This window comes from Sceloporus occidentalis, unplaced genomic scaffold, assembly GCF_023333645.1.
Source record: "Sceloporus occidentalis isolate IW3139 unplaced genomic scaffold, rSceOcc1.0.p SCAF_7, whole genome shotgun sequence".
Taxonomy (NCBI): domain Eukaryota; kingdom Metazoa; phylum Chordata; class Lepidosauria; order Squamata; family Phrynosomatidae; genus Sceloporus; species Sceloporus occidentalis.
The window spans coordinates 82,398,900-82,470,988 of record NW_028316987.1 but is presented as its reverse complement, the minus strand read 5'-3'; the positions used below and the strand labels follow the sequence as shown (position 1 = coordinate 82,470,988).

Sequence of the window (72,089 nt, the reverse complement as noted above, 5' to 3'; positions counted from 1 at the left end):
TGGTCATGTAATTCTAGAGTAACAAAAACATTATTTTTGATATTGGCTAAATGAAAACAAAGATGAATATTGTGAAGTTTTCTTATTTTATTTTTAAAAAGTCTCTTTCTTGAAGCCTCATGGTATATTTGAGGACTAAGATACAATGTCCTTCAAGACTCCAACATATGACAGAATATCTCTTTATGTCTTCTTCATCATAACAGCCTGTCTCCACTCTTGCCCCAGCCAGCACTTAATAATATTGAGTGACCTTTATTTTTCTTCAGGTCTTTAAGTATCTTTCAAACTAAAATTATATTTGTCTTCTCCTGGAGACAAAATAGGTCTAGAGCATGCTCTTTGCCCTGTCAACAATTCTCAAGAGGAGGAAAGTTTGGGCCTACAAATACAGCTTTTTCAGTAACTATAGGCTAAACATATGTGGCAGGTTGGAGAACAGTCGAAAGTAGAGTGTTTTTGTTACTCTAGCTCTGCTCTGGTGCCACAGCAAACTATAGTTTCTAGAATTCCATAGCACTGAGCCATGGCAGTTAAAGTGGTGTCAAGCTGGATTATTTTGGCAGTGCAGATGCAGCTTTTATGGCCCAAGCACATTGCAGAAATAATCCAGTTTGAGACCACTTTAACTCCCCTGGCTCAATGGTCAGAAATTCTGGGAACTGTAGTTTTGTGAGACATTTAGCCTTTTTTGTCAGAGAAATCTGGTGTCCCAATAAATGACAATTCCCAGGATTCCCTAGCACTGAGCCAGGGCAATTAATACAGCCTCAAACTGGATTATTTCTGCAGTGTTTTGGACCATTGTTTTCAGTGGAATGTGCCCATTTCCATATAGCCAAGAACAGCAAAATAAAATAAAATAAAATAAAATAAAATAAAATAAAATAAAATAAAATAAATAAATAAATAAATAAGATCCGATAGTGCATAGGTATGTAATGAGTATTATGACAATTTTTCCTGGATTTCAAAAGCAAGTTTCACAGACAGTTCTTTCCCACAGTCTAAGCTGAATCATTTACCTTGTTAAAGTGAGTCTCCTCTCAGGTACACAATGCCTAATCCCTATACAATCAGCTAGGAGTGAAGCATGCTGAGTCACAGAAGCCACTAATCAGTCCTTGTCTACAGTCCTGTCTGTATTTAACATCCATGAAGACAAGGAAGACATTGCGGTGAACCAAGGCACCTTGGCTGTTACACAAGGATTCCATTTGCCATTCTACATTACGATGATTTTGCAAAGGTGGGGAGCGGAAGATGCTTTTTTTTACAAATCACTCTCGTTCCCCATCCCTTGATTTTACAGCAGGAATCAAGTGCAACTCCTATGAAACAATAGTAGTCAATAAAGGCATGTAGTTTTCAATGCCTCATACCAATCCATCAGGACCTATAGGAGCAGACCTTAGACAAGTAAATGCCTTTGTTTTTTTTCTGAAAGGTCAGGAAAAATAAGTTCACATTTATTTACTGTAATAATGCACAGAACAGAAAAAGCTTACAGCAAAGGAGGTTACGTTTGGGCAACAGCCTTTTAGTAGCTGACAGCAGTAATGGCTCGTAGTTATAATGTCAATGTTTAAGTGAATCTGTTTGGGTGTTATTCTCATGTGTAAGAGCTATCAAAGATACTGAAACTATTTTTTGTGATTAAGCACATTGGATAGCTCCTCTAAGCCTGGTGTAGATAGGCAAATCCTTGGCTAATTCATTTTTGCATACAATAATAATTGCAATAGTGTTCTTCCAGATGAAGAGGGAATTCTGCAATATTCTCCCTACATCCTTCTGAAGTAGTTCAGAACAATTATTCTGCATAGGAAAACATGAGGCTTCTGTGCACATACACTCCTTTTCTGAAAAGAAAACAGGGGGGTGGTTGCACACAAAAAATCTATCTCTGCAGAATAACTCTCACACAACACTTTGAGATGACCAAATACTAGGAGAAAATGGTTCAAATGTCTTGCTGGTCTAATAAACATCCCAATGGAGTTTCTCAATTGGTGGGAAATCCCATTTTTGAACTAAGGATGATTAATAATGACTATAATATCCATCCCTACTCCAGCGCATATTCATCACCCCATGGAAGCCACTAGACACCACTGTCCTAAAGGTGGAGACTTATGTAATATTCTAATTGTGTTTACAGCTGGTTCATTTTCCACCGTGTGATTCAGACTTTGCTACTTGCTTCAGCGTTGTACCTCAGCTGATCATCTTTTAGCTTTTTGAAGTGATGGACACACAAGTCTTTTATTTTGTAGCATGAAAAAATACTATATAGATCTCCATGTTGGCACTGTAATGGATGCTATCCAATAAATGCCTACTTGAACCGCCTGAAATTGAAACATGGTAGAAAACCTGCACTGCTATTTTTTCAGAGCTCATCTCAGGGCAGGAAGAGAACAAATATTTGAATGAAGGTGTGTTCAAATCAGCCACATTGCTCTCTAAATATTGTGGTTATTTTTACCCTATTGGGATGTGGCCAGGAAAAATGGTTGGAAAGAATCCCTATAATATACATTTGCAGAGGAGAACTTCAGTAACAATTCCGAATGCATACCAGAAGGAGTTTGGATAGAATCTGGATTTTCGAATTGTTAATGCAGTTTGAAACAGCTTCTAAAAAAAGGGTGTTCTAGGCAAAATGGGACTTCTCATCAGGTCATTACTTCTATTTCTGCTGATATTCTACTCATGCCCAGTGAAGCTTGATAGCTTTCTCATCAGTTGGGCTGTGAACCCCATCCAGGTTTTAGTCTGAATTTCAAAAAAACCTATCCATGGTGACCCCCCCATCAGTATAGCATTTGGGATAGCTTCTTTAAATTTGGACAAAAAGCCAAAACAGGTTCACCACTCTGTTGACCTTGAAAAGGTCACCTGCCACCTCTAATATCCTTACCATTAGGCATAGTGAGGTGGTTACAGCAGAAACTGATGGGAGAACAGCTGCAGCCATTTTATGGCTGATCCTTCTGAGTTCTCCCAACACTCCCCTTCTTTGAAGGACAGAGATGGGGGTGCCCTGTTCTGAGCCTTTAAACATCTCTCAGGTGTGATAGAATGGTGTCCCATCACCATTTTACATGGGATTCGATATCTATATATGAAATGGGGGAGAAGGTTCCATTTTGCTCTTTGCCCCAGACAGCAACATATCTTAGGATGGCCTTGTGTACTCATTACTATTGAAATGAGAGGTAATGGACATCTATTTCTGCTTGGAAGTGGTCTAGCCTCACTTCTCCTGTAATTTCTGGGAGGCTGGGGGGGGGGGGGGGACTGATGTTGGTGGGTTCCTAGTTTTCTTTCCCACCAGTGATCTAAATGCAATTGTTAGTTCCAACTACAGTAGACCCACTGAATCTAACTTTGTGTTAAGTCTTCTGTTACCATGATCCCATTGATGCACTAGGTCTATTCAAGCTGGAAACAAGAATTGGATTTAAACCTAAGTTCTGACTTGAGATCACCTACTTTGTATATGCATTTCTTCCTAATTTGTCAAGCACTTGGGAGACACCAGAGCTTGAAAAATTACCCCTTTTTGGCCCACAACGTCTAGATTCTTTGATCCAGAGGCCATGCTGATTACAGGTTTCTGAGAGAGATATTCCAAAAATGTAACTGTTCTAAGCTCTAGAGACAACCTATTTATCACAAGTATGTTCAACCCAAGCATTTCCCTAAGTAAAGACATTTGCACAACCAAGCACGTTTGAAAAGGAGCTATCATTAACTTTTGTGGAGTACTTACTCAGGAAGAAATTGTGCTTCAGGTGTATTTACTAACTCAAGAATTTACCAGGTTGATGCAAAGAAACTGTGACAGGGTGAACTTTGAAATCTGGCTGCTCCTGCTGTTAAGTCTTGATAATTCGCCATCCTGTAACTGCTGAGCCAGCACTATGGAAAGAAACTTAGATTCAAAACAGTTGGATCTACAGGCAGGCTACATCCATACTTCCTCTGCAGCTTTGGCTATTCAGCACCTTGGGTTTGAAAGTCTTTGAAGGCCAAAGATGCATATTTATGAAGTGACAGATTCAGAAGACATGGCTTGCCCTTGGAAATCTCTTTGATGACCAGCTAAAAGGAACATCTGATGCAACAGCAAGGAGTGACATATGCTTTCCCCTTGGATTCAACGGGATGTACACTAATATGCTTAGACTAGAAGAACAGTGAAGAAGCCAGCATAGTATAGTTGTGTGAGTGTTGGACTAGGAGTCTAGAGATCAGGGTTTGAACTTGGGCAGGTCACACTCTCTCAGCCACAGAGGAAGGCAAAGACAAACGTTGTCTGAACTAACCTTGCCAAGAAAACCCATGATAGGGTCGCCATAAATCAGAAATGACTTGAAGCCACAAAACACAGAGAGAGAGAGAGAGAAGAAGAAGATGAAGAATAGTATAACCTTAGAGGATATCATTCATATGAAGTCAGAGTGACAAATAAATCCTTTCTGTATTCCTTCATATTCATTTTTTTAAAATAATCAAGGTTTTTTTCTGTCAAATTTATGAAGAAATTTGAATAACTGATTAAGTTCCTATCTAAAACAGTCTGAACAAAATTCTCAACCATCTGTAGTGGTTAAAATTCAATAGGTACAACTATTTTGAATATCAAGGGAATCATTGTATACCTATCTGTCATAGAGAGTGTTAATGCAAAGGAGCCTAAAAGAAATAAAAAGAAGTAACAGCCCTAATTCAGCACTAGCAACATGGCTGAAAACATGGCTGATATTCAAAGAATAAGTCCAACAATGAATGTGTTTGTTTATGTAATATATTTTACTCTACTCTTTGTCTATAAAGGCTCCTAACTTACACAAGTCAGAAATGATGGAGACAGCTTATCATCTTAGTCTATTTGGTGGCCATTTTATACCACACAAAACAAACAGGAATACTTCTTCACATGCAAATATGGGTGATGTCTCCCATGGATGTCCCCCCTTTAAAAAAATTCATCATGCTGTTTCGTACCGTTGTCTAGCTTGGCCCTGTTGCCCTGCAGCAACTAACTGCTGAGACTAACAGCAAGATAGCCCACTGGGAATAGATTCTGCTATGCAACAGTAAACACAATGTGATCTGTAGCATTTCCACCTGGAAGGCTAGCAAGTAAATAATAAATAATGCTAGTCGTGTAGTCTTCGCTCCCCTCCCTGCAGCTAACTTTTCCCCTATGCGTATATGGGATTTTTCAAGGAACAGAGCAGCCCTGTGGATGTCTTGACCCAGATATCATCTTGAGCTTTTCACTGGGGTATATGGTTCATGGGGGTTCTTTTAGTATTGCTGATTTAATTCATCCAAACTAACCAATAAAATGTCAAAAGCCAGCTGATTAAGAATGTGGTAAACTGCAATTCTGATACTTAAAAAAAATCTCACTATATATTATACTGCATAACATATGATATATTACATATTAACAATTCATATTTTAACCAACCAAGTGTCAACAATGCATTCTTTGTTAAATTAAAGTTAAAAGCTTTCATTTTGTTGTTCTGTGCCTTCATGATGTTTCTGACTTACGGCAACCCTAAGGCAAACATATCATGGAGTTTTCTTGGCAAGATTTGTCAGAGGAGGTTTGGCATTGTCTTCTCCTGAGGCTGAGATGATGTGACTTGTCAAGGTGACCCAGTGGGTTTCTAGGCTGAGCTGGGATTGAAATCCTGGTCTCCAGAGTCATAATCCAACACTCAAACCACTACGGCACACCTGACTCTCATACAAATAAGAATTAAAAAACAATTTAATGTTCATAATGCAAACTAGAGGTGAGAAAATGTGACCCCGAACCTCATTTGTGCAGCCCCTGATACCCATTGCAAGCCCTCCAAAGCTCCCTGAGCTTTAAAAAAATACACCCTTTTTGGCATGATTGTGGACTTAGGTGGGTTACAGACCGCCCGTTTGGGGCGGCCTGCACCCGCCCCTTTCCCCGGAGTATCGGGGCCTGAGCTGCCAGACTGGCAGCCTCCGAGGCCCCGATCCGCCGCTTTGCAAGCTGCGGGGAAGCAGCAAAAGGCCGCTTCCTCGCAGCCTGGAAAGGGGTGTCCTTGGGGCTTCAAGCCCCAAGGACACCCCGTGGTGGCAGGGAGGAGGAGAAAGGGGCCGCTAGGCCCCTTTCTCCCTTGCGTTGCTGGGTGCAGCCATCTGAAGGCTGTGCCCAGCGACGCAAAGCAGGAAGGAGCTCCGAAACGGAGCTCCTTCCGGGGTCACGCAAAGGGCGCACTATGTGCCGCGGCGCGGCCTCAATACGTCACAACCACACTGCCTCGTTTGGAGGCGGCGCAGCCGTGACGTATTGATGGCGGCGGCCGTGTGGAATGGCCATCGCCATTTTGTGCGCCAAGAGCGCGTACTAGGGTTAGGGGGTGCGGAAGCACCGCCCCTTCCTAACCCTAGTACGCACTACGCGCATACTTTAATGGTGGTCTATAACCTGCCAAAGTCTCCTCAAAATAAAGCCCAAAGACTTCCTCAGAAGTAAAAAAAAATTCATAAAAATACCCTAACATGCTCCATGACCTCCAATCCCTCTTTTTTTGCATCTATATATTGACTAAAATGGTGACAGAAAGTAGCATCATTTTGGTTACCATTTTGTCCAATGAGTTGTTTTTTGTATGTGGATGGATGGGATTGGTCTGAAGAGGAGTGGACAAAATTGGATTCCAGCTGCTGTGCCATTTTCCACTGCTGTTAAGTATCCTTGGACTTATTTAGAACAGGGATAGGCAAGCAGGAGCTACTGGACCCATTTCTGAATATTTTAGAGGTGATTGGCAAGTGGAGAATTGAACCCTGGTCTCCAGAGCCATGGTCCAAGATTGAAACTACTATCCCCAAAATGGAAAACCATCACCACAACAAATATTGACTGTGGGATTCTGAGATTTGCAGTCCAAAAAGTATATGTTCCATATTCTGCATTGTATCTTGCTTTCCTCACCTATTCCTTTGGAGTTCTAACAGAGCTTGTCTTCCAAATCACAATGTCAGAAAGTAGATGTTCATGAGTCTGAGAAAACAGCTACTCTTGAATCATCCAGCCTTTAATCCATGTTTGGTTTCATTTGTGAGTGCTACACCCATTCTGCTTGAATGCATTCACTGCAGACAAACTTGATGGCTCACCACATTCAAACTCATGAACTTAGCTAAATTCAGTGAATGTTTGGGCATGTAATATGGGTTGCATTGACAATATCAGGTCTGTCACTCCAGGGAGGAGCTCAGGTGTCAGCAGTAATGCACAGCTATATGAAAGGAACAGAAAATTTACAAGCTTGTTGACATGAAGACAGTGAAAGCTTTGTTGCCAAGTGTAGCATGCAGGGTTCAATGTGGCGATTTAGCCATTTATTTATTGAGATGCACTTCTTGGGGTTGCCATATGTCAGAAATGACTTGAAGGCACACAACAACAACCTTCTTCTAATAAAGACAATCAGTATAGTATAGTGGTTTGAGTGCTAGGCTAGGACTCTGGAGAACAGGATTTGAATCCCCACTTGCCTTTGGAAATCCAGTGGGTGGCCTTGGATAAGTCACATAATCTCAGCCTCAGGGGAAGGCAATGGCAGGCCTCTGAACAAATCTTGCTAAGAAAACCCCCATGACAGATTCATCCTAGGGATGTCATAAATCAGAAACAATTTGAAGGCACACAACAACAACAAACTTCTTCTAAGAGTGAACTTAGGTGGTGAGTGCCAACAAGGGAGCTACAATGGAGCTACTGCAGTTATGCTTGGTACGTTATATGCCAGTGGGGGGATTGACTCCTTTCTGGTTTAAATCTGAACATTAAAGAAGCTATCAAAGAGGCTGATTCTTTGTTGTTGTTAGGTGCTTTCAAGCCACCTTTGATGTATGGTGATCCTATCATAGGAGTTTCTTGGCAATATTTATTCAGAGGAGGGTTGTCATTGCCTTCCTCTGAGGTTGGGAAAGTATGACTTGCCCAACCTCACCCAGTGGGTATCCATGGCAGAGCAGGAGATTGACACTCCTCTGCTTTTCTCCTCTCTTAGAATTTTGTATATGAAGTGGCTGCTTCCTTCTTCTTAGTGGCAGGACTAGCCATGAGACTAGCCATGTGATTTCTTATTTCTTTGAAGTAGCATGATCGAACAGTGACCATTTTCAGACATTTTGGAGTCTTGCAACAAGATAATGAATAAGCTTAATCTTTATACAAGAGTGGTCTCAGGTAAACACAGCTCCATGGAGGCTGTACTTTATTGTATTCTCAGCATAACATTCAATCCTGCCTTCCTTCTCATAGTGCCAAACCCAAGCACACAGCTTTTCAGTGGTAACATTTACCTCCCAAGGATTTAAACAACCACAGTGGCCGTTTACAATTGTGTCCCCAGGCCCTATGAGCAGTCTGCACGATCGCTTCATTATCACCCAAGCTGGGCAGGCTGAAATTGCATTTGTGACATGATCCTTTTGGCATAGAATGGTTCTAATAATCCGTAATTTTCCACTTCATCTTCCTGTCATACTTACTTACAGTTAAGGATGAGGAGATTTTTTTAAAAGGGGGATAGGAAGTGAAGAGCTGTGGAAAAAAAAGGAGACAGAAGAGAGAGCAAAAGGTCAATTTGTAGCAATGTTTCTACACGTTCTTGGCCTTGAAATAGGTAATGGAGCTTTGAAAGATTAAGTAGAGAATTGTTCCAGGCTGAACCTTTGGAACTGGCTGTTTTAAAGTTTCTGTTTTGTTTTTTTTTTGGGGGGGGGGGAGGGGGGTTAGATGGAGTATTACACCTAAATCAGGTGGCTTAATCCAGATACTATATGTTGGATGCAGAATACTGCTCAAGGTAAAATATAGGAGTGGCTGACCCTACCATTTTGCAGAATAAGGATGCCTCCTCCGAGGTCAGATGCAGGCGGCACTGGACAGGGAGAAGAAGCAGCTTTCTTTTGGAGAGGAAAGTTGTGTATGTCATGCAGTCTTACTCTCAAGAGGAGCAGTGGAGGATACTATCCCATAGTTGCAGTTGTCATGTGCCTTCCAGTCATTACCAACTTATGATGACCCTAAGAACACCCTATCATGGGGTTTCCTTGGCAAGATTTGGCATGTAGAGTGATCTTGTAGCACATTTGAGACTAACTGAAAGAAAGATGCATCTGAGGAAATAGAATGAAGTCTATGAAAACTCATGCTGCCAATTTCTTTCTTTCAATTAGTTTCAAAGGTGCTGCAAGATCTCTCTACATACTGATTCCACAGACTAACATGGCTATATTTTTGAATTCTTGGTAAGATCTGTTCAGAGGAGGTTGACATTGCCATCCTCTGAGCCTGAGAGAGTGTGACTTGCTCAAGATCACCCAGTGGGTTTCATGGTCAAGCTGAGATTCGAACCACTATGCCACGCTTACTCTGCTGTCACCCGTGTAGAAATACAACTCAGCTGCCAGTTCTCTCAGCTGTTCATGTGAAACTGTGGGCAGTGGATGTCACGTTTTCCTTTGGGACAGCTGTGCCCAGTGGGACTTTTTTTCCTTTCTGCTGTCACTGCCATCCACAATAAGCCCTTTTTAAAATTTAAAACAGCTCTCTAACCTTCCCCAGTTGCTCAGCCCTGAACAAAAGGATACTTCTGAACTGAAGTCTAAGTTTGTTGTTGTGTGCCTTCAAGATGTTTTTGACTTATGGCGACTCAAAGGCAAACCTATCATGGAGTTTTCTTGGCAAGATTCTCCAGAAAGGTTTTTCCATTGCCATCCTCTGAGGCTGAGAGTGTATGACTTGCCCAAGGTCAAATTCTGGTCTCCAGAGTCCTAGCCCAATGCTCAAACCACTATACCACATTGGCTCTCAGTGTTGCCCTTTAAAACCAATCCAGCTGTTCTGTCTTTTCCCCCCTTAATAGATTGTATGTGTGCTTATGTGTGAAGAACAACAGATGGAAGAAGCACTAGGAACATTTCCTTGGAAGTATCTATTTTCTTACAGCACTGGTTTATCACCTCCCAACTCACCAGAGGTCCCAAGGCAATGTGCAAGTGATAAAAATTTTAAAAACATTAAATACATAACTAAAAACCAATTAAAAACCCTCAGAGGGATAAAACACACTCCAGAAATAATCCAGTTTGAGACCGCTTGAACTGCCCTGGCTCAGTGCTAGGGAATTCTGGGAACTGTAGTTTACTGTGGCACCAGAGCTGTCTCACAAAGAAGGCTAAATGCATCTCACAAAGCTACAGTTCCAAGAATTTCCCAGCACTGAGCCATGGTGGTTCAAGTGGTCTCAAACTGGATTATCTCTGCAGTGTGTTTTGGCCCCAAAGCTCTTCCATAAAAACAGTTCTAAAACCAATTAAAACAGATTAAAAACAACAAGAAAGACCAAAAGCCATGCAAAACAGTATGGCTTTCACTCCACACTGGAAACTCAGAAAGGATGGGGTCAGCCAAGAGAGTTCCACCATGTGGGTGCTGCTACCTTAAATACCCTAAACATGAGAGCATAGGTGGGTGTTATAAATTTTAAGATTCTGATTTCAATTAGTATTATGTTCCCACCATGAGTCTTCAAAGAGAGCTGATTATTAACTGGATGAAATATGTAGGGGCCAAAGATGAATGTTGTTCCAGTGTAGCTGAACATGTTTGAACCCAATCACCTCTGATCCAATGGCATTTGTCTGTATATTCATAATTGACTCCAGTGACACAATGTAATAGGGTAATTTCAAACTTAAGAAATAGAATGGTGAGACACAGAGTTTTGCAGACCTTAGAACATTTAGCAAGTAGTTCAGCACACCATGTACCGACAAAATCTGCAATACATGGACAAAATGGAGAAGTGTCTTCTCAGTGATGACATTTGCCCATCGAAACTGTCAGGAGAGGGTGTGGTTGGGTGCTGCAATCACAGAATGTAGCAAAGACTTCTTCCTGCCCCAAATAAAAGGACTGTATTTTGACTCATGACAGCAAAAGGAAGATGACAAATTGCAACATGGCTTTCTGAAGGAGCAGTACATGGAAAAATATTATTATTTTTTGGACCACTGATTCCAGAATCCCCTGGTCAGTATGACTAGTCATGCTGGCTGGGGGATTCTAGGATCACTAGTCCAAAAAAGTAACATTTCCAAGCTATGCAAGGGAGAGATATTCCAAAATCTCAAGCACTAATGGAAGATTTGCTAGAGTCAAACTTTATATCCTCTATTCTCTAGCTGTTAATTTTCATGTCTGTCAGATCTCTGTTTGCTTTTCCATTCCCATATTCTGCCTACATCACTCTAATTTACAGCCATTTTCTCTTCTCTTCCTCACTTTTCCTCCAGTAGGCCATAATGGACAAAGTAAATACTTTTACATGTTTTACAAAGAAGACTAAGGAGTTTATTGCATGTAATTTTCATACCGGCCCGAGCCTGGGATGGGATCGGTCTGGAACAGGTTAAAATTGATTTTACCGCATGCAAAATTGCTGCTGCTGTGCCGCCCAACCATCACCAGTCCTCCAGCAGTGCTCTGGTGGCTGATTTTGGTAAACTCCCAAGCTACCCTTTTTTCTTTTACTAGAATCTGTGGGTGGGTAGATGTGGGACTGGCGGTTGTTCAGTTTCTGCCTTGCTAACTGATTACTCTGCTTAGCCACTTTTCCATCCTATATGTCCCATTTTTTAAAAAAAATACTTTTGTTTTTAAACTATTCAGTAGCCTATGGCAATAAGATACTTCTTCTCTTATTTCTTTTTGAAAATTTATCATTAAAATTACCGAAAGAGAAATTGAGTTCCAAGAGAGACAACCAATCAACCAGTTTAATATACAGCGCGCCCGCGTCATACACGAGTGCGCCTTACGCGGATTGAGCATACGCGCTCAAGCCGCGGGGTGCACGCGGGGTGGTGCGTCCCATTCAATTGAATGGGCGCACGTGCCAGTTGCACCCCACGCACTGCCGTGCTGCCGTGCACGAGCCCCATTGTTTACAATGGGGCTTGAGCATAGGCGGAATTCGCCTTACGCGGAGGGATCCAGAATGGATCCCCGCGTAAGGCGAGGACCCACTGTACTATGGATTATTCCCCCTAAAAGGAATAATATGATAAAAGATGAAGGACTGGTCTCATTACACCTGATCCTGAAAATCCATCAGATGGATAGCAAATTAAGGGTGAGCGCACCCTGGTTGGTTCCTTTGTAAAACTTTTTTGGACTACACTTCCAGAATCCATCAAGCTATATGGCAAGTGCTCATATTGACTCACAGGTATGGGAGTTGCAATGCAAAAATATTTTCTCCAAGTTCCGTGCTTGACATAGTGACCATAACTGGGTAGAAAAATGGCCTCCATAGAACAAGGGCTAGCATACCTCTCTTCCTATTTTAGGGGGAGTTAGGGCCTATAGAGATTGGGAGAAAGAGGTGGACAGAGGCCACCCCTTTCTCCCCCAGATCGTGGCTGCCCAACCAAACAGCACGGATGAGAAAAAGGAGCCGTGAAATGCGGCTCATTTCTCCAATGCTGCCAAGGTGCCATAAGCACCCTGGAGTGGTGCTGTGATGTCCCTCTTGCGCATGCCATTTGGATGCAGTGCACAAGCTACATCATCATCATGCATACCATGTAAATGGTGGTGTGTCAGCCTGTAGTGCGTGTTAGGGCTTGGGAGCATTCGGATGCTCCGCTCTCCTGAGCCCTACTTTCGGCCCCAGGCTGGTGCAAAGTGCTGCTCTGTACTGGGCCTTAGTTTACAAAATGCAACCACATCTTGATTTCAATCCTACAAATATTCATCAAAACTCTGCATCAGAAGATGCACATGCATCACATAACTATGTCACTGTAGTCTTGCCTCCTAGTGCTAGCCCTGCAAAATAACCTTGTGAGCAGCAACCCCACTCTCCAACACAGCCATTTCCATGTTGTGGGCAATCAGAGAAGGAAGAGGGATGCATCCAGTTATTTTCCTGTAGCTGGATCTACCGTAATAGGCATCCAACTTATGGCAACACTAAGGTAAACCTATCATGAGGTTTCTTTGGCAAGATTTGTTCAGAGGGGGTTTGCCTCCTCTGAGACTGAGATTTTGATTTTGCTATGTGGCAACTATTGCCATTACATTCAGAAATATGTAGTAATTGTACAATTTATGAGTAACATTAGTGCAAAAATATTGCTAAGGATTCTGTATGGTGTAGTATGGGAGGAAGTCAATGGGGAGGGGTGACACCATGAGTTACCACATTGGGTGATGCCAACCTTAGTGATGCCAACCTTAGTGGTGCATCCAGCTACAGGATAATAGCTGGATGTATCTCCACTCATTCACTGCTCTCCAATCACATGGAAATGTCCATGTTTGAAAAATGATGATTTACTGTTTATAAGGTAAGTTTGGGAGGATTTGGGTCACTGCATGATCTAAACAGAATTTCGATCTCTGCAACAACCAAAAAAGAGAGTTGTGATAATGTTAAATATGTAACTTTTGCCATCATAATTCAGCAACAAGAGTCCAGCTGTCAACTTTAACAAGAATGAGAAAACAAACACCCATCTGTTTCTTACCAGGACCACAACCTCAAAACGGGCTACGCTAGCCCCCTAATTGTAGAAGAGGATTCATTAACACCTTTAAGCCTCTCTGATGTTATGTTCCAAGTGACAAATAAGAAAATTATGCTTCAACAGCACACAGCATTAAAAAAAAAAAGATCTGAACTGCACTCTGACAAGCATTTTCTGTTTGCATAAATAAAGGGTAAATGAACAAAAACAATGTCACTTTTTTGTTTATTTAAAGAAGGCTCTTATTGTAAGGGGAGGCAATTTCTCAGATGAGGCCATGGTGAAAACACATCAGCCAGAACACCAAATTAAATTTGAATGTTATCATTTCTGAGGCCAACAGCATTTGCATATGATTTACACTACAGGGCAGTTGCCAAGTCTCAGTTGGTGGGCGCATTGCCCTGCTTTATTCTTTGAGATTCTTATTGTGTCATTGTCCACAGAAATTGAGGTTGTCCCTCTGGAATCAAGAAATCATGAGCTGAAACAAAACCCACAGTGGTGCATATCCAAAGATGTTAGTCACACTGAAGTCCAAACGACATTAATGCAGAATGAATTAATTGCAACAATCATGTCCCATTGAATTCAGCAGCAGTTGAGCACACCTAATGTTCTCTGGATTTGAGCCAATAAAATTAAATAATTCCCGCCAAGGTTTTGGTTGTTACTTCCCAATTTTTATATGAACCCACTGAGGCTTGAGAGCTTCCAGCTTTTGCCTCTTTGGCTCAGCAGTAGCTCAGATCTCCTCCTGATACCTTGCCTTCCTTCCTACCTTCTTATGAATACTGCACAGTCCCTTCTATATCAAAGCCCTTGGACACAGATGAGCAAAGTGTCAAGTGTGGGTCACATGTGGCCCTTTAAGCCTGGTTATGACCCATGAAGCCCTACATGGTTTAGGTACAGACTATCTGGAAGACTGTGGTGGGTTGCAGACTGCCGAGAAGCGGCGGTCTGGCTCCGCCTCCGCTTGTAGCGTCCGGGAGCTGCAGTCTTTAAACCACGCGGCTCCCGGACGCTGCAGAGAAGGAGCACGGAAATCGCGCTACTTCTCAGGCCCTGGAAGAGACACCGCAAGGCACTAATCGCGTGCTCGCGGCATCATTTCCGGGGCGCAACGTGCAGACGCAGCGCTTCCGCTACGTGAAGATGGCAGCGGCCGTGTGGAACGGCCGTCGCCATTTTGTGCGCACGGAGCGCGTACTAGGGTTAGGGGGTGCGGAAGCACCGCCCCTTCCTAACCCTAGTACACGCTTGTCGCTTACTATATGCCGGTTTGTAACCCGCCTGTATCTCTATATGAGCCTACCCAAGCTTTAGGAACTTGGAGGGAGATTTTTCTCTTGGTTCTACCACTATCACAACTACATATGGAAAAAACTTGGGGAGAAAACTTTCTTGGTGGCTGCTCTGCCTGGATCATTCATGGAACCTGGATTGCTCAGGGCATACTTGGGTAATACTAAATATTACAAAAATACTCTCTTTTCATCAATGAAAAGCCAGAGGGTTAGAGGGTAGGCCTTCCAGGCTTGAAAAGTTTCCCCCCTTTTTCTTATGATTGCCAGAATTATTTCATAAGGTTGGGAAGAATGGCCCGGTACAGACTGCCCAAGAGCGGTGCCCTGGGGCCAATTTTAGGGCTCGTGAGTGCATAGCGTCTGCACACTCCCAAGCCCTACTGCACACCGCTGGTGCCATCATGATGTGGCCCCGTCCACATGGGGGCTGGCATGATGACGCGAGCATGCCACAGTGCCCAAACAGTGCTGGCCGGAAGTGAAACAGTCGGGCTGCACAAGTGCACCAAACACACCCCTTCCAGGAAGCTGCATTGTTGCCATGCATTTTGGTTGCTGCGGCAACGATGCGGGGCAAAAATAGGCTGCATGGAACCGCTCATCTGTCAAGCCCCATAACTTGAAAAACATATTCTAATCATGGTAAACAAAAAAACAAACCCACCACTAAGTTTCTCAAGTGACAGGAAACCTTGAGGAGGAGAAACCTGGACTGATGGGAATTTTTGCAGTTCAGGACTTATTAAAATCACAGAGGGAGTTTTTTGGGGGGACACAGAAAAAAAAAATTTTGTGCAGGAAACAGCATTTTCTGCCAACCCCCAAAGGTGTGAATTTTGCATAAAAGTTCTGCAGTATTTTCTATGCTGGAAAGAGATTTTCTACACAGCAAAAACTAATCACAGTAATAGTGGTTTTGTGCAAATCATCACTGAAAGCTGCAATTTTTAAAACCTTTTTTGTAGTGATAAGACAACATATACTAACATTGTGCATTGCTTCTTTAAGAATAATAATAGTGAAGATGTACATCCCTACTCTATAGCCAGCAAGCCCGATGAAATTTAGTTTAAAAAAAAACCCAAACATATCCAAGCTTTGAGTGATTCAGAAGGTCAAATACTGCACCCTTCACCCCTGGCCATCTCTTCTTTTGGAAACCTGGCAGGTTTTTCAACTGCCTTTCATTCTTGACTTTTGCCACAAGACCTCCCTGTCTTGTTTCAGTTAATTTTAAACATCACACCCTTCCCAGAGATGAACAACCCTGGGTCAGCCACACACAGATGGATGTACACACACTGGCCCAACCCAGCCCATACAGTATAAATTACAGAACATAACTGGTCATAAAAAGCCATTCCACTCTTCCCCATTTCTATCTCACTGAATGACTCCAATGGCCTACAAATAAGAACAATAAAGAACATAATAAGTTCCTCGTTCTAACTTGGACAGCCTTGTTTGTGAGATTTATAGAGAGATCTTAAGTTACTGTGCTTTCCTTTCAAGTCTGTCTGTCATGCAATTTCCAGCAATACACCAGTCCAGAAAATACATGTCCAGGTAAAAGGAAAGATAAGGCAGTGGTAGTATAAATCAGCTGGGATATCAAAGATGGTTTGCTTTCAACAAGCTTTGACAGGCATCGCATAAGTAACTACAGTACATGTCTCATAAAATCATTCTCATGAAACCGAGACTGTGAAGTTGGGAAGACCAGTTAGAGGAGACAGTAAATAACAGCTATCCTTGTTTACAAGACAGATTTTCAAAGAGTTTTCTGTGTGTTCAGGATTGTTGTATGTAAGGATTTGGAAAGTTACTTTTGAAAACTTATCCCATCATCTGGTTGGAGAGGCCTGGAGAACCCAAAACTCTGCTTTTAAGCAGAATTGGTTTTTCTGCCCATGTTGGTGGAATTGCACAGAGAAGAAGATAATTGTAATCCTTCCATATAACTCCAGATACAGCATTTGGCTTGCCATAAAAGCAATGGACACAGCTGCTTTTGTCTCAGCCCTCAGCCAACATAGGTGATAACAGTGTTTGTTCTACCTTCCCTCCTTCGATCCTACAGAAGATAAGACAGGCCAAGGTGAAGTGCTGGAAACCTCTTGCTGTAGCTCTAACACACGGACTGCATTTACATTGCAGAATTAATACAGTTTGATACCATTTTAACTGCTAATGTTCAATGCTGGGGAATTCTGGGATTTGAAATTTTGTGAGATATTTAGCCTTCTCTATCAGAGGGTTCTGGTGCCACAAGAAACTACAGAGCTGGTCCATAGGATGGAGCCATAGCAGGATTCCATAGGATGGAGCCATGACAGTGTCAAACTGCATTAATTCTGCAGGGTGGCAGCAGCCAAGGCCTTTATAATCCATAAAGCCTGATCTCCTACCTTCTGAAGAAAGCCTTCTGACTGTCACTCAAAGATCTGATTACAGTTTAGAATAAAGTTTAAACTATCAAATATTGTATGACATAAAGGTTTTCCTGTGCATTTATTTCATAATTATAATTTGCACTACTTGCTGTGGAACTTGATATTTCTTAGTCTAAAGTGGCTGGACAACCCCCCCCCCCCTCAAAATTAGTGAAATGACCAGCTCTGGTATCTAGATTTACATAGTTCCAATTGTCTTGTTTGCTGTATGTCTATTATATACAGGATCTTTACACCCAGCTATGCTTTTTGATAATGGCTTTAAAAAAAAACAACACTCTAAAATTGTTTTGGGTTTTTTTGTGATTTAAATGCTTTACAAAATTTCAAATTATTGTCTTAAAATAATTGTCTTGAATTAAAATATAATGAACTTTTCCATAAAGAGGCAAAGGGGAGAATGATGGAGAAAAGTCAGAGGCCTAAAAGAGAAAGAGCCATGTTAAGGAAAAGAGTTTGCGTGGGCATAGAAAATGATGACATTCCTAGGGATTTCAAGTTAAGTTAATGTACAAATCATTTTGAGTCATTTTGCAAAACATCATGACATACTCTGCTGATATGGTAACTGCTAGAACCTTGGAATAACATAACAAGATAAAAAGGACAAGTGTGCGACATATCTACATCTCCACACTTAGAGTCTTAAAAGCAAGTTTATACAATAAATATTATTGCACAGCCACTCCATAGTTCCAGGACTCTCAGATGAAACTAGTTGCCCCTCTGTTTTTGCAGACTTCAGATCCGCGACCTTAGCTTACTCAAGAGGAGCAAATGGAGGGAGTTAAAATGGGGCATACAACCCCATTCAAGACTATGGGGCTTGAATATCTGCAAGTGTTTGTGTCTGGAACGGATCCCCGTGAAAACAGAGGGCTGACTGTATAGTGGAAAATCATCTAAATGCAACAAAATAGGCATCTTTTATCTAAACAAGTATAAAAGATGGCAGGACCTGACATTTGTATAGTGATTTTGAAAACGAAGAATATTTTGCATGTATTCATTTTCTGTATCCCTAATAACAACCACTTCCACCACCATCAGCCTATAAAATAGGTCCGTATGAGAGCTATCCTTACTGTTGGGAAGAAAAAAAGAAGCACCAAAGGGGCAGATGCAGGAGAACAGCAACAACAGCTATTCCTCCTGAGTTAGTGTTGTCATCCTCTAGTTCCCCAAATCCAGGTGGCCTCATTTCCATATTATGCAAATGCTTTGCTAACTATGCAAATCTTATGGTGGACCAGTTTTATGCACTAATATCCCATTCAAAACCTACTTTCAAACTTGCATTATAGACATGAAACAGAAGTTGGTTTTTTCTTAAATACTCTACATGTGCTGTAGAGTTTTGCTACCTGTAGCCACAAGTGTTTTGTGTGTCTTCCAGCTCTGAATACCTTTTCTTTACCCACTTTTTATTGTCCTTTGTCCTCATGGGGGAAGAGTGTTTTTAAAAACTGTAGCAAATGCAGATTTTCAGCAAAGAATGAGGATTCTACTAAGTGAGGGAATCCTATTGAGGTGAACAGAATCAAAATTGTTTAAATTTGCAAGTGAAAATTTTGGACTAGGGAAAGCTGTCAAGATTGAAACACATGCAGTAGGTCCAAGGAACAAATACAATGAGTGAGCAAATATATTAAGTAGCAATATGTTTAGAAGTTGTAAGTATCCATTTCAGAGCTGAAAAAGGTTTTCGGAGCTAGAGAACTTCAGCAATACCTAGGGGGGATATAGACTTCTCAATCAACTATATCGGTTTCAAATATCCATTTCCAAGCAGGGGAAGTTTCAAGACACAGATGTTTGTGGCATACCCCAGGCACAGCGTAGGCGAGGAGTTCAGTTTAGGAAGAGTTGCAAACACATTTTGAAATGAGTGAAGTCAAACATATCAATAACTACAGAACTCCCCCCTTCATGGGTTGATTTATGACATCTAAAATTACCTACTACAAATGCTCAGCCTTATACCCATACTTGCAAAATGGTGGGATAAAACACACTGACTTGACTGAGGCTGCATCCCCACTGCAAAATAACCTAGTTTGATAGTTTTTTGTGGGTTTTTTGGGCTATGTGGCCATGTTCTAGAAAAGTTTATTCCTGACATTTCACCAGCATCTGTGACTGCCATCTTCAGAGAATGCTTGCCTGGAAAGGAGTTGGATATATATATATATATATATACACACACACACACACACACACACACACACACTGTGTGAACCTGGGACATGCAAATCACTCCTGCCTTCCCAGGTTCACACAATACACACACACACACACACACACACACACACACACACACACACACACCTCCTTTCCAGGCAAGCATTCTCTGAAGGTGCCAGCCTCTGATGCTGGCGAAACGTCAGGAATAAACTCTTCTAGAACATGGCCACATAGCCTGAAAAACCCACAAAAAACTATGGATGACGGCCATGAAAACCTTCGACTTCACAAACCCAGTTTGACAATGCTTCATCTGCCATGGCACGATGCTATGGAATTGTGGACATTCAGCCTTCTCTGTCCCCACCAAACTACAAATCCCAGAATTCCACAGCATGGAACCAGCAGTGTCAAACTAGATTATTTTGGTAATGCAGATGTAGCCTCAGGTATAGGGTTGCTGTTTGGATGACTTCACCCATACAGGTGAAGTACTTTGTAGGCTCAAAAGCACTTTGAAAATGGCAAGTGTAATTCAGAACTGGTCTATTCATCAGTTGCAAAGAAGCAACTGTCTCAGGCAGGAGCATGTCAGGAACAGCAAATAGCATTGCGTCTCCCTTCTAGAGGACCTCTGCTCATCTCACTTTTATTTCTTTCTCATGGTGCTGCCAACCACCTTCCCTCTCTCCCTTCCTTGTCTTCCCTTACATCAGTGGACTTCATCACCTTGCCTCCTGCCTACTCTTCCCTGTTGCCTCACCCTATGATACTGCATTTTCCTCCCTTTCTCCTATCACTGCATCTGCCTCCTGTTCTTTCTTCTCACCTGCCTGACATCTGTGGCCACACCTTCCTTCCTTGTAATCATACCACAGTCCTGTCTGCCCTCTTATTGTAATTGTGCTCCCTCCCTTGCAATGTGCCACATGCACTTCCCTTCCCAGACAATGTGCTTCCCATCCTGTTTTGCCCTGTGCTTCACCTACCATCACTGTGGCACATTGCTGTACTCCTTTCCTCTCCTCCACCTTTTATCATCTTACATTGTTGTATCCTTTCCCTTGCATTTTGCAGCATGCCACCATGCGTCTTGCCCCTTCTACCTTGTTGCCTCACCTCATATTGTGTCCTCTGAATTTCAAACTCTTACTCTCTTTCCCCTATGTTTTTCAGATTTCACACACTTCTTCTCTTTTCCCTTGCCTCACTTTGCACTGCCACATCTGTCTCTGATACCTTGCCTCCACCACACCACTTGTCCTCAATTCTCCCCCTTGCCTTCCTTTACACCTTGCATCTCAACTATGCACATCCCATCCTCATTCCCTTTGTCACACCTTGCCTCATGTCACCCAGTCTTCCTTCCTTGCGTCTGGTGGCCTGCTGTTACTTGAACTACTATCTCCAAAGTATCCTGAAGACACCTTGAGAACTGTAGTTCAGAGACGAGGGCTAGAGCACTCTAGTAGAGAATTCCAAATAACTTTGTTGTTGTTGTTGTGTACCTTGAAGTCATTTCCAGTTTACAGAGATCCTAAAGCAAACCTATCATGGGGTTTTCTTGGCAAAATTTATTCAGAGGAGGTTGGCCTTCCCCTGAGGCTGAGAACATCTGACTAGCCCAAGGTCATTCAGTGGCTTTCATGGCTGAGCGGGAATTTGAATCCTGGTCTCTTAAGTCCTAGTCTAACACTCAAACCACTATGCCACACTGGCTCTATAACTTACAAAATTATAAAACTCTTTAGGATGGAGTCATGATGATTAAAACAGCATGAAACTGGTAAGAGAGTAGTGCACATAGACCTTGAGAGAACATGTCTCAGCCACGGTCCCTTTAAGAGTTGATGGCAAAGACAAGATGGAAACTAAGGTGTATTGATACACTGTTCAGTCTCTTAGTGGTATACTGCAGCAGCCAAGTGAGTGAGTGAGTGAGTGGTTCTTTTAGGCCCAACAGTGGGAAATTGTGTATGTGTGACAGAGACAAACACAGTCTTGCAGTGACTTCACAAAAATTGTCAGAGTTTTCACATACAGTGTTCCCTTCCTGTCTATGGGGATTCACTTCCATCTGCCCCCACTCCCACACAGATGGTAAAACATTATTCAATAGTTGTGATGTGCACAGACACATCAGTTCATCAATGTGCACATACCACCAGACTGATCTGAGTGAGGTCAAATCTACAGATTGCCAGCCTGCCAATACCAAGAGTTCAATGCACACCTTTGTGAAAACAAGAAATTCCTTGCCTACTCACTTGCTGACATTTTTATTTGCCGTAGGTGAACGGGCAAGAGGCTATTTACAAGTCTTTGCTAACACTTCAATATTCACTATGTCTTACAGTTGCACATTTGAGTTCCCATGGCAGCAAGAAATTACAGGTTGGTTCTGTGTTTAGATTGCAGGTTCCTAATGGCTCTGGGCCTTTAAAGATCAGATGAATCTAATTAAATTTAGGAACAAAGTATGTTATTGCTTCCCCCTCCCCTCCAGCTATGTAATCTCCCATCACCTAACTTAAATGAGACAGTTTTTCTGTAAAACCCAAGGTCAGAATTGTAAAAAAATGCACTATATCCATGGTCTTTGGTCCAGGCCCCCTGCGCATTTAAAATCCACAGTATTTCAAAATAAAGAGTGAAGCAAGTCAGCAGAATGAAGGGCATGTTGAAATGCATGATGGCCATGGTGGTGAATATTTGTTGCTCTGTTGCTGTGCAGTGGCTTCTTGCAACACAATTTGCTTTGAGTGCAACCTTATTCTCCACTGGTGAAAACTGAAGGAGGTGGGAGGAGTACTTAGAACAGCTCATCTGGGCATTTTTGTAAGCCTTTTTTTGGGACTTGTGGTTGAAGCAATTCCACAATTAGTCATAGGAAGCTCAAACATGCAGTACGCCCAAGGAAAATTGGCCAGCGTCTTCAAACTGTAGCTTGTTGGGTGCATTTTTTAAAATGAAGAATAAAAACTTCTAGTTTTTGTAAATGTGATATTACATAAAGGGTGGGTGGAGCAGGGTAGATATTTTCTTGTTTCAAGCAGAGATGTCCAGTACCCTGCTTGCTATGTCTGTCCATTTGGGAACGATCCAATGAAAACCAATTCATTTGGAGGACATCTGCTGGCTGTATCAAACTAATCTGGTGGTAAATTGGTTCCATTCTGAATCAGCTCTAGGCCCATGAATTTTGCCTCTTTATTGACTATCTGTAATTATTTATTTATTGGTTACAGGCATATTGTAGGAGAGGCTGCGTTTTGCTTTTGCCTGAGTCTACAGGGGTAGGCAAGATTCTGCCTCTACTCTTTCCTTCCCACTAGAGGGTTAACTGAGTGCAGACTTTGCAGTTTGCAGTAACTGAAGTAAGCCGAGGAAAATGGGAGGAAAAGTGAAAAACCAAGACAATTTAAAAGTACTTGAAATATTGGGGCAATAGAAGTATTATTGGGAACATCACTGCCAAACTGGGACAGTTGGAGGGTATATAATGAGACGCCCAATTAGAATATTCAATTTTTGCCTTGATGGCAGGGAAAATCAGGAGTTACAAATAGTGGGTACGTCAGGCCATTTCACACAACACAATTACAGCACCATAATTCATGATTCCACTTTAACTGCCATGACTGCATCCTATGGAATCCTGGGACTGGTAGCTTGGTGTGGCTGTACAGTCTTCTGTCTCAGAATTTTAAATGCCCCTGTCTAAACTACAGCTGCCAGGATTCCATAGGATGAAATCACAGCAGTAAAAGTGGCATCATAATGCTATCATTGTGCAGTGCATGATCCTACAGATAATTCTGTTGTTTGAGGCAGCCCGACTGCAGGTTTAAAAACCTGATCTGGAAGCACTCTCAGTCCTTTACTTCATTGTCAGATTCCATGTCATGACTCAATGGGTGCAGATATGCTCTGATAATTGGCTGCTTATTGTTTCACATACTGGAGGAGGAGTGGCGTCTGGTGTGTCTGGGGAGCAGTGAATCCACTTTGGCTTCTAATATGGATGCAAATGGGACTATCTCATATACTGGACACTATCTCAAAAATATTGAACAGTTGAGATAGTTTCCTTAAAGTCCAAATGACAGTCAGGAGCAGATATACCACTGCAGTGATGTGACGAACACCATTAGCCCCTAACATATACGAGCTTATTAAAACAGGGCTTCTCAGGAGATGACTGGGCTACTATTCCATGTCAGATCAGTTTTGGTAAGAATTTACCAAAATTAACACACTTCATCATATTACGGGTGGAAAGCATTTTAATTTTTAATGTATCTGAGTGGGGGAAACTGATAAATTTATCCATCGTTTCAGTGCTTTGTTCACTCAACTCTTCAAATTCTAGTTGCAACACCTGGTCAATCTTGTTTAAGGTCACCAGTTATGGTTATCACCTCCTTCAAAAAATACATAAAGGAGCTCTTTTAGCATCTGTTCAACATAAACAGCTATACTGGAAAAAGCTGGACTTTCTGAACTTTCCCTGTATGGATGGGCAAGAATTTTTTCCAGTTCATTTTTGTAGAATTTCTGGTGCAGAAAGCTTGTGATTTTAACAAGCTGAATGTAGGAGAAAGCCAAATGGATATACAGTCACCCCTCCTTTCTTGCGGACTTGAGGTCTGTGGTCTTGAATACTCATGGGGGGCATGAATATTTTCAATGGGGAACGCCCCCACAATGTGCATGTGTTCACAGGCATGCGTCCCATTCAAGTCTGTGGGGCTTGAATATAGGCGAGTCTCTGTTTTCGCAGGGGGTGTGTCAAATGGACTCCCCATGAAAACAGAGGACCAACTGTACTTTGCTATTAGTATCTCATCCATAACCACCTGTTCACTTTCCCACAAATATTGTTAATTCAGTGGTAGGCCACAGTTTAGGGAGTAAGGACCATCCCCTCTGCATCTGTCCAGCGTCACAATGGCATGTTTCGGTACACTGGAAGCAATGTCATATCACATCTGGCTGCTATTTTGACCAATTTTGTTTTTGGGGGGTTGGAGGAAGCCAATCAATGTCTTTGTAGGTAGTTTGGGGCATAAATAGTCAAAAATGTGCATCTAGGTGCTTCTAAAGAGCTTTTGGGGCAACAGTCAGGGGTCCCAAGGGCCACAGATGGCACACTGCCCTCCTTATGTGAATTGACCATCATGAAAAACTGTGGAGCTAATGTGGCATGTGTAGGATGGTTTTCCTATTTGGATAAAGTGTGAGTAGTTTTTTCTTCCATAGCATGGAGATAGTTATGAGGAATTGTAATTATCTCCTTGTTCCAGTAACAAAAGTACAATCACATTATATTATAACACAGCTACATCTTATGGAAACTTTTTTTGTGGTGCTAGTTTACTTAGGGTTTATCCCTAGTAGATGGCGTATGAGTAACATTACAAGTTCCAAGTTCTATGTTAGGCCATGTTTCATACTTCATCCTGGGTGTTGAAAGTGTGTTTTGTATCAAAAGCCAGTGTCTTAAGAGCATTCAGATTTTTTTAAAAAACGTAACTAAAAGTGGTAATTCAATAAGGATTCTGGATTCCAAATCCAGACACCAGAAGTTCCGTGATTGATTAATTACCCAGAAAGAAAAACAAAGAAACAGACTGAAGATGCTGATAAGAACTTTTTTATGTTATTCCAATAAAAAATACATTCATACAGAAATATAACAATCTTGCAAAAAACAATTTCAAATAAAATCTTGTAAAACAATTTTTTTTACAAAAATCTTACAAAGAGATTCTTTAGATAACAGGGTGCTTTCAAAAAACAAACGAACAAAGAGAAAAAAAAAGAAATTGTTACGAATAGAAATTTTCTTCTGAAATTTCAAGCAATTTTTTTTCCTTTCAGCTTGATTGAGGCTCAGTTATCACCTGAACAAAATGTACTTGTTTATAAACAGAAAACGGACAGCCATTTATTCATTTTGGACATTTGGCAAATAGCCCTGTTGAAAATTTTTGATATTTCACAACTTGGGGGGGGGGGGGTGTTAGGGAATGTGAATGCAAGGAACTTAAAAAAAAAATCCTGTTTTCCTTTTGTTGCTATTGTGGCTAAGCAGAAAACCTTACAAATGCATTTTTAAAAGACCTCAAAGGCAAATCCTACTCATGCTCAAGCCAACTCCTCTATAATTGCCTTGATCCATACATGAAGATTCTGATCAAAGTGATTCCTGATCTGTAATATAAATTGGAAAATTCCTCAGGTGTGAAATGGTGTTTTCCCTTTCATCTAAATAAATTAGTGGGTTTATTTCCCCAACCATGAAGGAAGCTCCATTCCCCTGCATGAAGGAAGCTCCATATTTACATTAGAGCAGAGCTCTATAAGACGGTAGATTATACTCCTGGAGTATTTTTTACATCAACAAAGTGCACATTCAAAGCATATAAAAAAATCAAAATGCCATACAAAAAATAAAATAAAAACAGTGTAAGGCTGTGCATTGCTTAGAATTTGACAACCAGTTGTCAACTAGCATGGTTTTGAGATCTAGTAATCTTTGCCATCATTTCCAGGAAAAGCTGCACAAAATAGCAAAAACTGTGCTACTGATGCGGTCTCTAAGTATGCCAACTGTCATCAGTAAAACTTGCTGGCTTTAATTTGTGAGGAAGGACTCTTTCTAAACTTGCAGAAAACCACCTTGCATTGTCAAACTAAAAAGGTCAGCACCAAAGGAAACAAAAGCATAAGCACTATGCTTGTTTCTAGATCTCCTGAAAGAGCTTGGAGGACAAAAGCAAGGGGCTAGATATTATTTATTTACTGAACTATCTGTGGCTGTGGAAATGGTACTTTTAGATGATCTGAAGAAATCCAGGCCTAAATCTATTTGTTAATGTCCAGCTAGAGAAAACTTGTTAAATTTATGGGAATTTGGTAAACTACATGTTCCACTGATTCAATGGGGGGTCTACTCTAGTTGGGATTAACAAAGGGAGGTAGGCTTGACATAGGCAAGCTTGGCTCTCTAGGTGTGATTCCAGTCCAATATCCTACACAATGCATCATAATTTAGCTGAACACTAGGAACAAGAGAAAAGACCAGGAGCAAGGGCAATGTTTAAAAAAAAGTGGTAAGAGAACTAAGATTTTTTTTGGAGGGGGGGTAGGAAACATCACACTGAAATTAGAAGCCAACTACTGTATTTATTTATTTTATTTCAATGATTTACATCCCACCTTTCTCCCACAATGAGATTCAAGGCGGGTTAAAAGATGAAGGGCTCACATGCCTAGGGTTGCTAGAGTGAAAACTGGAGATGCCTCCTCACTCTTCAATGACTGTGTAGAAACTGGAATTTCAGCAGGGTAACCAGATAACAAGCAACACCTTCTACAATTTCTTCTTCTACACAGGCTTTAAAAAGCCAGGAGATATCTCTGATTTTCACACTGGCAACCCTACATGTACCACCATCTAAAGATAAAATACCACTCCCATTGCTCTGATGTCAGAAATACGGATTGTAAAAACTTGTCTTTTTGGTTTCCATTACAAACCTGCCCCAAAATTGCAGCTGCAGTCAAACACATTGCACCACACAAGGAGGACCCACACTGCTTGATTTTCCTTGAGCATAGGGATTTTTTGTTTAGCATGCTTTCCCTGACCCCAAAATGAAATGCAACAGCTTTGTATTGATGCAGCTTCACGGAGACAAGGGAAAAGCATGTGGTTGCTCCCTTCCTTTGATCTATGCACAATACTTTTTAGAAAGCTACAAGTTAAAACGGATGAAATTTTAAGTATTGATAACTGGCTTTTGTTTATATAAAATGGAGGGAAACAGAGGGCTCCTTAAAACCTTGGCTATTTCCAAGCAGAGTTCAACTCAACCCTTAAAAATAATATATTATTATCTATCTATATATTTATATATTTATACACACACCCGCAAACACACACACACACTCGCGCACACACACACAGAGCTACTGATATATATATATTTATATATATTTATATACACACACAAATATACATACACTACAAACTTTCTACCCACTTGGTAATGTTTTGTTGCTGTTGTTGCTTTTTTCATTTTTCAAACCATATATTATCTTTCTGTTTTCGCCAAGAGAAAGCTAGCTATATAGATGTGGAACTTGTGCCTTTTAAGCAAATACTTCTTAAATGTTTCTCATATTCCCAAACTTTTAAATATGCATGAAAAAAATCATATCCTCTGAAGTAGTTATATTTTCAGGGTGGGGAAGGAAGGTGGTGGGTTGTGCAAAGTCAAATGTAAAATAACGAAACCCAAACCAGGCATTTTCAAATGGGTAGATCTGGTCAAATTATTCCATAGAACTTTGGGAACGGAAAAAATATATAAAGAGAGATATTGTACTGGCAAGTTTAAGAATGTTTTATAAGCACACCTTGAACATCAGTCTATGTTCTTCCCACCTCTTCCTAAATATTATTTGATACAGTACAAGTGTCAGGTGACAAGAGAGCCTTAATGAAGCATACATCACCTATACCCCTGTATAAGACCTCCGACAAGAGATCGCATTGCATAAGGCACCATTATTAAGGTCAACAGTGCATTGACAGCTAAAAAACAGAAATTAGACCTCAAGGCATAAATAAAAGGAAAATAATAGCTGCATGAGAAATTTTTTTCTTTTAAAAATCAGTTTCTAACCTACAGTGGTTTTATCCACCCAACAGGACCAAAATAATAATAATAATAAAAATTTAAAAAAAAATCTGGATCTGGTTGTATGTAACATTAAACCAATTGCATTGTAGCAGCTTTGAACTGGAATTGAGGGGCCGGGGTGGGGAACAGAACAAAACACCTGCAGTCCTGATTAAAAGAATGGAAAAGCATATAGTTCCCCAGAACCATGCAATAACCTTTGTATTATAATGAAAAAAGTTATAGGTTGTGTTATATTGTAAATACACAGCTTATACAATGGATTACAAATGAGCTCTGTAGCAAGTAAAACAAGCTACTTGACACATTGCACATTTAATAGCTGGACCAGACACCAAAAGTTCCTCTCACACAGGATAAAGGGTTCCCTCCCTCCATTCTGGCATCCTGACTTGACTTCCCCTCCCTTCCATTCCCACCCCCCGCACACTTTCTTTTTAAAAAGGTGCAACACCCCATTTGCCCCTGCCCCTTGGGAATGATTGGTGATCACCCCATCTTGTGGTATATACTCCTCACATACATATTTCCCCCCCCCCCCCACACACACAACTTAGCTGACCTTCTCTCTTTCTCTCTCTCGGTTATAAAAACAACCACAAGGATTTTTTTTTAAAAAAAAAAACCCAATCAAACAACAACAAAAAAATAATGTGCCTCAGCATACAGTCGCCCAGTAGATCCTCAATAACATACAGTCGTCCAATCATTAACATTCTCAGTGCACGTGCTCACGGCAGAAGGCGTAGAAGCCACTCAGAAGGCTGGGTACCAGCGCAGGAGACCCACACCGTGCGGTCACTATGCCATTTCTTACATGACTTGTTTAGCCCTCTGAAGACCTTCCAAGGAAGAGAGGCCCTGGAGGCAACTGGGTTAGGGTGCAAAGTGGCATGCTTTGGCTGGAACACCATCCCTTCTTTCAAGGCCGGTTGACCTTGAAGCCTCTTAGCCTGCAGGATTTGCCCTCTCCACCCATTCAGAGATGCCTCTTCATGTGAAGGGCCAGGTGATCAGATCTAGAGAAGCACCTAAATCAAAGAAGCAGAAAAGAATGTTCTGTTAGTTTGAGCACTGGAATTGGGGATTATCAAATTAAACTTCACATTAGCATTGGGAATAGCAGGTGGCATGGCGATCGACCACCAGACTCCCATGCTCGGGTGCAGGTTTTAAGAGACAAACATGGAATTTGATTTGCCCGAAACAGAGGCCTGCATATTATTCTCAGCCTCAATTATTGCTGTTGTGCCTCCACCTCATTTCTGACTTATGGTGACCCTAACGCAAACTCATCATAGGTTTTTTTTTGGCAGTATTTATTCAGAGGAAGTTTGCCATTGCCTTCCCCTGAGGCTGAGAGAATGTGACATGCCCAAGGACACCCATGGGTTTCATGGTCAAGGGAAACAGTTCAGCATTCAAACATTATACCACTTTGCTGTAAAATATTGCTATCAGTCACCTTCCTCATACATAGCTGCTACAAAAGAAAATACTACAGAGATTGAGCCTCCTTTATCTGGAATTCCAAAATCTAAAATATTCCAAAATCCAAAACTGTCCACGAGTGGCTGAGACAGAGACCTTCACTTTTTGATGGTTCAGCATATACCAACTACATTTCCTGCACAAAATTACTAAAAAGATTATAAAATTTTCTTTGGTCCTTTCTTCTTAAGAAGAAAGGAGGTAAAAAATGGAAGAAGACATCACCAAAGATACAGCGTATAAAAAATTTGTTTATTTGTTGTGGTCACACTTTGAAAGTGATATTGTACATTCTAAAAATCAATAAAGATATTTTCAAAAAAAAAAAAAAAAAATTTTCTTTGGTCCGTGTGTATAAGGTGAATACAAAACATAAATGAATTGCATGTTTAGATCTGGGTCCCATTTCCAAGATATCTCATTATGTATACACAAATATTCCAAAATCTAAAATCCAAAACACTTCTGGTCCCAAGCATTTTGGATAAGAGAGACTCAATCTGTACATCTAAGCATTTTGCAACTCTGTAGCAAACTTAATTTACAAGCAAAGGCAATACCTGGAATTTGACTCCCATTACAATCCAAATTAGCTGACCTTTGAATGCAGCAAGTTATTGTCAACTAGATGACCACTGAATAAAGCTGTGGAGTGGTTGCTCTGCAATGTGATTGTTGCCTCACAGTCACATGTTTGAACATGATCTGAGTGATACTACAATGGCTGTAATCTGGTTGTTCATCAGCTATGTTTACATTTTGCTCTAAACTCTAAGGAACTCAGAATGGCATGTTAGCATTGGAGCAGGCCCATGAAAAAGACCATGAAGAAGAAGAAAATATGTTGCACCTCAAAGGCCATCTATGCAGCTTCATATCTGAACTGGAATTTGAACCTGTTGGTGGAACACACTAGCTCAGTGGTGGAGAACCTTTTAGCGACCGAGTGCCCCAACTGCAACCCAAACCCCACTTATTTATTGCAAAGTGCCACATCCCTCTGGATTTCTAATGACAAACTCTAGTGAAGTCTGTGTTGGGAAGATGGTGCGTGTGCCCAAAGAGAGGGCTCTGAGTGCCACCTCTGGCACGCGTGCCATAGGTTCGCCATCACTGCCTAGCTGATTCTTCTCCCTGGGGTGCTATCAACATTTCACCATGATAGAAAGCTGTTGAGAGTTAATCTAGATTCCAACTAAATGTACAAGGGAAGAGACCAAGGATAACAAAGTAGAAGAATGATTAGTTTGAAAAACACTTAAAATTTGATTGAAGGTGGGGGCAGAGCTGGAAAACACTTTCAAGGTATCCAGTGTTTCACACTTTCCCTGCAACTTTCACTAGATTTTAAAAACTACAATATTGACAGCTAACCTAAACTGCAGAATGAGAGTTTACTAATTTCTCCTAGCAACTTGTTCCACTATCATTATGATCTAGGGAGTTATGAACTTGCACTGCTAATCAACCAAAATTTATGTGAGAGCCATCAAAATGCATTAGCAGCAAACTTCAGTTGATCTAACACTGGGACTGTTCCCACCAATTTCAAACCAGGAATGTGCAAATGGAATATGCAAATAGAGAACTGAAGGAACTGGCTTTCCCCAATTAGAGATAAATTATTCACTCAAATCAAAGGATTTATTTACCTATACACAACTGATGATAAAGCCACATGCTTGCTGCTCAATGAAGTTGGATGGTTTACATCTGACGTATGTCTGAATACGTTGGACATGGATGCTTCCACGGAAGCATCAGAGAGGAAAAAAGTATGCAGATTAGAAAAAGGGAGTTGCTCTTCACGCACCTGTCACAGTGATTACATTTAAAAGGCTTGGCACCCGTGTGCTTTCTGAAGTGTCTAGTTAACTCATCACTTCTCGCAAAACGCCACTCGCACCCTTCCCATGAGCATCTGTAAGGCTTTTCTCCTGCAAAACAAAACATACCAGAGGTTATTAATCAACTGTATCTATCTCCAAACGAAGAAGAGTATTGATTCACTTGGGTTTCTTCCACAGGAAACAAGGCTCCCCTCTTCCATTCATAACAGAATGCTAAGTACTTCCGAGAACACTGATGGAGAATTTAGATGTTTCTAAACTGACAGCTTTGCTGCAGCAGCAAAACACTAAAGCCTGACTGGAAGATGCCAGTAATATAAGCCTTCTGCATGCTAGGAATTCCATAAGGATATAGTATACAGGCTTATAAAACTTTTAGTTACTTGTTCATCTGGGGCGAGTAAAAATTGCCTCCAGATGATCATGTTATGGAAGCCTTATGAAAGGTAATCATCTTTTTTTTTTTTTTTTTTGAGGTCCCAGTAAATGACATTGGTATGTGTCAGTGGAATGGGGGATGTAATAAATATTCATAAAATGTTGGCCTAACACAAAATATCAGCAATAATAGACCCATTTATTATAACAGCAGTAAGTAATATGTGATTACGTGGGCAAGGAGCAGACCAAACTGCAAACTACTTGGTTTCAAGTCAATTTAGCCCTATTCAACAGTTAGAGAACTATATTACGCAGGAATAAACCAAGATGCTAGGTTTGTTTGGGAGATGACAGCCTTACTACCAACCACCAAATGGGGAAAACAAGTTTCATCCAAATGTTAGCTCTCCCCAAGGTTTCATTTCATTCCTCTCTATTTAAAGCTCTAGTAAATTTGAAAGAATAAGCCCCTGAACTGATAACTGAACTGGTAGTAAAATCTTTACACTGCATTAAGAAAACACTCTTGTAAAATATAAAGATGTTACATGGCACCTTTAAGGCTCATTTATTTTAGTGAAGTGGTGTTCTCTAAAAAGCAAAGTTAATAGTAAAGGAGTAAAGTACACATGGTTCAAACATCTTGGTGTAAGGGGGAGAAAAGTTGGGAAAATAAGGAGTAAGAGACTAATATAACCTTCAGCAGCCATATTGGGTTTAGCCTTAAAAGTGGAAAGCCAACAATTTAGAAAAGTAGATTTCTAGCCAGAGATTCAAGATCCTATTTTGCGGCTTTAACTGTTGAAAAGGAGACTTCTTCTTTTCTTGGAAACTACTAAAAAAAGTTTTAAAAGAAGTTTTATTTCCATAGATGATGGGTCACAGAATGGTGTCATTTTGCCTTCTTCCTCATTGTCTCCAAAAGCTGAGCTGGGGAGTCGTAGCACAAGTCCTCCTTTTTGCATTCTCTTCTCTTTGAAACAGCGCCTTGGAGGACCAGGCCTTTGGCTACTTTTCACATTTAACCAACTCTCAGGAACTGTAGAATATTCATGCTCAAAAACAAAAGGAGAGCTACTTTCACCATAAAAAATTTAAACAAGCCCTGGAGTGCCCATTCAACACCTTGTATCCTTTCCAACAAAGCTAAGGAACTGGGCTTTGATTTGAAATCCAATCGTCATGGTAGTAAAATCTGATCTGCATAGTGTGAACAAAATTATAAAATAATATACTCCTGCAAAGTTCAAACCTCATCTGATTTAGGAAGCTATGTGGAGTCAGCCCTGGTTAGTGCTTGGATGGGAGATCATCAACAAATACTGTAGGCTATGTTTCAGGGGAAGGAACTGGCAAAACCTTTTGAGTATTCCTTGCCTAAGAAAACCCCATGGAATTCATGGGGTCGCTATAAGTTGACAGGTGACTTGAAGATATGTGTGTGTGCGCGCACACACACACAAAGTCCAAGCATAGCTCTCAAACAGTTATTTTGCTTCTAGCTTAAGCATATGGGGTGAGTTTGCAGCAAAATCACAAGTCTTGGTGGTAGTGGTTTCAAGGGGCCAGGGTTGAGTCACTTCAGAATCAGTCCCTTGAAGATAAAAAATTCCACATTTCTGAGAAATTTCTCAGTTTCTGATTGGTCACCAAGTTTCAGATCCCTTCTCTAGTTTTTACCTAAAGAAAAGATAAAAACTACCATGCACCTCCACAAGCCTATGTTAAAAAGAGAGAAACAGGAACCATTAATGCACAAAGAATGGGGGTGGAGAATGAACTCATTTCTTCAAATCTTTGTATACAGAAGTTTGCAATAGGCTTATGGAAAAGAATGAGGAAGTGATGCCTTGCATTCTGGGAAACCTCAGCAAATATTGCATCATCTCATGGCCTTGGGTTCTTGCTCCAGAAGCTGTGCAACATTATGACACTACCAGCATGAAGTGTTTTCCTTAGAGTTTTAGAGAATATGCAATTGCCCAGCCAGCAAAAACTAGATGTTAACATGGGATAAGGTCTAAAGCTGCAGATGAAAGGGAATTTTCATTCTTAATGCCCTTTTGGTGCATGAAGTTCTGTTGACTATGAGCAGAATGATATTAGTAAGGGTGATTACAGTGACAACCAACCAATAGCTGGAGTCAGAAGTCCATAAGGAACCTAGGTGGAATGGCAGCCATCAGTATGTGTGTGTGTTGGGTGGCTTCAAGTCATTTCTGACTTATGGCGACCCTAAGTCCCTTAACCTACCATGGTTTTCTTGGCATGTTTTGTTAAGAGGAGGTATGCCATTGGCTTCCCCTGAGGCTGAGAGCATGCGACTTGTCCAAGGTCAACTAGCAGATTTCATGGCCAAGTGGGAATCGAACCCAAGGTCTCCAAAGTCACACTCAAACCACTACCCCACACTGACTCCATATGTAGCATTTTAGGGCCCAAACCTCAAAGAGTAAAAGTTAACTGGCTGTCACAAGGCAACAGGAATATATAGCTGGTTTCCTTATTACATTTAAATCCTATCTTTGTTTCATGAATGAAGCCAGTGAACTTTGGCAGAACCACATATAAGGTGCTCAGATCATCTCCTAGCCATCGACTGTCTAGATCAGGGGTAGGCAACCTGCGGCCCGTGGGCCGGATGCGGCCCGGCGAGGCCTTGGGACCGGCCCCAGCCCAGTCCTGCCGCCAATTGCCGCCGGGGCCTTTGGGGGGCAATTGTCTATAGAAGCTTCAGAAACATGCATTTATATTAACATTTTTTAAAAAATCAGCAATTTTTTCGCATGTCCTCCATTTTTTTAAAAAAAGTGTCTTCCATTTGAAAATTTTGTCCTACATTTGTCCTTTTTTATTTATATATTTATTTATTTTTTAAAAAAATATTTAATTATTTATTTTTTGGCTTCGGCCCCCCAGTTGTCTGAGGGACAGCAACCCGGCCCCTGGCTCAAAAAGGTTGCCTACCCCTGGCTCTAGATCAAGGGTCGGAATAATGCAACCCTGCATATGATGTTGAACTGCTACTCCCCACATTCCTCACCACTGGCTATACTGGTTAGGGCTGTAGGGACTTGTAGCTCATCATCTGGGTGGCCATGATTACCAGCTTCTACAGCCAAACATGCATAGTAGTACCTCATTTCTGTGTCATATGCCTTCAGATCATGAACCAGTATAAAAGAAAGGAATTCCAGAATTGACACAGGGACAAGGAAGAGACACTCTTAATTTCAACCTAAATCCAACTGTAAATCCCAACCAATCATTGAATCAATGGGATATTCGTTGTTGTAGTTCCTTCACATTGTTTCCAACTTATAATGACCCTAAGGCGGATCTATCACACCAAGTTCCTCTTGATTCAATGGATTTACTCTAGTTAGGACTAGCAATTCTGTTTAATATTTCATATTTATTCCCTGCTTTGCTTTTTGGAGGGTAATGACACCAAAAGGTGTCCCAGACATGTTCAGTTCCAGAAGGCCACAAGGATACTCACCTGTATGGGTACGCTGATGTGCTTTCAGATGTGAACTTTTGGTGTAAACCTTTCTGCACCCATTGAACTGACACCTGTGAACCCGCCTCCTCCCATCTGGAGACGCATCGCCATTGGCCGAGGAACCTTTTTCTGCAGTCTTTCCACCAGTGCTAGTACGAATTTTGCCTGGTGAATGCAAGTCACTGGGTGCACTATTCCATGGTTGAGAAGATGGCTCTTTGCCCAATTCAGGGGAAGAAGGAGGAGTCGATGTGACAGACGAGCTCAAGTTTCCCGTATTGGCCATACCCAAGACATCACTTATGGGATCAGAGGTAAACTTAGTCGTAGGTGAAAGTTCCTCAGAGCTGTCTGAAGATTCACTGCTGATATCAGAATTCAAACTGTTAGTCTCTAAACTCTGGCTACTCGTACTGTCCTCTTTTGGAGCAGATGCAGTTTTCTGTTCCGATTCTTCCTTTTTCTCACGTGCCAGAATAATTTTGGTCCACAGATCCTCTTGGCTGTCAAATTTAATCTCAGAGGCCGACACGTAGCAGGGCTCGCTCTGAAGATACCGTTCCAGCTCTAAGCATGTCTACAAAATAAAAGCATCATTGTTGTTGGTGTTTTTAAAAAAGAACCTATAGCGATAAAACACACACTATGGAAATCCAACCAAGCCACAAACCTGCAAAGACAAGAGTGTTTATTTCTGGTTGCTAGGCTCCTTTACCATTATAGGCCACTCAACCTTCCTGTGATGACTTTTACAGTAAACAATGCAATTCCCAAGAAATGGGCAGCAGCTCAAACCCACCTACGTCTTCCAGCCATTTCTCATCGCACGTTGACTCAGCTGTCATCTCCTAGAAAGGAGATGTTCAAGGAGCTAGCGCTAAAGTCACACTCTTCTGACTCCCCCCATCATTTTAATTGTGTCTCTTTGTGCTAGTCAACATTTCATTAAACAAAGTAATTTTATTATGTTTGCAGAGAATGGCCAAATGGAGTTTTCACCAACCAGGGGGAACATATATGTGTGCGTGTGTTTGTGCTTTTTTCGGGGGGAAATTAACACTACTTGGGACTTAAACTCAAGAGACGTGTGCGGCTGCAGTGGCCAACTATCCATATTCAGGGGGTTGTCCACAAAGCCAAGCCATTTCCTGCGCATGAGAATGCGGCCTAGAGGAGACATGCAAAGAATGCCATTCCCAAGCACGCTGGCATGTGCCTCACGTAACATGAGGCACTTCTGGTGGAGGTTGAAGTGACCTTAAGAATTCCACCAGCTAAACCTTCAAAATTATATTGTGTGTAGCTGAGGGGAAAAGGAAAAAGGAGAAGCAAAACAGAGAGGAGGAATGGCAAAGAAGGGAGGAAAGGGAAAAATACAACTTTTCAAGTCCTGCTGGGAGCGCCACAACGAACCCAAGAACTTTTTATCTACTGGCCGAGAGCACAACTGTATGAGTCATCCTCCTATTTCTTTCACTGAATGCCAAAGGAGACTTCCTTTTTAAAATCCTGACTCTCTGCCAAGAAAATGCACGGTTCAAATATATACGCGAGAGGACATATAATAGTAAGGAGGAGGGGGGGAAACCCTACTCTTTCTCCGAAATGAGACAAACAAGGCTTTGAGTGACACAAAAATCACCCTTCCACGCATACGCACAAAACAACAAGGAGCTTTGGAAGCAAAAAAAGCAGGAAGCGACGCAACGGTTATTTTTGAACAGGAGGGGAACAGAAGTTTCTGTACTTTGGTTCCCTCTACTATCAACATCATAAAGCTTGAGCAGGGCAACAAGGGTAAGAGCTAAGGCCTAGGTGTTTGTGAACACAATTCCTGCCCTGCTCCAAAAAGCAGTTGCTGTTGTTGCTGCTGCTGCTGCGTGCCTTCATGTTATTGACAACTTACCTTACATCTTACCCTTGTTACTCTGATGAAGCTTTATGACATTGACAGTCAAGGGAATCGAAGTACAGAAACTTCCTATCGTGGAGTTTTCTTGGCGAGATTTGTTCAGAAGAGGTTTGCCCTGGCCTTCCCCTGAATCTGAGAGAGTGTGACTTGCCCCAAGTCACCCAGTGGGTTTCACGGCCAAGCTGGGTATCAAACCCTGGTCTCCAGAGTTGTTCTCCAACACTCCTTTTAACCAAGAGTCCTTCCCTCATGTCAAAATTAGCAAAGCTGACCCCCCAAATAAAATGCCACAAGTCCCAATAACTCTGCCAAAGGGTCATCTTAAGGAGTGTGTCACTGTGATTCAGCCTTTTCCTCCCATGCACCATGGTGGACACATCTTATGCACCCCTGCTAGCCTCCGATCCTATGAACAGGATCTGACTGTCACTTTCGACTCCTGTGGGAAGCAAAGCTGGGATAAACAGAAGTGGTAAAAGTGTGGGAAAAAAGCAGCACGCCTTAATCAATAATGATAGGTTTCCCTATAATCTGGCACCAGATCTGCACAGCCACTTTAAAATAAAAATAAGGTCAGGCGATGTGTATCAGTAAGGAAAGAGTAAGGGAATTTACAGTAAGGGCTGGTTAAACTTTCATATTCAGGGCTGCTTTTAAAATGCCTCCATTATGCAAAGCAGTTCTGAGAATGAGCTTGAAAGCTGGAGCAAAAGGGGGGGGGGGGGAAGCAGTTAAAATGCTTTTGAAAGGTACCAGGATCTAGATCTTTTTAGGGAGGGAGGAAGAGGAGAGAAAGGAGAGGGGGAAATTCCCAAGATGCCTGGAGGAAACTACTTAGATCCATTTCAATCACGTACTATCAGGGCTGCCTTAGAAAGAAAGGGGGTGGAGAAAAATACAGTGTATATTTTCCCAATTGGGGGGGGGGGGAAATAGAATTGCAAAACACGTAACACTTTGGATTGCAACCTTCTTGGCAGGATTGCAATAAAGAAACATCTCCATTGATTCGATTTAGACAATCTTTTTCTTCTTCTAGGTAAATGATAAATTGGAGTGTACTGGAGAACCCAATGGAGAGAAATAATAATAATAATAATAATAATAATAATAATAATAAAACAGTAATTGCAAAACATGGACAGGGTTGTGACACTTTGGGTTGCAACCTTCTGGATTGCCACAGCTTTGCAAAGAAACATCTCCACTGACTTGATCTGGACAAGTCAATATCCCCCTTTAAATAAATAAATTTGAGTGTACGGGGGGGGGGGGGGGTTAATAGTAATTGCAAAACATGGCCAAGGTTGTAACACTTTGGACTGCAACCTTCTTCTTGACAGCTTGGCAAACCAACACATCCGTTGACTTGATCTGGACAAGTCAAACCCCCCCCCCAATATAAATAAATAAATAAATAAATGATTTTTTTAAAATGACAAAAACAAGCCACCCAGTCAATGCAACAACAACAACCCTAATCTTGTTTACTAAGCAATCCAATTAACTGGGACCCCCCCCCCCCCCCAATCCATGTCCATTAAAGGCTGCAAATCTCAATCTTTCCTCCATAGACTCAAAGCAATGGAGGGAAGAAATGAAAACAGGATCATTGTCATATGACTGTCAACTGAAAGTGGGGGGAGAAGAGAGTAGTTAAACAGCAAGTCGTTAAAACCTGGGTCCTCCTTAACCCTCAGGCATGCAAACCATTCACACTTGGTGCAAAAAATAACCAACCCTCAACTCTTTGCAAAATGAAGGAGAGGAATAATAATAATAATAATAATAATAATCCAATGACAAGATTCCTTTGGATTGGCATCAATGCAAAGGAAAGACTTTATGTTAAAAAAATTAGATTCAAGGCAGAATGATCTATTGAGAGATTTATTTATTTATTTGGAGATGGGTATTTTGCAGATTTGTTTGGATGCAAGAGAGAAAAAAGAAAGGAAGACAGAGAGAGTGAAGCTTACAGAAAAAAGACACACAAGAAGGGCTGACAGCGCTGTTCTGAATAGCAATGCAGTGAGAGACTTCTCCCCCCCAGAAATCCCATCTAAAATAATAATAATAATAACAACAACAACCATGCTACACAATGCAATCTTAAGGCATGCTTGCAATCTTAAGGAAAATGCAAGGGTTCCTGAAGTCTTCCTAAAAAGCAAATGGTGTCTCTCTATCTCAATCTCTCTCTTTCTAAGCCTGCATTTCATTTTGCACTGAATGAAAGACAACTCCAAAAGCCATAGACATCAACATAGGCATATTTATACATACATAGGTTTTTAATCCCCCCCCCCAAATTTACCTGTTGCCAATATTCCTCCAGAGATGGCAAAGCAGAGAAGTAACCAGTGTCGTGCACAATTTGCAGTTCCTGAAAGATGCTACACATTGGGAGCACATCCATGTCTCTGGATAATAATAATGATGATGATAATAATAACAATTGCTCTTGTGGTTATTATTATTATTGTCTTGTCAAGAGAGGGATGAGGAACGTTGACCTTCCACAACAAAAACAAAAAAGTCAGTGTCCACTCTGGAAGTCTTTTGGAAAAATCACCAGCAGCAGGAGAAAAGTCATATAGAAACCAAGAGAGAGAGAGAGATGCCTTTTTAATATATATAGGACGCTATTGCTGAGGTTGCTGCTTCTTCAATCTGGTTGACAGCTATTTACAAAGTCCCACTTCCTCCTCTGCTGGAGGGAAGGAAAGAGAAAATATAAAAACACAAAGAACACCACCAGAAAAAATAATAATAATAAAAATAATATTAAAAAAATTCCAAGGAGAGAGGGAAAAATATTAAAAAATTATTATTCCCCCCCTGTTGCTGTTAAATCCTCTTGGGGTGCTTGCTTTCCAACAAAACCAGCCAGGAGAAAGACCAAAAAGCCCAGTGGCATGCAAAGTTGAATTGCACAGCATTAATATATATAGATTTATATATATATTTGCAGAGTCCTTTTGCAAAGGTGGCTCCTTCTTTGTAATATTTAATTTTTTAATTTTAAAAAATTAATTATTATTATTATTATTTCCCCCTTCGACTCTTCCTGGGGCATCTGGAGCAGATCCCTTGCTCAGGAGCCTACTCAATATTTGCAAACACCAGGCTGACTGCGAATGGAGCCCTCTGCAAAACTTCCCTATTCAAAGCATCTCCTCCTCCTCCTCCTCTTTCCACTCCTCCCTCCTCCCCCTCCCCTTTCCCCCCTCCCTTCTCCTCCTCTTGGCCACGCCCCCTTCTCCTCCCTCCTCCCCGACCACCTCGTGATCCCATGACGCCGGCCTCGCCAACGCCGTCCAATCCCTGGCCCCGCAAACCCGTTCCACTGCGTTCCAATGATGTCAGCCTCGCCCAATGGGCGCCCGCGACGCATCCCGGCTCCTCCTGGCGTGACCGAACCCCTCCGTGACGCCTCCGACGATTGGGCCGATTCGAAATTCGAACGCGCCTGATTGGACGGCAGGGAAGAGGGCTATTTTTAGCAGGGTATATAAAGCCGGGGAGCCTGTTTGAGCTAGAAGGGACTCGGGGAGGCTTGGGTTGTTGTTCTGCGCGTTGCGAGCGGGGGGAAGGGAGGGCCGGGGTTGCAATGACAGAGGCGGCCGCCTGGGGCGCTGCTGAGCCGCTCAAGCAGCAAAGGCTCAGAATAAAACTTGCAATGAATTTTTTTGCAATTGAATTTTTATTTTTGTTTCTTTAGTGGAAGGGGAAACATGATTTTTTTCCCCTATTACATGCATTTACCCCCTTTGTATTTTTGCAGCATGCATGGGCACAGAGATGCTCAAAGCAAACCATTTATTATATTTTAATTTAATTGTTCTTTCCTTATTCTGCTCTCAATTTAGTTCTCCCTGATCCACTTTGTTGCACCTGCTGCTTGCTTGAAGCCTTAAGAGTTTTGTTTTTTACACACACACACACACACACACAGAGTTATGTCCCCTTTTACTGGAAGACTGGCTCAGTTTTATTCCAAAATTGAACCTCTCGGTTTAAAAACATTTAATTTTTTTGTATCAACTTGGAGGGGCAGCTTCCTTCTGAGCATCCTTTGCTCCGTCCTCAACATGGCATCCCTTCAGATACTTAAAACAGGGCTATCAAATCGCCTCTTAAGTGTCTGTCCTCAGGCTAAACATCCCCAGTTCCCTAAGTTGCTCATCATAGAGCATGGTTTCTTGACCTTCCACCATTTTGGTTGCCCTCCTTTGGACATGCTCCAGTTTCCAAACATCCTTTTTAAATTTTATGGTACCCAGGACTGGAAAAATTGTTCCTGCTCTTCCCCCCATCCTGCTTTTATAATAGCCTCCTCCTATGGTTTTGGAGAACCGCCTGGAAAAGCAAGCAATGTACTTGCAAGTATATGTATAAAGCAATTAGTTTCAATGCCTTTTTGTTGTTATCTCTCAGCCCTAGCAGTCTTTAAATTACCCACTTTGGTTTCGGACGGCGTAATGAAAATCTTTTCCATCCATCCATGTTTCCAGACTGCTACAGGTTACAACTGGAGTCCTCAAATTAGCTGGGAGTGGGGAATAAAATGATGAATTGGTGGTTGTTTGGAAAAGTCACGATCAATAGACTTTTGGTAATAGTCGCACAGCCCCAGAGTCTGGCAGAGCCTCCTTCTTTAGAGGTTTTTAAGCAGGGTGGATGGCCATCTGTGGGGAGTGCTTTGATTGTGTATTACACAATATGGGGTGGGACTGCATGACCTTTGTGTTCTCTTCCAGCTTGATGACTCTAGATCCCATTGCATTTTAAGATAAGACGTGGATGTCTGGCTTGCATTAGGAGTAAAGACCTTGATCTGCATCCTGCGACTCCTGTTGATTGTAATGGATTTGGTAGGTAAGGCTACTGTTAGTCAGTGGTATGATTAAGACAGTTGTCAAGGGTCCACTAACACTGGTGTCCTCTTTTCTCACATGCATCAAGTTGCTGTTGTTACAGTTGTCCACATCACTCTCTAGAAACTTGCATTCTCAAACCTTAGCAAGGTACTCTTTTGGGCTGCAGCTGCAGGAGTTGTTTTGCATTACACAATTTTAGCACTTCAACTGTCATGGATATATCCATGGAAAGTATCCCATGGGTGCATCCATGGGATCCAGTATGGTGTAGTGGTTAGAGGATTGGACTATGACTCTAGAAACTAGGGTTTGAATCCCATCTCTGCCATGTAAACCCACTGAGTGACCTCTCCTCCACAGAGGATGGCATGGATAAACCCTTTGATTACTCTTAAGGGGAAGGCAGTGGCAGACCTCCGCTGAATAAATCTTGCCAAGAAAGCCCCTTGATAGGTTCGCCGTAGGGTCTCCATAAGTTGGAAATGTCTTGAAGGCGTACGCAGTAACAGCAATAGCATCCTATGGAATCCTGGGATTTGTAGTTTGCTCAAGATTTTTGCTTGGGGGGCTGGATACATCATTGTTCAGCATCTTGTTTGCCAGTGCTACAGTACTCTGTCTTCAGTGCAGCTGGCAAGACATTAGGATGGGTTTTAAGGCAGTCATATTGGGACACATATTATAAACATGACAAGTTCTTTCCTAAAGATCTTGATCATTTCTTTCCTGCCAAACCTGCAACTGCTTTTGTGATACTGAAATGAGAACAGAAATTACCAGAGGAAGCATCTACTAAAATCAATAATCAGCCACCTGAGCCTAGTCTTCCATCAAAAGACCTGATCTGCCTATTCCTGTTTTCATCATAGGTTTAGATGGTGTCGATTATTAGATAATATTTAATTGGTAAATAATGGAACATCTTCGCAAAGACAGGAACTGATCTGTATTTACTAATTAAATATTATCTAATAAGTGACACCATCTAAACTGTGCAACTTGAAGATGAAAACAGGAATGAGAAGATCAAGTCTCTTGAAGGAAGAGTAGTTCAGATGAATAACTATCAGTTCTGGTAAATGCTCCCTCTGGTCATTTCTGGTCTCATTTCAGTATCAACTGAAGAGAAGATTTCTTGTGTTTATTCAGATGAAGGATAATTAAAGGCAGCTGAGTGTACGAAAGAATTTCCAAAGAACTGAAGGAAACTAGTTTTAACACTCATATTATTAGGAGATTAATTGATCAGGAAGTCTTGTACTTATTATATTAATTACATTAACGTCCCACTTTTCCTCCAGTGAGCTTTACCTTCACAACAACCCTGTTAGGGATGTCTGGCGGAAAGATACAGAAAGTATGGCCGCTAAAGGTTAAACAGTCAATTTTCATGGCTCAATGGGGACTTACAGCTGGGTTTCCCAAGTCCCTGTTCACTATTATAACCATACTTCATCAAGGCTTCATTGTAGAGTTTATGCAGGATATAGAGATAGATAGATAGAGAGAGAGAGAGAGAGAGAGAGAGAGAGAGTTGTGCAGGAGCTGAGGTTCTCTAGCAAGGCATATACCTGTAAGCTTTGCACAAGAAAAATTGTGAGCCTGATGGTTGCTTGTTAGTTATCTTGCTTTCCCTTTTCTATTTAAATGTGACCTATATGGAGTAGGAGTCTTCTTCAAGTCTGATCTCGATATAAAAGGTTCTCAGTTGTCATTGGTGTGCGCCTGTGAGGAAAGACATGGAGACAAGGAATTTCCTACTTTAATGTCAACACCGTATTAAAAGTGATCTGAGAATCATCCTTCAAGAAACACTGGCTTTTAAATGCTATTTTAATTGCCCTTGAAATAAAAGTTAAATATCTTTGAAATGGCCTTGTTTGTCATTGTTTACACATACATAGTTGTATCTTTCTGTGAAGAGCAATTGCCGTTTGAACTGGAATTCTCGGAAAGCCTAATGGAAAAGCGTTTGGGCCACAAATCAAAGTAATGTGTTCAAATGGATATTAAGAAGGAGCCATGCTTCTAATCAAAACACCAGATTAAATGCTCAGCCCTGTCATTTGGAGCAGTCCTTTTGGGACTGTCCCACTTGAGGAAAAAAAAATGGAGAGCAGGATCAGATCTTCAGAAGCTCTTTATTCTAAAATCTCCCTTCACATACTGTAGATAGCTAACATGTCAAAGAGAAGGCTAGAATCAAATCAGCCATGCAGGATTCCTCCAAGGCCCTGAGCAGATGGGCTAGGAAAGCATGGGCTGAGTCTGTGCTATTCTGGCCTGGGTCCTCACCTGGGTTGGCAGGGGTTTATATTGCTGTCACCCATGCCAGCCTGAGAGCCTGCTTCCGGCATGCGTGCCATACCTTTCTGTGCCATTGCTGTGACTGAGAAGCTCCCCATTGCTGTGTCTGATGCAAAAACGGCACCTTGCTGCACCCATGTGGCTAGGCACTCCCTTTACATGTCAGATATGACAATGGGGGGCTTCCTAGTAGGAGCAATAGTGCAGAAGGGTCCGGAGCAAGCAGGAGCTCGTGGGGTCTGCAGTGGAGTTTCTGGGAAACACCACGGCAAAGTTGGAGGTCATTTGGACTCATGTTAAGGGCTGTTTATTCCAGAATAAGTCTAGATTCGTGTCCAGTTGAGCAGGATCTAGCCTGCTCTAAATTCTCAATTTAGAATGAAAATATGAAAACATAAGTGTCACTGGGAAAAAAAATACAAATAAAGTGAAAATAGAGTCAACATTTAATCCACTGTGTGGGTCTAAAATTGACTCACCATCACCAACAGCTCGTGGAAAAAGCTTTGCAAGCCATAAATCCTGGAAAGATATTTAATGCTATTTAACAACTGGTGTGAAAGGCTGAAGAATTTTGCTGCGTATTGATTTTCACCACATACACAGTTGTAATCTCATGCCTCAGCTCTATGACATGGAAAGATTGTACATTTCCTTCTACTGCAACTATTGTAAAAACCCAAACACTGTTTCCCCCCCCCCCCCCCTGGATTCTGTTTTGGTTTTGTTGTTAACTGTTGTCAAGGTGACTTCGACTGATGGCGACCCTATGAATGAGTCACCTCCAAGTCACCATATCAAGTCTTGCAGACATAGGATTGTGGCTTCCTTGATTGAGTTTATCCATCTGGATTGTGGTCCTCCCCTTTTCCTACTACCTTCTATCATACCAGATAACTCTTTTTTAATGAGTTGTGTCTTATGACTAAAGTACAACAGTCTGAGTTTAGTCATCTTTGCTTCTAGGAATACAATTCAGGCTTGATTCTAGGGATGCAATTCAGGCTTGATTTGCTTTAGCACCATTTGTCATTTTAGCAGTCCATGATATCTGTGGAACTCTTCTTCAGCACTATATTTTAACTGAGATGATTTTCTTCACAGCTTTCTTCACTGTCTAACTTTCACAACTGTATGCAGAAAGTGGAAACATGATGACATGAACAGTCCTAACTAAAGCATACAATGGTACTGTCTATCTTTACACTTAAGGATCTTGGTTTGTTCCTTTCTAGTTGACCTTCCAGGTTTTAGTCATCTTATGATTTCTTGACTGCAGTTTCCATTCTGCTACATGACTGAGCCAAGGAATGGAAAATCTTGAGCAATTTCAATGTCTTTGGCTGCATCGGCAGTGCAGAAACGGTGCAATTTGACACCACTTTAACTGTCATGGCTCAGTGCTATGGAATCCCAGGATTTGTAGTTTGTTGTGGCACCAGAGTGACAGAGAAGGCTAAATATCACACACAAGTACAGATCCCAGAATTCCACAGCACTGAGCTATGTCAGTTAAAGCTTCTAGTTTAAAGTTATTTAAATAATCAGTGGTCATTATTTTTATTTTCGTTGGTGTGTTACAGACCGCCCCTTTGGGGCGGCCTGTAACTGGCCCTTTCCCCGCTGTATCGGGGCCTCAGCTGCCACAACTGCAGCCTCCGAGGCCCCGATCCGCCGCTTTCCAGGCCGCTTCCCCGCAGCCTGGAAAGGGGTTTTCTGTGGGGCTTCATGCCCCAAGGACATCCGATGGCGGCGGGGAGGAGGAGAAAGGGGCCGTCTAAAGGCTGCACCAGGGACGCAAACCACAGAAGGAGTTCTGTTTCGTAGCTCCTTCTCATGCTGTGGAAAGGGCGCTCTAGGCACCCTCACGTGGCGTGACAACATCACAACTGCGCCACCTCGTTTGGAGGCGGCGCGGTGGTGACGTAGTCATGGTGGCCCCCGTGTGGAACAGGCGCCGCCATTTTGTACGGACTGGGTCCGTACTAGGGTTAGGGGCATCAAGAAGTGATGCCCCTTTCTATTACACCCATTTGTAACGGGCCTTAATGTCCAACTGTAAACCTGCCTTTGCACTTTTTAAAAACTCAATTCAGTTACTGTTCAGGTCTTTGCTATTTTCTGCTAGTAGTATTGTGTCATCTGCATATCTTAAATTGTTGATGTTCCTTCCTCTAACCATCATGCCTCCTTCCTCCTAACCCTGCTTTACATGCGATATGTCCAGCATACAAGTTAAACAGATGGGGTGATAAAATTCTATGCCTGAGGACAAACAACTGTTGTGGCACACTCATTTCTTTAAAAGAAATCCACAGTTTTTCATGATCTACACAATCAAAGACATTGCTATAATCTATGAAGTACTGCCTGACTTTCTTTTGAAATTCTTTGTTGCATCCACTAGGCCAAATGTAAGTTTGCAATATGATCGCTAGTGTTTTGTTTTGTTAATGCAGAGAACAATATGATGCACGCAAATTGGCAAATCTTGTGTATGGGTCTGGTTAAATCTGCAATTACATAATTCCTATCCCTGTAAGATATTCCTTGCCATACAAAATATAAAACTTGATTATCTGGGATGAGGTTATTCCATGTATCAATACCTTGCCTGCAGGATTAAATTGTTGTGGGTGAAACTCCAGAACAAACTTCCCTGATCTAATTTTACATCTCTCCACTCACCCTTAAAAACATTTAAGTACTGTGAGACCAGGAAAATTTTCTTGTGTTCTGATGTTCAGTGGTTCTTACAACAGCTGTATGTTTGTATTTCATAACTGCCAGAAAATGGTATGTTCACTGATTCATAGAGTTGGGAAAAAATCCTTTACATCATCCTGTGCTATGCATGGACAAATATTTTGGCGAAGGAACTTTGGTACATTTTTACACTGCAGTCCAAATGGAAGTTTCCCTCAATATGCTGAAGCCATATATAGACCCCTGATGAAGTCCAGGGATATATTTCAAACCACAAGTCTACATACCTATAGCCACACCATTTATAGTGTTTGTTTGAACTGCATAAAACAGAAGTCTCAGTTAAAAAAAAAACCAATCAAAACAAACCTTAACATTTTATTGATAAATGGAGGTGAAGGGGGCTACACACCTGAATGCATTTGGACAAATGTGAAATTTTTCTGCCTTTCTATAGAGGGCCAAAACACATTGCAGAAATAATTCAGTTTGACACCACTTTAATAGCCCTGGCTCAATGCTAGGGAATTCTCGAAACTAGTTTTGTAGGAGAACTGTGTCAGAGAACTCTGGTGCCACCACAAACTACAATTCCCAGGATTCCCTAGCACTGAGCCAGGGCAATTAAAGTGGTGTCAAAGTGGCTTAATTTTGCAGTGTGTTTTGGTCCAGAGTTAGTAGACTTGTAATATATACTAGTTCTGTTTTTTTTTCCTCATTTTTTTAGCAATCTGTGTGGCACCCAAAGAATTTTGTAAGCAGAAATTTGGCCCACCAAAGCTGCCCACCCTGCCTTGAGTAATGCATATAGGACAATCTTCTGAAAAGGTTTGATGGTAACTGCTATGACTTCCTGAGTAGAATTCATTTTTTGCAATACTGCAAGGCAGAGGGAAGGTTGAAGAAATTGGTATGGCATGTCTGTCGATAACAGTGATGTGCTGTACATGTCTGAGAGTTACAGGGAAAAGTCCATTGAAATGGGATGGTGACCTGGTTCACTCTGTGAAGAATGCAGGTGTACCAATGAGTCATCCTTCCTAATGACGCCAATGAGACAATGGAATGATGACTTGCTCCCAGCAAGTTATGAAATCACCATTACTGGAAAGGAATCAAGGCAAGACTCGACAGGGATGTCAAGGACAGTCTGTGGAAATCGGTGGCTATTAATATACAAACAGTTCTGTTGTAAAGCTGTTAGGTGGTGGCCCAGGTAATCTCTCCGATCATAAACTCCGGCTTGCCCTTGCATTCCATATTGGTCAGACTCTGCAACTTGCTGAGGCATTGATAAATGTTAAATATTTGCAACATACATAGAATGTGTGGAATGTTCTGGTTTATTTCAAGGGGGACATTTCTTTTTGTCGGAACCAAGAAGTGATGGACTTGCTTCAACAATAAAAAGACATAATGCGAACAGGATGCAAGATGGCTTGCTAACCTTTCAGTTCATTTTGCCTCTTTTTTTTTTTTAACAATTTAAAGTGGATTGGGTACCTCCAGATGCTGTTTGACTACATCTCTTACAATTGCTGGCATGTAAGTGGAAGGAGTTGTGGTTGAACACTATGTAGACATGTTCCTGGGCATGAAACCACTGCTGAGAGAATGCTTATCTTCCTTATCCTCCAACTTTGGGATGGGAATAGAGTACTCATATTGTCTGTCCATAGGATGATGTTATTGTGTTCATCAGATTTTATGAAGACATGAATCTATGGCTGGGAAGAATTAGTCTTTAGACCCAAATATGAGCACAGTTTTGTTGGGTCACCGGCATCTGAAGGGGAAATGAATAGAGAAGCTCCTCCTTCAAGGACTGTCTCACGTCTCCTTCCATTGTTGCATCCCTGGGGCTACATGAAGGCAAGACATTTTAGACATGCAGGCTAGAAATGAACCATGGAATGTAATTAAAAAAAATGCTGCAGTTTTCATCTTATTTGAAAATTAACTCCAGCAAAATGAATATGGCTTCCTTCAGAGGAAAGACACTTACAATGGAAGCATAAAATTTGAGAACCACTATTAGGGTTTTTTTTTTGGGGGGGGGGGGAGGGGAGGGAAACTCTAACTGGTAGACACAATCTTTGCCTCTCCAGAAACAAATTTTGTCCCTTTGGTGATCCCACCTATATATTTTCTGCCATCATTGATCATACTGCTGGTCACATGGTTTTCTTAGGCAAGGGATGCTCTGAGGTGGTTTTGCCAGTTCTTTCCTCTAAAACATAGCCCAAGGTCACCCAATGGGTCTCCATGGCTGAGCTGGGATTTGAATCCTGTTCTCCAGCGCCATAGACCAACATTCAAACCACTACACCACACTTTCTGCTTTACCCAGCATTGTCCTTTTCATTCGGTCATGCCAAGTCATGGTACATCCAAAGATGGTGAAAGGAAATAGCTTCATTCTGTTGCTGCCAATTAAAGTGGATCCTCTCATGATTTTGCAGTATAGTTGGCCCTCCTTTTCTACAGCTTGAAAATATTTTTAAAGAAGTATAAATTTCAAGTATCAAACCTTGATTTTCCCATTTTACGTAAGGGACACCATTTTGCTATGCCATTGTATTTAATGGGACTTAAGCATACACAGATTTTATTATTCACGGGGGTTCCTGGAACCAAACCCCAGCTGGATAACAAGGGTCCACTGTAGTTCATTCAGCATATTTCCAGCATTGCACAAGGAGGTAGCCAGTAGCTCTTGGTCCAATGCTTTTGCAATGGCTGCCAGATGGTTGGTGTTTGGGTGAAAGTACACATCCCCAAATTGTCTCTGCCAAGAAGGCTGTCTCACATCACTGTCTTGAATTTCTGCCCCAGTATTTAATACATGTATTTCAGTTAGATTCTTTTTTTTTAATCTGGCAGAACTTTACATTCCACAAATTTCAAACCTGCCTACGTTTGTGCTGTGCTACAGACAAATGAATATGCAGGGCTTCAAAAGAAATAAAAGAAAAACAGAATTAAAATTGCATAAAACAGGGAGCATGGGGAGGAATTTGATGTTTTACGAAATAATAGCTTTATTGATGTAAAAGTTTAAAATAAGTGGGCAACTTTGGAAAATTAAGAGGGCACATTAGTTCCCCAGGAGACCTTGGAGTACTGCACCCCTTCTGTGTGCATGTGTGTGTGTGTGTGTGTGTGTGAATTTAAACCCCTAACATCCTCTATAGGAGATAGGGGCATGTTTTGGGGGCCCCTTGGGCTCCTAGAGGGCCTTTGGGGACATTTCATGGCAAAAATTAAAATATTTTAGAAATTTTTTTACAAAATTTCATTTTGACCCCTGGGGCTCCAAATATGTGGAAGTGCCCCCTACAATTCTTTAGGCATTTGGGGGGAAACATTGGGGGGAAATGCCAAACAGTATTTTTCCCCTTAGAGGCCCTGGGGGCCACACGCTGTCCACTGCTGATTTAAAAAATCCTGTTGGGATATGAATGTAATACTTGCATGTATTAAATGCTGAAAGACTGGAGCTGGAGCAGTTCTTTCATTTTCTCAGCAACTGAAACAAATATTAAGAACAGTAGTTCTTTGTCTGGAGGGGAATCATTTGAGTCTGTGAACATCTAGAAAGCAATGCCATAATCACAAAAAGTCAACATGGGTTTCAGAGAAACAAGTCATGCCAGACAAATCTGATCTCTTTCTTTGATAAAATTACCAGCTTGGTAGATGAAGGGAATGCTGTGGATATAGTATATCTTGATTTCAGTAAGGCCTTTGACAAGGTTTCCCATGACATTCTTGCAAACAAGCTTGTAAAATGTGGGCTAGACAAAGTAACTGTTAAATGGATCTGTAATTGGTTGACCGGCCGAACCCAAAGGGTGCTCAACAATGGCTCTTTTTCATCCTGGAGTGAAGTGACCAGTGGGGTCCCACAGGGCTCTGTCCTGGGCCCAGTGCTATTCAACATCTTTATCAATGACCTGGATGACAGAATTGGGAGCACACTTATCAAATTTGCAGATGACACCAAATTAGGAGGAATAGTTAATACTCCAGAGGACAGGACCAACATTCAAAATGATCTGAATAGACTAGAAAGCTGGGCCAAAGCTAACAAAATGAAATTCAATACAGAGAAATGTAAGGTACTGCACTTAGGGCAGAAAAATGAAATGCACAGATATAGGATGGGAGACACATTGCTGAATGAAAGTACATGTGAAAGAGATCTAGGAGTCCAAGTAGACCATAAGTTGAACATGAGTCAACAGTGTGATGTGGCAGCAAAAAAGGCCAATACAATTCTAGGCTGCATCAATAAAAGTATAGTGTCTAGATCAAGAGAAGTAATAGTGCCACTGTATTCTGCTCTGGTCAGGCCCCACCTGGAATACTGTGTCCAGTTCTGGGCACCACAATTCAAAAAGGACATTGAGAAACTGGAGCGTGTCCAGAGGAGGGTGACTAAAATGGTGAAAGGTCTGGAAACCTTGCCCTATGAGGAACGACTCAGGGAGGCTGGGGATGTTTAGCCTGGAGAAGAGAAGGTTAAGAGGTGATATGATAGCCCTGTTTAAATATTTGAAAGGATGTCACATTGAGGAGGGAGCAAGCTTGTTTTCTGCTGCTCCAAAGAACAGGACCCGGAACAATGGATGCAAGCTACAGGAAAAGAGATTCCACCTCAACATTAGGAAGAACTTCCTGAAGTAAGGGCTGTTCGACAGTGGAACAAACTCCCCCGGAGTGTAGTGGAGTCTCCTTCCTTGGAGGTCTTTAAGCAGAGGCTAGATGGCCATCTGTTGGGGATGCTTTGATTTGGATTTCCTTCATGGCAGGGGGTTGGACTGGATGGCCCTTGTGGTCTCTTCCAACTCTATGATTCTATGATTCTATGATTTTATTGCAGATTTACATGCAATTGCTTCAAGGCAGTTTTTTCCACTCCTACGAAAAGTATGATCTCTACCTGCTGGTGAAAACCTTCTCTCAGCAAAGAGTAACTTTGGATGTCAGTATGCCTACCCAAAGCTATCACCTGTCTTCACTAGATGTGGGTTCCCTTCCCCCTCCCTATCTCTTTCTCTCTTTGAAGAAAATGTAAGACAGCTTGGTTGTGACAGGCAGAAATTCACAGTCGGCATTTGTCGAGTGCCCACACAAGAACAAAATCCTGCAGGATTTCTTTCAATTTTTCCTCCAAGAGCCAAACAATGCACTTAGTATTGGCACAGGAAAACATGTAGCCCTCCAAATGTTGTTGGATTGCAGATTCCATTGTCTCTCACCTTGCTTAAGTTAGCTAGGACATTACACTGGGAGCCAATGAGGCACAGTGGTTTAACTGACTAGGACTCTGAGAGAGCAGGGCCCGAATGTCTGGTCAGACATGGAAACACTAGGTAATCTTGTGCAAGTTGTACTATCTCAGTGTAGTGATTCCCAAACTTTAGTCCTCCAGGTGTTTTGGACTTCGGCTCCCAGAAGCCCAGCCAACTTAGCCAAGAGTCAAGAATTCTGGAGGCTGAAGTCTGAAATACGTGGAGGACTACAGTTTGGGAATCACTGCACTAAGAGTGTGTGTCTTACCCAAGACCACCCAGATTTTTCCATGGCTGAGCAGAGATCACTTCAGTTCCCAGAAGGCCCAGCCAACATGGCCAACAGTCAAGAAATCTGGGAGCTAAAGTGGAAAACATCTGAAGGACCAAAGTTTGGAAACCACTACTTTAGTGGAAGGCATTGGAAAAACCCCTCTAAATAAATCTTGCCAAGAATACCCTACTATAGAGTTGCTACAAGTTGGAGGCTGCAGCCACACTGCAGAAATAAATCAGTTTGACATCACTTTAACTTCCATGGCTCAGGGGTATAGAATTCTGGGATTTGTAGTTTGGTGGGAGCACTTCAACAGGGAAGGCTAAATATCTTGTAAAACTACAAATTCCCATATTCCACAGCACTGAGTCATGGCAGTTAAAGTGGTGTCAAACTGATTTATTTCTGCAGTGTAACAGCGGCCAGAGTCAATCCATGAAGGTCCACAGCAGCAGTAACAACAACAACAAAACAAGCTAGGGCAGATGGAAATTGCCATCCAACAACACCTGAAGGGTCAATTCTATATATAAATGGCCCATTATCTCTTTCCCTTTCCCTTGTCTTCTCTTTCCAGAGGTTGACCTCTTCCCTCCTTGGATATTTATTTTCACTCTTTGGCATAGTGGTTTGAGAGCTGGACACTGGAGACCAAGGTTTGATTCCTAGCTGGGCAATGAATCTCACTGGGTCACCTTAGGCAAGTCACATGCTCTCAGCCTCAGGGGAAGGCAATGACAAACCTCCTCTGAATGAATCTTACCAAGAAAACCCCATGATAGATTTGCCTTAGGGTTACCATAAGTTGGAAAGGACTTGGCACACAACAACAACAACAACAAACAACAGCAAGGAGAGTGAGAGGAAAAAAGGGTTCCTTCTTTCATTTCTTTTTCAACATGAAGGAGACATGAAAGAAAGAAGCATAAAGAGGAGAGCCTCTCCTTAAGGCATAGAGGCTTTCCCCATGATTCAGAAAACCGATTTTCCTCTTTTCACATGCGGAGAATAGTAATGTAGAGACACATCCTTTTTACATGTTTATTTTCACTATTTTTATAAAGCCTAAACAGGGCTTTTATTTATCTAATGGCTTGATCTTAATTTGGAGAGCTATGGTATTAAATAAATACACTTGATTCTTTTAAGGATAAACACTGTATCTTGTCACTTAAGGAGTCAGAAGGAGGGTGAAGCATGCTATTAACCAGATGATGTTTTCCTGCTATCATCTGATTGAATATATAGTCGCTTAATTACACTTCTGTTCTTAAAGATTGCTGAAAGCTTTGTGAGGGGGAACACATATGCACATACACAGCCCTACAGATATAAGATCATTCCATTTGTGTAGATTTTCAGTACATTTAAAAAAAGGGTAAGGAACATTTTCAGGCAAACAGATCTTTGTTTTTAAGGATGTCCCTACCCTCCACTTGCACATTTTGTGCCTGTGAACACAATCCATCAATGTTAACGGTGCAATTATCTGATCCAAAACATTTCACATAGGAAAGAAAGGCTGGTTGCCAAGTCAGCAGACAAGTCTCCCACGCAGGAGTAACTTTACACCTGTGAGGTGTGTCAATTCATCAATGCAAATGGGTAAATGATTCCATTGTCCAGACGGGAACAGAATGTTTTTAGCATGGTTATTAATTACTTATAACTTGGAAAAAAGTGCTTGTCACTCAACTCTGATCTCACCGCTTGGATGTGAACAACAAATCTGTGAGAAGGAGTTGATGGCTGTTCCCTAGAGAGGGTGTCCTGTATATTGCAGGGATTTCCTGGAGGGTGTGTAACATCTTCCTTGATGTACCACAATGTACTGCTTTTTAGTATACTTCAGTTTCATTTCCAAACATAGCAGAGTGTGCTTCTCTTCCTAAGGATAGTCCTGCCTATCTTGCTCAACTTTCTTTTCTTTTCTTTTCTTTGTTGGGGAATGTATAAGAGAGTAGTGTTATCTCCTAAGTTAGTATTTACATGCAGAAAGTGAGCAACAACCAGCACCATGCTACCAACATCCACTCATGTGATCTAGCAAAAGTATAAAACATACTGAGGCGTGTTACAGACCGCCCCTTTGGGGCGGCCTGTAGGCGCTCCTTTCCCCGGTGTATCAGGGCCTCAGCTGCCAGAACGGCAGTCTCCGAGGCCCCGATCCACCGCTTTTCAGGCCGCGGGGAAGCGGCAAAAGGCCGTTTCCCCACGGCTAAAGGCCGTTTCCCCGCGGCAAAAGGCTGCTTCCCCGCGGCCTGGAAAGGGGTGTCCTTGGGGCTTCAAGCCCCAAGGACACCCCACAGTGGTGGGGAAGAGGAGAAAGGGGCCGCTTGGCCCCTTTCTCCTTTGTGTCACTGGCGCAGCCATCTAAAGGCTGCGCCCAGCGACGCAAAGCTGGAAGGAGCTCCGAAACGGAGCTCCTTCTAGGGCCATGGAAAGGGCGCACTAGGCGCCCTCGCGCGGCCCCACTATGTCACAACCGTGCTGCCTCGTTTGGAGGCAGCGCGATCGTGACATAGTCATGACAGCGGCCGTGTGGAACGGCTGCCGCCGTTTTGTACGTGCTGAGCACGTACTAGGGTTGGGGGTATGCAGAAGTGCTGCCGCTTCCTAACCCTAGTACGTGCTCAGCATGTACTTAGAGGCCCGTCTGTAATGGGCCTCAGTCTTCTTTGTGAAAACATTTAATTCAAAATATATAAAGGCATGTGTATTAGCTGGACTTCAACTGTGCTTCATATCAATTCATCTGAGGTCAGATTCTAACTGTACAAACCACAAATATGTCACCTCCTTAAAATAACAGCATGAGAGAAGTTTAGAAATGTAAGTTTTTAAAAATAACAGTTTGCAGGGTACAAAGCCTTGCTGAAATTATGGCTTGTGTTTGTTTATTGCCTAGACACACATTTAGAAAACTTAGGTTTTAGGATAACTCCCCAAATTGATGGTTCAGGTAACTGTAGTCCACAAAAGTAACTTTTCCCAGCTCTTCCTATATGAGAGAATGGCTATGGTACCAGTGAAATGAGCTCTTGAGATGAAACGAGAAAGCAAAAGCAATCAATGAAATACTATTATGTCTGTGCTTTGGTACACCACACATTCATGTTTTCATGCTTATCATTTTGTTTAATCTCATTATGGCATTTTATAATAGTATTTCATCTTTTAAAATATGAATTGTTTAAAATATGAATTCTAACACGACACGTTCCAAGTAAGTTCCTCTGAAATTCTCATTATCCCCTGCCATCGCAGCCAATGGCAATGGGGATGATGGGGGTTGTAGTCTAGCACATCTGGAAGGTGGTAGCTTGTGGGATAGGCAAGTTTAGAGCCATGCAAACTCATGCTCTCCTACCCCAAATTTTGTAAATGGTTGAAAAAGTAGCCACAAAACAACGGCCCTTGTCCCAAGAGGGGGTCAAAGTGCAAATTTTCTCTAGCTGTTGGGAAACATTTTAGAAAAGCAAATTTTCAAGCTAACGAGACAGTAATTAGTATTTAGCATTTTTCTAGGCCCAGTGGAGCAATGTGGGAGAAAAAAAATTGCAGTCCCTCAGCAGTTGTCTCAGTCAGCAGTTGCTTCAGTTCTAAGATAAGACCGAAGGAGTCAACATAATTGCAGTAGTATCACATGAAAATGAGGTGGTTTCCTTAGCACTTAGAACCTAAGCTATTTATAATAAGAGTTATAAATATTCGGTGTGCTCTCTGGGTTCTCTGTGCGAGTGCAAAATCTCATGTTCTGAAAATATAAGCCTCCTGAATTTTCTTTTTTAAAAGACAAGCATTTTAGCCTTGTGGTTCCATATTTATGTCCTTCCCACTCATGTCCCCACCCTTCTGCAAATTATTTGAAAATCTGTATTGAGCAAAATACAGGCAGTCTACTTTGTGATAAGACTTTAAAATGCTTGTGACAGAATTTGGATTTGGGGGTGCATGTAGACTTAGTTGTCAACAGGTGCCATCAGGACCACAGTGTTCTTGGACTGGTATTACTATGCCAACCTAGGTGGTGATAGTGATTTTGCTGGAAGTCATGGGTCTGCTGCCTCCTCCTGCCACCAGAATATGACCTACACTGGCTTAATGGAGCATTACATCAGCATGGAGCAATGGAGAGCCAGTGTGGTATAGTGGCTTGAGTGTTGGACTATGACTCTGGAGATCAGGATTCGAATCCTGACTCAGCCATGTAAACCCACTGGGTGATTTTGTGCACATCACACACTCAGCCTCAGTGGGAGGCAATGGCACCCCCCCCCCCCCGAAAAAGCTTGGTAGGAAAACCCCAGGGTAGGCACACCTTAGCGTCGCTGTAAGTAGGAAATGACTTGTACTCATGCAACAACAGCAACAACATGCCAGCATATGTTACCATGAAGACACCAATACGTGGGGCTGCCTTTTGAAAGTGCTCAGATACTTCAGTTGACCCAAAGAGCCAAGTTGATAACTGGAACTGGCTATAGAGAGCACACAGGTTCCTTGTTGCAACAGTTCCATTGGCTCCTGGTCTATTTCTGGATACAATTCACAGTGCTGGCTTTGACTTATAAAGTCCTATACAGCTAGGGTCCAGGTTATTGAAAGACCTTATCCCCCTTTATGAGCTTTGTGGAGCTCTACGATTGTCCAGAGAGACCCTTCTCTCTGTCCCAACACCCTCTCAGGCTTGTTTGGTAGGAAATAGGGAGAAGTCTTCTTGGTAGCTGCTCCCAGTCTCTGGAACTCAGGGGCTATCCAGACTGGTCTGAGAGGCTGGCCTGTGGGTGGAGTGCAGCGTCCAAATGACACAGGCCCTAACTCTGCCTCCAGGGTGCCATGATGGAGTGCACCACTCCAGATGGCATGCACCATCATGACGTGCCTCCGGCTCTGCATCCAGATGATGCAGTCCCAAGGGGGAATCCATACAGCCATGCCGCCTTTGTATTTTTTTTAATTTGTATTGTTTAAAATTTATTGTGAACTGCTTTGAGGCTCTGTATCGGGAGAAAGGTGGGATGATTATGGTGGGCCGACGATATTCACATGTTCTGTTCCAAAAGTGGAGATGAAACCAAAAGCCTTTCATTAACATAGAAACAGAACTTCTCAATTTGGTCATATTGGTCCTGCCATGATTCCTGATATCTTTGGTCCATTGCTTATCTTTCAGACTTTTATCCTTGTACATTTCTTTTTAATAATAATAATAATAATAATAATAATAAATAATATAATAATAAAACTTTTATTTATATACCGCCCTTCCATTGATCAGGGCGGTGAACAACATAATACAAATAATACATACAGTAAAACATTTTAAAAACAATCATAAAACCCCCGGTCAGCTCTCCAAATTGCCGTCAGCAAGAGAGAGAGGCCATCTAGGACTTCATTCGGGGAATGCAGTTCGAAATAGGAGGGTCTTTAACTCCCTCCTAAACTGAGCCAGGGAGGTGGCCGAGCGGAGCTCTGTGGGCAGCGTGTTCCAAAGGGTCGGGGCAACGATGGAATACGTCCTCCTCGGTGTCGAGGAGAGTTTAGCCCCAGGTACCCTAAGTAATTGCTGCCCAGAAGTTCTGAGGGTGCGGGGTGGAATGTATGGGGAGAGGCGGTCCTTCAGGTATCCTGGGCCCAAGCCATGTAGGGCTTTATAGGTAGTCACCAACACCTTGTACTGTGCCCGGAAGCGAATAGGTAGCCAGTGCAGGTCTTTGAGCACCGGTGTTATGTGGCTGGTCCTGGAAGTACCAGTGACCAGTCTGGCCGCCATGTTCTGTACCAGCTGTAGCTTCCGGGTATGATACAAGGGTTGCCCCATGTAGAGCGCGTTGCAGAAATCCAATCTAGAGGTTACCAGAGCATGTACCACCGTTTCTAAGTCCCTCTGGGCCAGGTATGGGCGCAGCTGGCGAATAAGCCGAAGCTGGTAACAGGTGTTCCTGACCGTCGCATTCACCTGAGATGTAAGGTGAAGCGACGAATCAAGAAGCACCCCCAGACTGCGCACGGAGTCCTTCACGGTAAGTGTGATCCTGTTCAGGACAGGTGGAACTACCACCATTCCTGGGCCAGGGGAACCTATCATTTTAACCTTGAACCTCAAGCAAGCCCCCTCAACGGTGTTCTCTTTGCCATTGACAATGACCCTTTCATTCTCCCCATTCTAATTTAGGTCAAATGTGACATAGGTTTAGTTTTTTATCACCATGAATACACCACACACCACAATGTTCCCTTTGCTTTTACTGTTGTCTCAGTGGATATGTGCTGATCTTTGTGTATCTGTTATACGTCAAGAGCTTTTTGTACCAAAAAGCTGTAACATAGTTGTTTTATTAAAGTAACAGTTTTACTGAAGTTTCAGGGAGAATAGTAGCAGCCACCTATTAAGTGGTTATTTTGTTTGAATCGCCATCAACCATTACAAGCTGTCTATGTGCAAAGGGATCTTGTAGCACCTTTGAGAACTAAATGAAAGAAAGAACTTGGTAGCACAAGCTTTCCTAGGCTTCATCCTACTTCCTCAGTTGCATGTTTAGGAAGTAGGCTCAAGTTTACGAAAGCTCATGCTACCAACTTATTTGTTTTGATTAGTTTCAAAGGATCTACAAGATCCCTTTGCATGCTGATTTTCCAGTCTAACATGGCTATGTCTTTGAAAGCTATCTATATATTTGTAATCATTTGGTAACACTAATATGTTTTGAATCCTTCAAGATGGCATGTTTGTCTGAAAAAGGTGGGTTTCAGTCCCAAAATACTATTTGTCCAAGATGACAAGACAGCCATTTAGGGGAAGTTCCTTGCTAGAGGAAGGTTGGGCTATAAATGTAATAAAATGGTTCAGTTGGCACAGTGGTTCTTGATCTTTAGGGGACGTGGTGGTCATGTACCTCTGATGAAAGCTATTGACTAGTTCTCCAGAAAATTTAAACAGAATTCAATTGATATTTTTGCATGTGGTTCATTGATGCTCTGAAGGACATGGACCACAGGTTAAGAATGAACCCCTCATGACCATGGGGCACATGTTAAGAATCCCCGAGTTAGCGCATGAAATCAAGTAATCATAGCTTCAGAACTAATAATTTGTTCCTACAATCTGAAAAAAAAAATCAGTTATTTATGCCTTCTTTAAAGGAACAGAGAATGCTGAATGTTTCAAGAAGGATCAACATGATCAAAAAGGTTTGGAAATGCTTTGATTGTGAGTTCCTGCATGGCAGGGGGTTGAACTGGATGGCCCTTGTAGTCTCTTCCAACTCTGTGATTCTATGATTCTATGAAACCAAACCTTATGAGGAACAACTTAATGAGTTGGGCAGGTTTCGGTTGGAAAAGAAAACTGAGAGGTGACAAGAGAGTTATCTTTAAAAATCCTCTAAGATGTCATGTAGAAGATGGAACAAGCTTGTTTTCTGCTGCTGCTGAGACTAGAACACAAATAAATGGATTCATATAACAAGAGAAGAGACTCGACATAAAGAAAACTACTTTACTGTAAGAGCTGTCTGACAGAGGAATGTACTGCCTTGGAAGACAGTGGACTTTCAGTCTTTGAACATATTTGAATAGAGGTTGGTTGAGCACGAGTGGTTTATTTGTGTATATCAGGGAGTTGAACTAGATAGCCCTTGCTGCCCCTTCAGACTTTAAGGTTCTATGATTCTATGAGAGTTAACATCTTAGAGTCTACAGTCAGGTCTGCACAGGCCAGAATACTTTGGGAGCAGCCCAGAGTATCCTGGCTCCGGAGTTTTCCCAGCCTGACCTCCCTAGAATTGTTAAATGGATAATGTGGGGAAGAGAAGAGCTATGTATGTTCCTTGATTTTTTTCAGGAAAAAAGTGGAATGTCCATGTAATTAAATCAAGAAATAATAAAATAAGATTAAATAAAATAATAAAGTAAGAGAGCCAGCAAACAATGGTTTGAGTACTGGACTATGACTCTGGAAACCAGGATTCGATTCCCAGGTTGGCTATGAAACCCATTGGGTGACCTTGGGTGAGTCACACTCTCTTAGCCTCAGGGGAAGGCAATGGCAAACCTCATCTGAACAAATCTGGCCAAAAAAACCCCTTGATAGGTTCACCTTAGGGTTGCCGTAAATTGGAAATGACTTGAAGGCACACACCACCACCACAACCAAATCAAAATAGGCACTGATTCCTCCCCCCCCCCCCCATATATATATATCCTCTGAATGACAGACATATGTGTGACTGTTTAAAATAAGAAAGGATCCAGTGATAGCTGAGAGAGAGCCAATGTTTTGAAAGGGCTGTATGATGTAAGTAGTTTAATTTCTCAAATGAGAACATCATCCTCATTTTATCAGGGAGAGTTAAACAGTCGATGTGCACACAGACACATCCTAATAGTTCAGCTTTCCCATCATGGTGATGAAGATGACAAAGAGAAAAGGAATCTGGATGATAACACTTTCCCCATGCGGAGTAGGAAGAAAGGAGGATTTTTCCCCCTGTTTGTGGCCTTGGAATTTTTATAATTTTTATGATTCTATGAGATGAGAAATTCCCTCATGCCCCGAAAAAGTGGTTAATGCAGAAGGGTAAATCAGTCAGTAACCCCCAACCCTTTCCAGAATGGAATTGGATTTAAAAATAGGTTTTTATTTTCCACAATGAAACCTGTTGCCTTGTCAAACAATACTGTGTATTGGTATGTGTCTGTGTGTGTTTTCCCTGAAAGGCGGGGAGGAGGAAAAAATGACCACCTAATGTTGCTGAATAAAGGATCTGATCTCTTGGTTGCCAGGGCTGAGTCATTTCCTGTCAAAATAACAAAACAGTCATCAGCTAAAACCTCTCCAACTCAGCCTATAGTTTATCTAATATAGCCTGAAACAGCTTAGTTTGTGCATATGGTCAGAGGGGATATTTCTGAGACTGGAGGTGGGACCACACTGTCCTCTTTTGGCCTTTGTGGTGAATGCTGAGACAAGGAAAGTCCATGCACCCTAGTTTCCACAGTGTTCGACCTCCAGAACATTAGGGCTCAATTGGCCCCAGACTGTAGTAAGCACTTATATTTTTATTCTTTTAATCTATCTCTTGCTCTCCAGCAGAGACAGTCCTGATCAATCCTCTGTTTTCCTACTTTTTCAGCTCCTTTTAAAATGACCCATTTTCTCTTTCATCCTCCCACTCTTCTTCATCCTCGGTTACTTCGATGGCTACAAAGTGAGTTCAGCATGCAAAACTAGTTTGCACTCAACTCGGGCTGCATCTGTACTGCAGCAATAATGCTGTTTTACATTGACTTAACTGCCATGGATCAATGCTATGGAATCCTGGGATCTGTAGTTTTGAGAGCCTTCTCTTTCAGAGCACTTTGTTGCCACAACAAACTGCACATCCCACGATTCCATAGCATTAAGCCATGGCAGTTAAAGTGGTGACAAACTGCATTATTTCTGCAGTGCAGATGCAGCCTCAGTGGGGAAAAGGAGAGGAGAATAATCTTGCCCTTCCCAGTAGGTTCAGGCAAAAGCAAATTGTTTCAACCTTTCCTAGCTTGTGTGTTTCTCCTTAACCATAACTCTTGCCATCTGGATCACACTCTGATGTTGTATGGCCCGTTTTCACCAGTGAAATGTTAGAGGGTATGATATACAATTTACATTTAATATTACAACAGAATGCCAACAGAACCAGGAGTTTCTTGTTCCACAGTTTCATTTGCAGTTCTCTACAGCAATGAAAACCCTGCTCCAGAAGCTGTACAGCTCTAAATTAAAATAATTTGAAACATATACTTTTAAAAAAATCATGAAAGAGAGTTAAGCAAAGCACATGTCACTAAAAGACTCTTCTGCAACAACCAGTTAATGTCCAGATGCCTGTCTTTGCCTGCTGATAGTAGCATAGCTGAAAGGAAGCTAGCCAGCCTAAATTCTCCTGGAAAGGAAGTCCATAGCTGGAGAGGAGGAGGAGCCACCAAGAAGCCCCACTCTCATATCCTCACCAAGGGAGGATGATTGAATCAGAGAAAGCCTTCCTCTGAAGACTTTTAGGATGTCCAGACTATTGTAAACGTTTGGATCCTGGCTATAGGTACTGGAATAATTTAGTCAGCAAGGAGGATGGATGCAATAGCATGAGCCCCACCATGCTGATGGACTTCCAGCATCCAGTACATGCAGAGGGTGATTTTCTGTGTCTGTGTAGGTTCTCCATGTAGTTTGCAATACTGGAAAACTAATGTTCCAAATCATGTGGAGTGAGCTGCTCCTGAGAGAGGATGTTCTCGTATTTAAAATGTTCCACTCAGTGTTTTGAGGGCAACAGACATGGCAATGATAAAGGAGGCAGGACTAGTTAGCATGAAAGCAGAATGTCTGAACAGAGCTAGAGAACTAGCTATGAAGACTGTCTATAAAACTGGTGAAGAAGTTCTAAAGGAGACAACTCTGTGTTGTTAGGGAGGCTTGGAATCTTAAGTGGGTCTACATTGTTTATATAATTTTGTTTGGGTTTGATTGGTTTTTAATTTTTTTTAAGTTGTTTGACTTTTCTAAGGTTATATAACCCCTTTTGTTTCTTATACATTTAATTTGCAATGGATCAAATAAACATCTGAATCTCTCCTGAGTTTAACATTTATTCACAAGCAAGTTTTAACCCCCCCTCCCTTTTTTTAAAGAAAAGAACCTGAGGCAGTGCCTTATTAAATAAAATTACTGTATTTTCTGGCGTATAAGACTACTTTTTAACCCAGGAAAATTTTCTCAAAAGTCAGGGGCCGTCTTATACGCCGGGTGTTGTCTTATAGGGCTGAAACTTCCGAGTCGGACTGGAGAATCTGCAGTCGCATATGGTGGAGGGTGGGGGGGGGGGCTCAAAAACGGCCATGGCCGCATACCCTCCATATGTGGTGACCATATGAAAGTAGCAAGGGCGGCGCTGTACAAGTACAGTAGAAGAAAATCTTGGAGACAGGGAGGGCTAGGCAGGCAGGGAGAGCTGACCAATCCAAGCAGGCTTTGCATACAACAAGTTTTCCTGCTAAGTACCTGCATGTCATAAGCATTTGAACTAAAATTATCATATTGAAATCAAATCTGATTTTTAATTTTTTTTATTTGGTGTGCGTTGGAAGAGGGGTAGTCTTATATGGCGAGTATATCCCAAACTCTATTTTAACTGGAAAAGTTGGGGGTCATCTTATGCGCCCAGTCGTCTTATACGCCGGAAAATACGGGGTAATAATAATAATAATAATAATAATAATAATAATAATAATAATAATAAATGAGATTCCAGAGATTAGGCCTATGAGACCTGTCACCATCTTTGGAAGTAAACAGGACAAAAGCTGTCTTCATTCAATGGTGAGGGAAAGACACTTTATACATTCCCAGGAGTACTTTTAAATACAAATGTTAATTAATTAAAGATGTCAGAGACAAAAAAAAAGGGGGGGATACTTCTTCATCCAAAACTACTTAATATGGAATTTAGTAATAGTAGTTAGCCATTATCTGGAATCATTTGATAATGCTTTTAATAAGGGATGAGATACATTTATAGAAGTTAGCTCTTTCAACTGCTCTTAGTCATGATGGCTAAAGAGAAACTGCGATGTCCTAGTGTGCATTTACACTGTAGTAATAATGCATTTTTACACCATTTTAATTACTGCAGCTCCATCCTACAGAATCCTGGGATCTGTAGTTTTAATATAGATTTACAAGGTCTTTAGCCTTCTCTGCCAAAGAATACTGGTTCTCACAAAACCAGAGATCCCAGGATTCTCTAGGATGGAGTCATGGCAGTTAAAGTGGGTAGAGTTTACTGACAGCAGTTGATGTAAAGGTTCTGCCCTCCCAACCTTGTTTGTTTAAACCACTAGTAAAGAATTGAAATGAAAGCCCCAAGTCATCCTTCCTTTCCTTCTCATGGACTCTTCTTGATGATTAATAAAATTCCAAGGCATCAGTTGTTTCCTTCTTTAAAAGCAAACATAGCAACTGCATTGCTCCATCCCTTTAATTCTAATCTGAAATCTCTATATGCAAGAATCATCCCCACCCAGTGTAATGTGTCACAATGCTGCAGTCATTGTACTGCAACTTCACCAGGGAACTATTACCAATATAATATTAGAAATGAAAATGGCTCCAGACTGGGCCTCTTACATAGTTCAGTGACTCATTTCAGGAGAAAGCTCACATACAGGGTCATAGGTGGCCAACACACTGCTCCAGATCAGAACGTTAAAATGACAGTCTTGGAACCTATTATATTCATTTTTCTTAAAAGTATCTTTTTAGCTTCTGCTTTCCAGGAATGTTTGAGTGGCACACAGGTTCTTAGGAATGCATGGCCCTTTTAAGCTAAAACGCAAATATCTCAAAGTGCCCTTGACTGAACTTTGGTGGATCAGGAAACCCCAGCTTGTAAATACCACCTCAGCCTTGTAAATATCACCTCCAACTTAGGTTTCCTCTGCCTTAGGTACTCTCCTGTGAAATGGAAATCAGAGTCACACAACTCATAGGATATAAAAATTAAGTAAGTAAAAAATACATAACATAGAAGAAGTGTTTGGATCTCTAAACCAGAGGTGGAAACTATACATCTTCTCAGAAGCTGTTCAACTACATGTCCTAGCTGGCAGAACCAAGGGTGAAGGAATGCTCAGAGTTACAGTCCAACAACATATTGAAGGCTACATTATTCCCACTCCTGCTCTGCTTAGGACTAGAGTGTTTTTCTTCTCCCACACACACTGTCTGTCTTCTGCATGTCTTACTGTCTATAGAGATATTATTGGCTGGGATATAATAATAATAATAATAAGTTTTATTTATGTTTTCCCGCCTCTCCCGATGGATCAAAGCGGGATTACAGTCAAATTATACTGTTCAACAACAATAATTCTAGTAACAGTATTTAAAATCACAGTATAAAAACCATATACTATCTAAAAAAAATTAATACAATATAAAATTTCATTAACATCCTGAGGTATTCAAGAGATATAATTTTTCATCAGATCTATAAAAGATCAGGAAGGCATGCTTGCCGAAAGAGGTAAGTTTTCAGTGCCTTCTTAAAGGCATCCAAGGTAGAAGTGAGTTGGAGCTCTTCCGAAATGTTATTCCAAAGACTAGGGGTCATTGCCTACTCCGTCCTACATAACTGCCATCCGCTGGCCTGAGAGGGAGTTCACCAGGCAGGTCCAGCTCCATCAGGGCTTGCCTGAAGGAAGGAGACTACGCCCTCCATAACTGCCATCCGCCAGCCTGAGAGGGAGTTCACCAGGCAGGTCCAGCTCCATCAGGGCTAGCCTGGAAGAAGGAAGAGCCCTCCCTCCAATCCATCTGCCTTGGTTCTGGCCTCAGAGGGAGAGAAGAACCACTGGACCTCATCCCCTTTCCCTTCACCATTCCCTTCTCCGTTGGTTTCGTGTCTTTTAGATTGTAAGCCTGAGGGCAGGGAACTGTCTGATTAAAATAATAATTGTTAAGCCGCTCTGAGAGCCATTAGGGCTGAAGGGCAGGGTATAAATACCTAAGTAAATAAATAAATAAATAATATGCTCTTTGGTGAGTAGTTGTTAATCTCACTTTAGGATGATCAAGTAAGTTATTCCCACTTATTCTGAGAGTGCAGGATGGATTATGTCAGGAGTAACTCAGTCCCAAGCCATGTAGGGCTTTAAAGGTAATGACCAACACTTTGTATTGGGCCCAGAAGCTGATTGGCAGCCAGTGTATAGATTTTAGTACAGGTGTTATGTGGTCTGACCTTGAGGTCCCAGTGACCCCTCTGGCTGCTGCGTTTTGGACTAATTGAAGCCTCCAAACTTGGTACAAAGGTAGTCCCATGTAGAGCGTGTTACAGAAATCTAAGCGAGAGATTACCAGTGCGTGTACTTCACTTTCAAGGTCCTTTTGGTCCAGACAGGGACGCAGTTGGCGTATCAGCCAAAGCTGGTACCAAGCACTCCTGGCCATCGCATCTACTTGAGATGATAACTGTAGAGATGAGTCCAGGAGTACTCCCAAACTGCGAACTTTGTCCTTTAGTGGAAGTGTGACCCCCTCCAGGACAGAATGACAAATCTCCCTGCCTGGACTTGGGGTACCTATCACAAGTACCTCTGTTTTCTCTGGATTCAGCCTGAGTTTGTTTTCCCTCATCCAGCCCATTACTGACCTCAGGCAGGCATCTAGAAGAGAGGTGCCTTCCTTAGTCACTGTATCAGTCGGAGACATGGAGAGGTAGATCTGGGTGTCATCAGCATACTGATAACACTGTGCTCCACGTTTCTGGATGATCTGTCCCAGTGGCTTCATGTAAATGTTAAATAGCATGGGGGACAGGATGGTGCCCTGAGGGACACCAGATGTCAGCTCTCTTTTACGAGAGCAGCTGTCCCCCAGCCTCACCATCTGGAACCTTCTCGAGAGGTAGGATCGGAGCCACTGGAGTGCAGTGCCCCCGATAACCTAACTCTCTCAGGCATTCCAGAAGGATACCATGGTCGATGGTATCAAAGGCCACTGAGATGTCCAAGAGCACCAATAGGGTCACACTTCCCCTGTCGATGCCCAGACGGAGATCATCGACTAAGGCGACCATGGCCGTCTCAACTCCGTATCCTGTCCTAAAGCCAGTTTGAAATGGGTCTAGATAATCAGCTTCATCCAAGACAGCTTGGAGTTGGGAGGCGACCACCCTGGTTTTTATTGATGGGACCTTCTCCTAAGTGGTACCCAGGTTATGGAATCTTCTCTCCTATGAAGCCTGATTGATCCCCTCCTGACTTGCCATTTCAGTATTACAACCTCATCATTCTGCTATGGCTTGAGTTAGTTTCCTTCCACCTCCAAAAACCTCCTGCATGCAACAGCCTCAAGCTTCAAGTGGGTGGTGGGGCAGTAACAGCAAGCTTTGGGTGCCAGGCACACACCACTTCCACCTCACATATCCACACCCTGTGATTGATTTCCATGTACACAAATGCTTTTTTGGATGGAGAATCTGTGAAATAGCAGCAAGCATGGATTTGCACCAGGTATTGATCTTGGCCACAAAGCTATGATTCATCCATGTTGATCTCTTGTTTGAGAGGACCTACTATATATATCTTTTCCCCATTTGGACAAGGGTGGAGAATTTTTGGCCCTCCAGATATTTTGAGCTATAGCTCTCACAATCCTTTACTATTAGTCATACTAAGTGGGACTAATAGGACTTATATACTAAAAACATCTGGAGGGTCAAACATTCCTAACACCTGTGCTAGGATGAACTCCTTTGGCTTTTATCTCTCATGCAAGTTAGCCCACAAGGCAAAAGAGAGACTGGCTTATGATGACTTCATCCCACATATGTCTTGCCAGACCGTCATCTGAGGTTTATGGGGATATTTTAGGCAGACAACTGGGCTGCCCAATTAGCCCAGCTGATTATATTTTAGGGCCCACAAGATGACAATACGGTGTTCTTTGCATGTCGGCATAGCTGCAGTTTTAAGCTCTGGTGAATGGTAATGGTCTTTTCCAGTTCTGAATTAAAGCCGCTGATTATACTGCTTAGGCCATGAAAGCCAACCGTATGGGGAGTATTTGGGTTTCTGTCATTAAAAAGTTGTAAATACTGCGGCTGCTATATAAGCAGCTGTGGAGAGCGCTGTCTGAAAGCCATCGCTGCATGGAATCCTTCGTGTATTCTTCCATTATTTCTGGATGAGAATGGAAAAATACTGTCAATTGTGAGCTCGCCTCATGCTAAACCAAAACAAATGTTGGCCATCAATGTGCCTAGGTAGTTTTCCAGGCTGTTTAAATGCAAAGGTCTTGTATTTGATACAGACCTCTTCCATCCAAAGCATTATTTCACAGGAGGGGAGAAACAGGGCCAGTCTGGCTGTCAAAAAGTACATTTATTTGCTTGTGAAGTTACAGTGCCTGCCACATACCTTTAACATTTTGCTTTGGTTAAGAGTATTCATTTTATATATAGCAATGTTTTTTCTTTCCTTTTCCCTATGGCACTTCCATTGCCATCAATATATCTTGGAATGTAATTGTGTCTAAAATTCCAGTACAACACTGCGAGCAAACAGTTTTTGAAAGAGTTTTTGCAAAGCTATCATTTGAGAAGTTCTTTCTGTATGCCAGCTTTCTGAAACATCTTCAAGCTGGGCTAGACAATATGAGGCCCTCCAGATGTTTTGGATAACAACTTTCAGGGCTTGTGGCTATTAGCCATACTGTCTGGGCTGGTGGACACTTTATTCCAAAGCAGTTGAAGGGAACCAGGTTGTGTGCTTCAGTCCTCAAAATAAATTTGTTGATTCTGATGCAAGGAAAGCCTTTGCTACCAGAAACCCATGATCATAGTGCAAATTATGCACAGAAAGATATCATGTAGTGTAGAATAGGCCGAAACTAATGGACAGTGAAGACATCAGTCTTGTGTGTCAGAAATCCAGAAGTACCAGGTTCTTCTGGAAGACAGTTTTGGAAAAATAATTCCCCACTCTTGGAACAACAAGAGGCAGGAACAAGTGTGAATTTTTCCCAATTCCAAACCCAAATAAAAACCAGAAAAACAATGAACTATAATTTATAGATCATAGGAAAAGAACATGCCTCCTTCCTTGCCTTCCAGGCTCTGATTTCCTCCTTGATGTACTCTTTCATGGCAATCTATAATTTGTCCTGACATTTCAGTCAGGCAAACTGGTTTGAATAAATGATAGTTTGCCAGCAAACGAGAATGGGATCCGACCATGTAGCTTTCCATTTTGCTCTACATTCAAGATGTGGATCTTACAAACCCTAGTTTAATTGGTTTTGTTATAATGGGAAATTCTAGCTTTCAGCAGAAATGGGGGCCTTTACAGCAGAAAGAAGGAGAGGAATAAGCCATTGTGGAAGCCTGGGTCACTATTTTAACACCAAATGATGATTGGATATTACATCCAATTGGATATAGATTATTATGACCCAGCCTATGTACACCCTTTTTTCATTCTCTCTCCTCCTTCTCTAAATCATATGAGTCAGGAGGAGAGAAACTGCACTGTAAGACCTTTGGCACTCAAACCTTCTGACTTTAGTTCAGGGAACGGTGAGTACTTAGTTACAGGGAGTGGGAAGATGATGTCAGGACGAAGATATTGCTATTGCTTTTGAAAGGAGTCAATGTGTTTCAAAGTTCTCCAGGGTATTCTCAGACCCGGAGAAAAGGAAGGTGGGCAGTCGGATGGGGGAGTTCCTTTCCACAGTTTATGGAACAGAGTAAATTTCATTCTCTTTTTCTCCCCTCCCCTTCCCCCCTCCATCTTCCTTCCTCTTTATTTGCATTGCAATAGTCTAAGACTATTTTACCAAATAAAAAAGCAGATGTGGGGGAGGTGAGAACAACAGTGCACATTCAGCTGTTCCCAGTAGGCAAGGGGTACATTAAGTAAACTTCAGTACTTTGCCATGATCTGACTCATGCTTGGTCACAATAGTTGAGATAAGAAATCACATGTGAAAATTGACAAGCAATAGTGAAGGTGCCCCAAGAGGAAAGAAATTAAGGTCTCTCTCTCTCTCTCTCTCTCTCTCTCTCTGTGTGTGTGTGTGTGTGTATTTCAAAACTTGCAGACTTCCACCTGGAAATAAAATGAATTCCAGATTTTTCATTATTACTTCCTTTAAAATTTTCACAGGCTGATTCAGACTTTGTTTTCTGAATGCAGCCATGTAACTAAGGGAAGGCTCTGGACATTAGCCCTAAATGCAACCAGGTTGCCAAAGTTAGTGTCATATAAGTGTAGTTCATAAAATCACTTTCAGTAATCACTTTTTTATTTTTTTGGTGTAGAATAATTCAGCACTTTCCCCAAGATGGCACATAGTTCAAAGACTGAGTAAAAGCAGTGAGCCAGGCAGAGGTCAGCATTGAAGGTTGTCATTGGCCAGGGGTCTGCAGTCTAACACAACCAAGCACATTTCATCGTTGAACATTGCCATTGGTGGACAGGAAAAGTAGAAATATATCACCAGGTAGCAGCAGTGATGGCTTAGTGGTTAAGATGCCAGTTCTGATGAGCAGAAGATCGGAAGGTTGGCAATTCGAGGCCTGAGTGTGGCATGATGGGGTGAGCTCCTATCACTAGTCCCAGCTTCTGCCAACCTGGCACTTCGAAAGGATACAAATACAGGTAGATAGATAGGTGCCACTTCTCAGGGAGAAGGTAACAGCATTCGGTTCAATCATGCTGGCCACATGACCACCAGAGCAGTCCTCGGACAACGCTGGCTCTTTGGCTTGGAAACAGAGATGGGCACCACCCCCTACAGTTGGTTATGACTAGACATTCATGTCAAGGGACTACCTTTACATTTACCTATCAGCAGCCAACCTGAAGGAATTATAATACATAGCCAGACTGGCTGGTTCTCAAAATTTTATACATCAGTGCAGTCTGGCAAATGGCTCAGGAAGACAGATCATTTAACAGAGGGAGGATTATGTTAGGTGCCTTTGAACAACCACAACCAATGCCTGTGGACTCTCTCCCTATATAATCCTATTGCACAGCATATGTGTCTGTCATGTACTGAAAGAGCCTAGTTGGGAGAGTTTCCAAATGGCAACAGACATCTTGTAATAAAATTCCACATGGAACTCCTTATTTTTAAAGTTTTAGAATGGTTCATTTACTTGGGGAATAATCCTCTTTCTCTGTCTGACTTTTTTTTATCTGTGTCTCTGTGTTTCATCATGTCAGACTGCGCCTTGCTGAAGCTGAAGCTTCCACATGCAAAAGAATCTCTTTAAAATACATGTCTCTATCCATGTTCTAGATTGTTTCATAATTTATATTATTATCTCTGAGTCTTTTGGAACTGTAAGGGTCTCCTTTTGGATGTTACACGGAGACCTGTGTCCCTTTGTGAAGCTTTATTTTTTTTCCTCTCTCTCTCTTTAATTTAAAAATTTAAAAAAAAATGATCTGGGAAGTTTCAGTCTAGAGTGGAAGAGCAGCAGGGAGGACAAAAGTGCCAAACCCTTTCCTTTCCTGTTGTCTTAAAACGACACATTGTTCCCCCATGCCATTTTTCTGCCTACCAGGAAAACTATATGGAGATGCAACACAGCCACCCTGTCCTTGTGTCCCAGAGTTAGGGAAAATTAATTTTTGGACTAAATTGA

At 41.8% G+C, this 72,089-nt stretch overlaps 1 protein-coding gene across 1 annotated transcript; it reads right to left on the bottom strand.

Moving 5' to 3' along the window:
- Positions 1 to 28,831: 28,831 nt before the first annotated feature.
- KLF6 (KLF transcription factor 6) lies at positions 28,832 to 40,575 on the bottom strand. Its single transcript, XM_089533506.1, has 4 exons — positions 39,735 to 40,575; positions 35,503 to 36,082; positions 31,583 to 31,706; positions 28,832 to 29,309 (listed from the first exon to the last, which is right to left on the bottom strand). Exons 1-4 carry the CDS (start codon positions 39,834 to 39,836, stop codon positions 29,258 to 29,260), a joined length of 858 nt encoding a protein of 285 aa, XP_089389632.1. The 5' UTR covers positions 39,837 to 40,575; the 3' UTR covers positions 28,832 to 29,257.
- Positions 40,576 to 72,089: the final 31,514 nt, after the last annotated feature.

Coding starts and splice junctions, on each gene's coding strand:
- KLF6 (XM_089533506.1), bottom strand. CDS start 39,836: ATGGATGTGCTCCCAATGTGTAGCATCTTTCAGGAACTGCAAATTGTG. Junction 36,083..39,734: donor TGGAGGAATATTGGCAACAG/GTAAATTTGGGG, acceptor TTTATTTTGTAG/ACATGCTTAGAGCTGGAACG. Junction 29,310..31,582: donor AAATGTAATCACTGTGACAG/GTGCGTGAAGAG, acceptor TCTTTGATTTAG/GTGCTTCTCTAGATCTGATC.